We start from the raw sequence: 72089 nt of genomic DNA on the forward strand, positions 1-72089 counted from the left end.
TCCATAGACAATGTTGAAGTTAACAAGTCAAATTTTCACCAGTTTCAGTTAAAGAAATCTTTGTCTAGTAAGGTTGCTGAAAAACGAGGTATCTGTTTTTCAAAATATCATAGGTTTTGCAATTTTAATAGAACATTTGGAAATGGAACACATGGGATCCGAAAAGAATTGTCAAAAATATCTGTGATTGAAATCATAAAGTTTTGGATATTAATAAAGGTTTGGTTTGTTTTATACAAAAAAAAAACGGGTTATCTCCGGACAGTTTATAGGATAAATTGTATATGTAACAGTTGGTATTTTGGGAAAGGTGCACAGTGAGTGTGTGGGTGTATATGTGTGTGGGTGTGTTTGTACATATATGTCTGTGTTTTTTGACTTTATGTATATGAAAACTTTTTCAAAAATAAAGCATTAAAAAAAATTGTAAATGTCTCGAAGGAGAATCCATGAGGCACCGACTTTTCTGTCATAGTCTGTGCCCGTAATAGACTCTATAGGTTAATGTATTTTAAGTATATTATTTGTGTAAGCTCTAGAACGTGATCATGCTAATTTAAAAATAGGATCTCTCTGCATCGACAATAGGAAAATACATGCGATTTTCAGTGATTAGATCTTAAATAGAACTTTTCTTGTGTGAAAAGATAAAATTAACTTCTTCTACATCTATTATGATAAACCGTATGTTGCATTACTTATTTAACCACATTCGTATTGAAATCAGATGTTCTAGTTTTTCAACACATCCGCAGCTTATGTTCTCATATCACTGAGAATTACTTTTAACAAGCATATCAACCTTTAAAAGCTGGTCATGATTAAATCATACCTGTAATATGTAAGTAATACTGTTTTTTTTTATTTTAAATATAAAAAAAGAAGATATTTTTCCAATCGATTTTTTTTTTCTTTTTGATAAGAAGCACAACAAATTTTATTTTATTTAAGCTCACAAAATAACCACAAAACGTATTTTTTTCCGTTACCATATTTTTAAATGAATTAATAAAAATCAATTAAAATAAATATTAAATCTCATTATTGTAACTCATTTTCTCTAAAATAAAGGGACAAAAAATTAGGGAAGATTCCTGATAGCAAAGGAGAGCTATAAATGAAAATTAATTTACACCAAGAACTGGAATCAAAATAAAATTTATCGATGTAGAATTTTTTTTTTCAAAAGCCTTGGTATGAGAGTTCCTTTTTTGAGTTATCTTTCCTGATACATGTACCCAGGACTCAAAAATAAGGTAAATCTCCACATACGCGATCATACATAAGTTTTTCATTATTGACGACGAACTGGACAGACATAAATGAGAAGAAATAGAAATGCACACTATATATCAATATTTATTAATACACAATGAGATGGGTATAACTGGAATGCACAAATCAGAGTATAATAACTTTCACAACAGACTTTGTTGACGATATCACAATGGATAGATTAGACTTAAAGTATAAACATACTAAAACGTTTTCTCATAGATATACCTGTTATTTACAGATTATTACGCTACAAAACTCAGACATCTTGTAGTGCATGTGACCCCCCCCCCCTTTTTTTTTAAATGATGTAATAATAGTAATGTTAGGTTACATGGTGTAACTTTTCATTTTATCCACAACAGTGTTTAATCATTTTGAGTCAATGACTGTAATATTTTACTATATTTGTGTGAGCTTGGAGCGGGTTGATTTTTCTATCAAATAGGGTCAATGTCTGTAATATGTTATCTTGCATTATGGTGATTTGGAGCGGGTTGATGAAGTTTGTTTTTTCACAAAGATTTATTTGGTTTTTATATGAATGTGCTATTCGCAGAGTTGTACCTAAGTCAATTATTTGTAAATGTATATACTTGTGAAACAAGAGTAGATTGATATATTTTGATTTATAACATAAACATGACTGAGATAATTCGAACTAAGAGTTTGGTAGAAGTTTAATAAAGTATGCCATTTGTAAATCATCACTTAAGTATACATTGTAAGACTATAACTGTGTGTAACAGTATATATGTGATTGTTGCTTGTTTAGTGCTATTTAGTTGATATGATACCTGTAAAATAGTTTAAACTTCTGTTGTCACATTGTTTGACAGTTTCGCTCTTCATTACGATGTACTTTCGGTTTAGAAACTTGTAAAAGTAATTGATAAATTTATCCTTTCATTTGTAGTATAATCGATAAATATATCGAGTTTGAATGGCGGTATCTTATGAATTCATGACTGTATTTTGAGATTAACTGAATATTCTTTTAAGTTTAATTTGCTTTGTTTTAAATATATCTTGTGAAATTTATTTTTATTCAATTGATAAATATGTAAGAATTAATTATTCCATACTTGTATATATAGAACATTTGGTGACACTTGTTCAAGTGAAAGATCGTGATTTTACTATTGACCAATCAGATTGTTCGATATAATTGATCATTAATTGATAATCCAATGAAATTTCATCATTAATAAGTCCGTTAATATCCGTCATTTTCCAGCATTTTCTGTTATTTTCTGTCATAGAGTCATATAAAAGTTAGACGCTGAGAATTTTTAGTCACTCTTCTGCTTTCTTTTGATTTGGTAGGTCCGTTTTACGGAACTCTTAGATTTTTTGTAGGATTTTATCTTAACTTTTATTTTTCTCTATCTACTATTTTTATTTATTTTTATTTAGGAATTTATTTTATTTCAAATTTATTTAGTTAGGATAGGATTTAACCGTGTAGGACATTAAATAGTAAAATACTATTGTCCGCTATCGGTTGTTTTAAAGACTCAACAGTCTATGACTGAATAGTCTTCTTCATTAATTTTTTTTTTATCTAGGATTATTTTATTTTTGCAATTTTACTCCATTTTATTTCATTTTTGTTTTTTTTATGCAAACTACGTAACTAAAGTTATGTGTTGGCTATCTTTCTCTTTTATATGATGACTAGAGTTGATTAATTCAACATGTTCAAGGAAAGTCAATTATTTAATTTATTTTTCATACAAAAATTTAATTATTCTAGATACCTTAATTTTTCTTCAATTATTTTTAATAGAAATTTTAATAGAGTGCTTGGGTCGACCGCGTGACGCAGTGGTTAGAGCGTTCGCTCTAGAGTCGCTCATTCATTCATTTATTCTCTCAAAAACCATATGAATGGTACAAGAGGTACATATATACATATTTACAATAATTATGGACGAGCAGAGATTACAGGAGGACAGACAGTGTCAAAAATTTTGATGATAAATATACACAATTTTCTTAAGAATGCTGGGCCAGTATTTGTCATTAAATTACAGAATTTTATAATATTTGGATGTACATAGTATTTCTTTAACAGAAAATCTTTTCGAATATTACAAAATACATTACATTCCAGTAAGTAATGAAATTCGTCTCCAATTTGATTATTATTACATAAATAGCACACTCTTTCATTTCTTTCAACATTATTCCATCTACCCACCTCTATGGGAAGACGATGGTTACTTGTTCTGAATTTTGAAAAGATATTTCTTAATTTTCTTGGTAAAATAGTTAAGTATTTTTCACATTCAAACTTTGTTTTAAAAATTCTATATGTAATACCTTTACTGGAATTATTCATATCACTATACCATTTTTGTAAAAATTGGTCTTTAAGCTTTTGGTTTATTGCAGTCGCAATCCATTTAACACTATGAAAATTTTGATCATTCCAAACATTACATAGTCCTGCAGTGTTAAGAATATTCTGTATGCAAGATATCCATGGATTATTGATTCCATTTTTGGTATATTTATTATAAAGGTGTAAATAAATAATTCTACAAATTTTATTCTCATTTCCATGTAACAGTTTCCCCCAGAAAGATATCATTCTTGTGTAAATGCGTACGTACATCGGGTAACGTCCAGTCTCCCCGTATACCATAAAACTCGGTGTACTAGATTTTAGGTTTAAAATATATTTCAAAAATCTTAAATGTAGACGTTCAATAATATCAATATTTTCAAATCCCCATATTTTGCACCCATATAACAAAACAGGAACAACAACTTTATCAAATAGATCTAGCTGACAATCAAAAGGTAGATTATATAAACGAATTTTTCTTATAATTCCGTACATTGCCTTTTGTGCTTGATTACATAAGTGTTTCTTAGCCTGTGAAAATGACCCTGATCTTGAGAATAAAATACCTAAGTAATTGAAATCTTTTACAGATTCTAGAACATCGTTGTTGTATTTAAATGTATGTTTGGGTGATGGTCCTTTTGAAAAAATGACAATTTTTGTTTTATTGACATTAACATGGAGTTTCCATGTTTTACAATATGCAGAAAATTCATTTAATGCATGTTGTAGATCATTTGCAGTTTCAGACAAAATAACAGTATCATCTGCATAAAATAATATAAACAGTTTGATAAAAACGGTAAGATCATCTTCAATCTCTTTAGACAAATTCTCTAAGCCATTAACATTCCTTTCTGTAAGATAATTTTCTAAGTCATTGATATACAGAGAAAATAAAAAAGGTGATAGATTTTCGCCTTGTCTGACTCCGACATTGCAGGTGAAATATTCAGAAGACACACCATCCACATTTATTCTTGATTTTATACCTGCATACATATTTCTAATGTAAGTAAAACATTTCCCACTAACACCATTTGAAAATAATTTATACCAAAGACCACCTCTCCAAACAGTATCAAAAGCCTGTTTAAAGTCGATGAACGCACAATATAACTTTTTTTTGCTATTTATAAGTGCTTGTGACAGAAAATGCAAAATCAATATATTATCTAATGTAGAGTACCCTTTTCTGAAACCTGTTTGACTTTCGTTAATCAGACTGACGTTTTCTGCATATATTTCTAATCGTTTTTTCAAAATACTAGTGAAAAGTTTCCCAAGGCATCTCAACAATGTGATCGGGCGATAGTTCTCGGGTTGTGTTGGGTCTCCTTTATTTTTATAAATAGGTTTTACAATGCCTATAAGCCATTCTTCCGGTACTATCCCAGAGTTAAACAGTTTCTCGTATAAAGACAGAAACAGTGAAATAGTGATACTAATACATGTATGTTCATTAAGAATATGGTCACTTCCGGGAGATTTGTTGTTTTTTAGGTCTTTTACGGCGGCCAAAATTTCATCTTGCGAAATTGGACAATCAAGTATTTCATTATATCTACTTTGTTCAGTGATGTTGATTTCAGAATCAGTTTCGTCTAAATCGGCTTCATTAATATTTTTGAAAAAAGTATACAGATTATTTAAATCAGCTGTACATTTGTTATTTTTATTTTGGCTATTTAATATTTTCCAGTATTCCTTTGTGTTGTTTGTTCGCAATCTTTTAATTTTCTGAGAGAGATCTTGTCTATAGTCGTTTATTGATAAATCCATTACATTTTTATATTCTTTGCTAGCTATTTTTAGATTTTCTCTAGAATCTTGGGTTTTAATTCTATTATGCATACGTTTAGCTAAGTGAAATTTTTTCCTCGCCGTTCTACAATAACGATTAAACCATGGTTTTTCGGATTTTTTCTTTGTGCTTTTTATTTCATGTTTAATCCCAAATGATTCTTTGGCTGCGCTTAAAAACACATTGCAGATTTTTGACATTACACTGTTCAAATGCTCTCTTTCCAGACCATTTTCTAAATTCATTAGATCCCCGATTTCTTCTTCAATTTTGGTGGTTGTAGATTTATACCGGTCTATACTAGCTCGAAAATCGTCTGCTTTGTTCGCACACCATAACTTCACACTTGATTGATCTTTACTTCCTACCTCTGTATGGTTACATGGAGCATTTTGAGATACCGTTACATTGAGTGACAGAGGATTGTGTGCGTCAGAATATAAGTTACAAAAATCTACAACATCAAATTTGTTTAAAAAATGAAATAACTGTACACTAGATATCACATAATCAATAGTACTTCTGTTCTTGCATGTAAGAGCACCTGTAGATTTATCACTTCCGTATCGACCGTTAAGAATAAAAAGATTGTTGTTGACACAAAAATCTACTAATTTGTAACCAAAATTATTGCTTGTTACATCTTTGACTGTTCTGACCAGTGGAATACCAAAACTTTCTAATAAATTAACATCTGTATTTACACTTTGAGTAACATTATTACAGTTTTGGACATTTGCTAAAAAGTCATCAGTTATAACATAGTCTTGTAGTTTTCCAACCCTGGCATTAAAATCTCCTAATAAACAAACATAATCGCTATTTTTAGTTATTTCATGCAATTCTTGTTCAACTTCCAAAAAACAATCAGGAGACGAATATTTGCTGTTTTCGGGTGGTATATACACAATTCCAAAGTAAACATCTTCATTGGAATTAATTAACAACTTACTCATTTTAAACCAAAGAACGTATTTACAATCTGTTTCTTTAACATTTATGTATTTTACATATGTGTCCTTAACTAAAAGCCCAATCCCACCTGATCGTGTTTTAGACAGATTAGTTCTGTTTTTAAGGAAAGTAGTGTATCCAGGAACGTTTATTTTATCTGAGTCATCCGTCTTAGTTTCCACAAAACACAAAACATCGAATTCTGCTATAAAGTCAGTAAATTCCTTGTACTGGAGTCTTTTGTTTATTCCGCAGACATTTAAAGCGAGAAATTTAATTTCGTCACGCTTCTGTTCTGCGGTTTCCTATTTTGTTGGCGTTGACCCTCTTGTTTGTTGGAGTTGATCCTTACGTCGCCGGTTCGAATCCCACTGCGGGGCGTGGAGACCGGTCCTTCGGATGAGACCGTAGAAACCTAGGTCCCGTGTCGCAGTAGGTGCTGGCACGAAAAAGATCCCTCACTGCTCAATGGCCTTGAGTGCCGAGTATAGGTCAAAAATTGTAGCCCTCCAACGGCAAGTGGTGGCGTCTCCATATGAGTGAAAAATTCTCGAGAGGAACGTTAAACAACATTCAAACAAACAAACAAAATAGAGTGCTTGGGAATTTTTAAACGTTGCTTCACGATAAACTTACGTAAGATTATTAGAGTTATCTTTCTTTGCCCTTAGTGTTTACAAGCTAAATCTGTTAAACACAGTAATGTTTGTTGTTAGGTTTAACAAGTCAAAGTTATAAATAACCACGGCTTGTGTCCTTCATTAGTAAAGTATTTTAGGAGTTTAACAAGCTAACCTGTTAAATACAGTAAAGCTTGGTGCTAAGTTTTCCAAGTCAAAGTTATAAATAACTACGACTTGATGTTGTTGATATTGAATATAACTGGGAATAGATACGTTAGATTTTTGGGGTTGTTTTCAGTCTGTTTTACGATATGATTTTAATTATATATTTCAATTAAACTTATTAATTATTATTAGTTTGGTATGAATTGGTGTGAATGTCGTCGTTTAAATAAATTGTTTGTTAATAATACACTTAATAAATTTATTTGTTTAATGTTTATAATCTTATGTCTTCTATGCGAATGGTACATTTATAGAAGGTGAGTGAATTATTTATACTATGAAAACAATTTCTAGTAGAACTGCTAGTGTTACACATCTGTTTATTGAAAAAATCGATACCTTTTTCTTTCAGAAAACATTGTGATCCTTCCATGACATTGTGTCCATTGTTTTTGATCAGGGTGTCGCTCTCAGTTAACTGCCTACTAACATTCATCTATAAAGCGTTTGTAATGCTCTCTCACAGGCGGTGTCAGGTTATCAGTGCACACAACTATGCAAAAACGTAAAATGATTTTTTCTCGATTCACAATTCACGGGGTGTGGAGGAAGCTTAAGTTTTTGTAAAAGTGTTATTTTTTAAAAATTATTTCTATGCATCAATGCGCAAGAAAAGGTTTGGTGTGGTAAATATTTACATTTCTGTCATTATTTACCTGTATACCCGTTGAGATTTTAATGCAGAAAGGCAACTGATACAGACAGAAAACATTCATTCGGACCTGTACATTGATCTCATGATCTGAAAATCTGTAAGTAATACTGTTTCAACATTTCATTGATCAATTAAACAGTTATATTTAGAATTATTGCCATATAACAACTTGGTAAGCTCATGATCAGTCGCAGTTAAATGCATTACTGAAAATTGATATTGCATTACCGAAAATTTTTGTTATCATTACGGAATTTAATCAGTTAACTTTCGAAACGATGTATAATATTCGCGATCAATTAAGAGGTGAAAGAGGGTTTTGAGCAGGATGCTTTTATATTATTTCATTAATTATAGTATTCAGCACTATTTCAAAGGCAACATGTTTACAGTTGATTTAAATATGGTTTCAAAGGTGTGTTTCTTCAGCATAATAATTTGCGTATCAGTTACTACAGAATACTTAAAGGCTGGTCCAGACTCCATGCATGTCACGACTCCAGTTACATAGTCACTGTATGTCTGGATGCAGTTGTGATCATTTCCTGCCTTACCGGATATTAAAAAGCAGTAACAATGAAGACTTCGTCGAATAGATGATTCATGGAGAGAGAGAGGAAAGGGTTAGTGTATTTTTAAAATTTTGATTCCACGAAATATTAGTAATATTAATATATCTAAGGAAGATATTGATTATCGTCCTGCATTTATTTTTTAAGCTCATAAAACGTTTATTATAAAAAATTGATCAAACATGCCGTTGCGCAGACGAAGACCATTTAAATGTATTTGTGCATAGGATAGGTGATATAAGGATATAATTTTTTTAAAATTCTTTTTTCATTTCTTTTTCTTTACTTCTATCAATATAACTTACATTTCAGGTTCTTCTGACTCAATGAGGACGTTCCTAAACTAAACTATTGTTATGTACTTCCTTTTTTGTTGTCTGACAAATCCCCCAAAAATTTTAAATGAAACGCACTATTAATTTATTTTTCTTTATCAAAATAATTTTAAACGAAGAATATTTTTAAACGTAATATTAGCTACTAAAATGTAATATTATACATTTACAGTAATACAAAAAGTGCTTGATTCCCAGGCATATAGTACTGTTTTTCTTTCTTTTTAAACTTCAAATAAATTACTTGTATTGACTTTAGAACAGAATGCTCGGGAAAACTAAACTAAGAGGCCCAAGGGCCTTAACAGTCACCTGAGTATATTACAGCAATCTAGAGGATCAATAGAGTATAATAGACTCTGAGTATAAAATAAAATGATTAAGGAAGATTTGTTGCCCAAGAGTAAGGGAAATGGGATGATCAGGACCATCGAAATAATTAGTATAGTATTCAGTAACAACCCTTTAATTAAGTTCTAATTTGTTCTCCATTTATCACTATCATCATGCAGACTACAAAGTATTCACAAACTATCAGTGCTTCTGTATTATTTTTAACCCCATATCATACCCTCTCACACTGGCCTCTCTTGGTCTTTGAAGAACAATTGATTTTTTTTTGTTTGTATGTTGTTTAACGTCCCTCTCGAGAATTTTTCACTTATATGGAGACACCACCACTTGCCGGTGGACAGCCGCAAATTTTGTCCTATACTCGGCACTTACGGCCATTGAGCAGTGAGGGATCTTTTTCGTGCCAGCACCTACTGCGACACGGGACCTCGGTTTATACGGTCTCATCCGAAGGACCGGTCTCCACGTCCCACAGTGGGATTCGAACCCGCGACGTAAGGATCAACTCCTTCGCGACTCTAGAGCAGACGCTCTAACCACTGCGCCACGCGGGCGACAAGAACAATTAATAAGGCGTTACTATTATCTCATATTTATTTATCTATTATTTACAATTCTGTTACGTTATACCACTTCGAGGATCATATGAGATGCGTGTTGCGCATGTCCAAATCAGTACTTAAAAGCCAATCAGCGTTTAAGCATCCAATCAAAGTAACATAGTAACATAAGTGTAAAGTCACCACCAATGAAAAAGAATCAGGGAGGGGAAAACAATCCTCCGGCACAAATTATGGGCATCTGATCCCTTCAGTGGTTATATGACTCACGGAATTCCTACCAAACTCGCCTTTAACCAAAGAAAGACTCGTTTAGTTGGGGGGGGGGGGGGTTCTGTTACGTCATACCACTTCTGGGATCATATGAGACTTCAAAGAGATGCTTGAACACTGACTAAAATGAAATATAAAAAAAAATCACTAGTATAACAAGTATACTGTAACGTCCATCATTTATTTTATATTCAGAAAATCTCAAGAAATCATCGCCGACTGTTCACCAAATTTACTCTTTTCCATCATCAATTGATTCAATTCATATGTATTTGTACAACACTGTATCTGATACCGATTATCACCAATGTCAGAACATAGAAAATGCATCAATAATTCAATACAGCTTATTGATATAATTCTGCATCTTTCTAAATAGGTTTTTAAAAAACCTTAGCAAGTCAGCGCATTTGATATACCTGCAACCTTAAAATTATTATTAACTGGTAATAATTTTAAGGTTGCAGGTTCTGGTATACAACTTTCAGATGCTCTCGAAACTAAGGCTGATCTTACACTGTGTGATGCAAATTAGCAGTATCAATTCCTAATTTTAACATCACTATTTTAATCCACCTACTTATAATGTTTCTAGTTAATGCTTTGTGGGGTTTTACATAGCTTATAAAAAACTGTACACAAGCCTCTTAATTTTTTGTGCGTTATAAATATTCTTTCAACACCAAAAACAACACATAACCTTCTATCAGATGGATAAGCAAACAGTTTTAACTATCCACACAAATAAACTAGCCAGCTTTGTTTTAATAGATTTCAAAAACAAAGTATATGATTTAATGCCATTGCCTATATCCATTATAGTTACTCTGATGCAAAGACTGTGCTCTAGTAGCATTTGTTAAAGCAATTAGCATAGCTAACTTCAAAGTAAGGTCTTTAAGTGAAATAAATTTCACAGGAAACCATTTTCGCAAAAAGTTAAGCACTTGAGATACATCCCAAGTTTCACAGTATCTTGGTTTTCCTGGTCTTAAGTTAAGTACTCCTTTTAAAAGTCGAACAACTAGAGGATTCGATCCAATAGGCACTCAATAAAGCCGAATCCCATATGATGATAATGTAGATCTTGCACTGTTAAGTCCTGCATACCAGATCTGTGTTGGCCATAAAGGAACACTTATTAGACAGTCTGCATAATCCTCTCTAATGTTCTGAACACACCTACTGATCAAAGAAAATAGTGGAAATAAATAACTATATTTATTTGATCATAGCATACTAAATGCATCCGTACAAACAGCATCTGGATCAGATTTCCACGATGCATTCATGTCTAACTACTTATTTAAACAAGAAGCGAAAAGATCTATCTTTAGTTCTCCAAATTTTTGTACTACCAGGTAACGTATCAAAATTTTTCTAATCTAACATCCATTCAATATTTTCATTGAACCTTCTTGATTCAATACATGCTTTATTATCCTTCCCAGGTACATGTACTGCCGAAATATCTCTATCACAATAAAACTGCTGTATTTGTTTATTCAAATCATTCAATTCTTCTGATTTTATTCCTCTTATATTGTTTAAATATGCTGTGTATTATCTGAGCAAATTTTTAAATGGATATTTTTTCAAATATTTGCAAAAAGACTTTATTGCTAAATAAATTGCCATTAATTCTAAATACTAGTAATTTGATGCAATTTTTCTTCATTTGTCCATCTACCGCCAATATTTACATCATTTTAGACTGCTCCACAACCTTCGGTAGATGCATCTGTTGTAATAGATATATAAGGATTACCCCTATTGATGATTCTCTTTTGTGACATAATGTTCAAAATCCACCAAAGTAACTCTTTTCTGATTTACTTAATATTCACTTTCATTTGACCGTAAAAATTTCCTTTATCCATGTTCAAAGCCCTAATCCCCCCCCCCCCTTTTTAAAACTTTGTAATCTAACGGTACCAAATCAACTGCACTAAATGATGTCACAAGTGACATAATTAGACTTGCTAAATATCTAACAGATATGATTTCTCGCTCCATAATTTTTTGACAATTCTCTTTTATTATTTTTTTTTCTATAATGGTAAAGTCACTCTTTCATCAGTAGTATCAATAATATTTCCAAGAAACAAAATGACATGACTAGGTTCATTCACTGATTTTTAGCTCACCTGAGCTGTAAACTCAAGTGAGCTTTTCTGATCACATTTTTTCTGTCGTCCGTCTTTCTGTCTGTCTGTCTGTCTGTCCGTCTCTAAACTTTTCACATTTTCGCCTTCTTTTCAAGAACCACTGGGTCAATGTTGACTAAACATGCCACAAAGTTTGCTTGGGTGAAGGGGATTCAAGTTTGTTCAAATGAAGGCCACGATCTCTTTCAAGGGGAGATAATTAAGAAATAATGAAAATTTTGTGTCAACTTTCCAAATAAAAAGAACCATTAGGCTAGAAAAGTAATAACTTATGCGAATCTTTTATTACAAAGTGTAGATTTAAATTTGTTCAAATCATGACCCCAGGGGGGAGGGTGGGGCCACAATAGGGGATCAAAATTTGACATAGTGATAAATAGAATTTTTTTAAAAAAAATCTTCTTCTCAAGAAAAGCAAAAGCATGATGAGCCATTAAAATAGGGAAGCATCCTCAGGTAGTGTAGATTCAAGTTTGATCAAATCATGGCCCCTGGGGGTAGGGTGGGTCCACAATGGGGGATCAAAGTCTCATGTTGGAATATAGAAGAAAAAACTTTTTAAAAAATCTTCTCAAGAACAGCAAAGCCATGATTAGTCATTTTGATAAGAAAGCATCCTTAGGTCGTGTAGATTCAAGTTTGTTTAAAGCATGACCCCTGGGGATGGGGTGGAGTCATATTGGGGGATCAAAGTTTTACATAGGAATATATAGGAAAAGACTTTAAAAGTCTTCTTCTCAAGAACAGCAAAGCCATGATTAGTCATTTTGATAAGAAAGCATCCTTAGGTCGTGTAGATTCAAGTTTGTTTAAAGCATGACCCCTGGGGATGGGGTGGAGTCATATTGGGGGATCAAAGTTTTACATAGGAATATATAGGAAAAGACTTTAAAAGTCTTCTTCTCAAGAACAGCAAAGCCATTATTAGTCATTTTATATGGAAGCACACTCAGGTAGTGTAGATTCAAGTTTGTTCAAATCATGACCCCCGTTGGTATGGTTGGGCCCAATGGGGGGGGGGAGGGATCAAATTTTTACATAGGAACATATTGGAATAAAATCTTCTGATGAAGAACAGAAAAACCTTGTTAAGTCTAATTGACATAGATAGTCTAATTGACATGATCCCCGGGGGTAGGGTAGGGCAACAATGGGGGATCAAAGTTTTACATAGGAATATACAGGCCGGAAAAAATCTTCTCAATAACAGAAAAGCCATGCATGTTTAGTCATACTGATATTGAAGTATACTCACGTAGTGTAGATTCAAGTTTGTTCAAATCATGACCCCCAGGGGTAAGGTCTGGCCACATTGGGATATCAAAATTTTACATAGGAATATATAAGAAAAATCTTCTTCTCAAGAATAGAAAAGTCATGTTTAGTCTAACTGATATGGAAGCATGCTCAGGTAGTGTATATTCAAACTTGTTCAAATGATGACCCTGTGGATAGGAAGGGAACACAATGGGGGATCAAATTTTTACAAAGGAATATACAGGAAACAATCTGCTGCTCAAGAACAACAAAGTCATTTGTTATACTGATATGGAAGCATCCTCAGGTAGTTTAAAATTCAAGCCCCCCACCCCACCCCAACCCCTTTGTAAACTTTTCAACACTGAACTGATTTGTGCTTTTTCCTAACCAATTAACTCAGGTGAGCGATGTGGCCCATGTCCCTCTTGTTTATTAGTAATAATAATAAAACCCAATTTCTCCATAAACGACGCTCTCTCCTTCACATTTGCTATAAATTCTTCCATTGAATTACCAACCAAGAGAATCATCAATATATTCAGTACCATGAAAAGCCATTTGATGCAATGTTGAGAAATCAGGTTTCATAATTTTGGTAAATATTCGTGGTGCACAAGAAATTCCCATTGGTAAACAAGTATATTTCCTTTCCAAATAAACCGTAGAAAAATTCTAACACAATAATATGCGTGTCTCAAATCAACTGATGTCATTAGAGAATTAGGTTTTATCAATTTTAATGCTGCCTCAAAAGTTTACATTTTAAAATGATGGTATGTAATAAGTTCATTCAATTCTTTCAAATTTAGAATCACCCTTTGTTCAAGAGAATATTTTTGGGGGACAGTAAAAATGTTGAAAAAAATACACCATAATCATGTTCAACCTTACTAATATCATATATTCTCAATAAATTTTCTACTTCTTCATTAACATACCTATCGTGAACTGTATCAATTTTTTTGTTGATAAGGTATTTTTGATTGAATAGGCATTTCACCAAACTCAATTGCACAATTTTTTATATTTTGCAACAGATGTAATGTTTTGCCATTCAATAATATAACGAATTCACTCAATCTACCACCAAGGCATTCTTGACACCAGAATCATTCACCTGTTTCTATATTGTGAGACATTCAGATAAACTAATCTCAGATTCATTTATGTGTTCTTTTCCTGACTGTCGAGGCTTGTCGTGGAGTTTTTTGAAGAACCATAATTTTGATATAATGTGATACTTTTTCCTCTAGGAATGAAGCCAATTCCTCTACCTCTATTAACAGTATTTCCTCGAGACGCACCTCTACCTCTCATATAATGACCCCTATAATTTTTCAATAAGGTAGGATAATTCGTTTACCGACTTTACTGATGTCCTGAATTTCTTCGACATTTTTCTGCACATCATCTCCATATGAAAAATCAGTGTATGGTATAAATGAAGAACATAAATGATGATATTCAAAACTCAGATCGCTTCGATAATTTTTATTTCGCTTCACACTTGTTAATTTGTTGTATTGAGCCAAAAGTCCGACTTAATCTAGACCAAAATCAATACATTTCTGAATATCATCTTTGTTCTCTTCAATTCTAAAGTGTCTAATAATTTTACAAAACAACATGCTGTCCTTACTAACAGCATTCTGATGTTGCTGTAAGCAACTGTCATAGAACCTCGTAGTAGGGCTAAGTATATCTCAGATAAGTTGGTCTATTCTAGTTTTTGTTAATGTATTACAGTTTTCAGGTCTATTAAATAAACGTTCTTCAGTAATTCCCAAACTTTTTCATTAGATATCACCTCTCGAAATAGAGAATTCACCATTGTAGCCAACTCATCACCAATCTTATCATCTACTGTTTCATTCACTTTGAAATGCTTTGATGCAGTCGCAAATACACTATCACATTAGCTTGAGTTTCCTCTACATCGGAAAGGTAATCATCGGAATAATCTTCCGTATAATTATACAACTAATCTACAGAGGTACATGTACGAAGCGTTCTTACATCTCTCTGATTCTTTTGTTCTTGTTGATTACTACAAAGAGTGTTCATAATATATGCCTGGCCAATACTGGTCACACCGGTACCAACTTTTGGCGGCGATGAATGTTCAAAACTAGAACTTGTAGTGGGATTTGTTAGGGCTGCGCCAATAACAATTATATCACACTCTGTGGATGATCTGTTACTATTCCAAATAGATTTCTTACCCGCTGCTTTACGTCCATCGACTTTATCAGTCACCTCACCTTGTTTGACCATTGCGTCAGCCATATTTGCACGGGAATTCGAAGTAACCACTTATATCAATAAGCAAAAACTTTGTCGTTTATATCATGTAAAATACACAAGAAGTAAAAAGAAAATATTTTATTCAAATCTTACTATTGCAACCTCGTAGCAATTACTTATCACAAATTTATAGTAGCGACCACGTCCACACACTACCTTGGACAACAACACACTGATTTGGACATGCGCGACACACATCTCATATGATCCCTTCAGTGATTTTATGACTTACAGAATCCCTACCAAACTTTGCCTTAAACCAAGGTAAGACTCGTTTAGTTGGGGGAGTCTACCTGATCATTAATACTATAAAAGTACTTTTTGTAATTTACAATAAAAATTTTAGCGGAATAACTTCTCTCAGATTAAGAGTCCTGGCCAAGACCAGAACACTTCACCAAATGGTCCATATGTACCAAAATCTGGTAAAAATCACCCTGCTTATTAAAACTTTTACACTGTTTGCCTCCGATATGCCCAGGAGCAGAGATGATTTTCAAAGAAATAATGCATTTTCAATACAGATTCAACACAGCTCTACCAACACAACAGAACCCGTGACACAGGTCATGAAATTTACCAAGGAAAATTCTATATCAGGCCGTTTTTCGGCTAACAATGACTTTAAATTTTCAAGTAGTATTTTTCCCTTCAAAAACTACATGAATCAGTAGGCTAATAATCCAATTAAATGATAAATGTTGATTGGTTAATGATGCTGTAGTATTTGTTATGATATAAGGTCACAAAGTAATGTACTATAGGTCCGTATTAGCATTACGGTAATGGGAAAACTCAAGAGGGTGAATGTGTTAAGCAACTCCTCCACATTTCATAACCACCTTTAACCATCACCAAAATTTACATGTAGACTTCTTATAAAAATAGAAAGTGACTAACAGATTATGAACTTGGTTAAAGGTGGTTATGACATGTAAAAAAACTTTTCACTTCATTTGTACGATATTTGCAGAGAAAACCTAATCAACGAAAACAAAGGTTATCAGCTTATGTAGATTATTTCATATTATAAACTTTAGTTCACATTTTTCTGTTGAATATAAAAAAAAATCAATATAAGCAATGGATTTTTACTCGAAAAATTTCAACTTTTTACCAAAAAAATCTAAAATCAAAGGACTGGAAATAATGGATGCTATGAAATTACATGTGAACACATTTTTCATTGAATTCTCTGATAGAATTAAAAAAAACTCAATCTTTCAGAAGGAACCTCATATTTTCCGTATGAGTAACATCGGATCTAAATACTTAGGCCCCATTCGAGACAGGGACCATTAGAAAACGTTGTTCCATTTTACTCATATATGCTCTATGCTAAAATTGGTTGGACTGGTTCAGTGGTTCCAGAGAAGAAGCTGAAAATGTTCAAATGTTATCAGACGACACACATCGCACGACGACGGACGGAACAGATAGAAATAAGTCACCTGAGTTTTAGGTGACCTAAGACGGCTCATATACTGATAGTTCTTTATACAGTACTCCTGTGTAAACTGTAAAACGCTAATTTTTTCGCGAATATCCAAAAGACTTGTCTAATGTTATTTAGAGGTCATTGCTATAAAATGATAACAAAACTAACTTTCAACATCGAGATTAACGTCTGCCACATTTCGTGAACCAACTTGCATGGGATGATGCATCTAACTTGCTTCAGATGCTGGATTTGAATTACAATTTACAACTAGTAACTAGTTTAAAGTTTTTGGATTTGTTCATTCCCAAGTTACTGCAAGCCCCTTCAGATCAAAATTGTATTAATGTTGCATCTTGGATGTACACTACTACATTATTAGCTAAACGTGGGGCTTTCGTTGAGGTGAGCTCTGTTATCTCTGAATACCTATATTTTATTTCGACCCTCAATTAACTCTTACTTGAAGAGTAGTTAATAATATGAGGTTTAGGAAGGGGATGAAAGTATAAAAAATTGACGAGGTCGTAAAAAAATGTGATTAAAAAAAAGTTATTTAAATATCCCTTAAAACATTTAAAAATTTTCATGTTAAAAATTTTCATTTTTTCTATGCTATTTCACTAGGTCAACCGATGAAACTACAAATAAATGATACTGGAAAATAAGATCGCGAGCACTTGGACTATTGTTAATTTAGAATCCATTTTATTTACAACAGCTAATTTTTATTCAATCACAAATAAAAATCCTTCAATGCTTTCAACATTTGATACACAACTGTAATAGTTCAATAGATACTTCGAAACCACATTTCTTTCATGAGCATTTCACGCGTAAAATAGGTAGTACATCTATAATTTCTAATTGATTTTATCGTAGGCGGGAAAATATTACTTTGGAAGAGTTACGCTCATCATTATAACTCTGCACTTAGTTGAAGATTTTTCAAAGAATTCACACATTTTCACAATATTATCAATAGAAGCCCCTCTCCCCCGAAAAACACCAGAACCCCTCACCCTGTGGCCACTAGTTTTTTAAAAAATGTAGGAATTTCCCTTGCTCATCATAACTATGCACTTTTTGTATCTGCTTAACACCAAAAAATAGAATTAATGCATTTTCATAATATTATCAATAGAGCCCCACCTTTACACCAGGGCATCTGACCCAGGGGGCATGAAACTTACAATTCTAGTAGGAGCACTCTCGCTCATCAAAGCTATACACTTAATTTCTTTGTTTTATAATCAGGAGCAGCAAAGAATATTTTCAAAAAATAAGACTTTTTCACTATATAATCAATAGACCCCCCCCTTTTCATCAGAACCCCTAGCCACGAATTTCACAATTGTGGAAGAGGCATCCTTGCTTATGATAACCATGCACTAAGTTTGTTTAAATAATACCCAGGAGCAGAGAAGATTTAAAAAGAATTAATGAATTTTCACTATATAATCGAAAGAGCCCCGTATTAACAAAAGAATCCCTGACCCAGGGGTCAAGAAAAATATCTTTATATTCGCAAGTCCCTTGCCATTGATAAACCATCCATGTTGTTCGATTACCTTTCATCAGATCAAGTGAAGTCGTCGGGGGAGGGGGGGCTTAATGATTAACCTGCTTTCTTCCTCCATTTAAGGAAATCATCTACCGACATTCTGAGTTAAGTGCCGAAAACAAGGATCATTGATCCAAATCCTGAACTGATATCATAGCGATAAATATTTTTGATGATTTTTTTTTCATCCGCGAATGTTGTTTATATGTACCTGTCCGAGCCGATATATCTTTTGCAGTAAGAACAAAACAGTCAACGTTTGAGAACAAAATACTGTATGTGTACTTAAATAAGTGGGCTTCATATTTTAGCGCCTTTGGCGCAGACAACAATGCGTTAATTCATGAATACTGCTAAGAAACCATTTATAAATACCATATACGGCACGGATATATAAAGCGCTAATTCATGATTACGCAAACAACTCCATACGCAGAGACTGCGCTAAATTTTGAATACGCCAATTATGTACAAGTACCGTAAATGACGTCTTCCTATATTAAAACGCAGCGTCATCAGGATAACAAGTTGTGTGTGTGTTTTTTTCTTCAAAATTTGGACGCTAAAACGAGTTATAAACAATAACATGTTATACATGTATATCATTTGAAAGGAGGGAACAATGAATGTCTATCAGAATCAATTTTAAACCTAAATATTTGAATTTTTTTACTTAAAGCAATATGAGCTGCAACTTTCATGTCAGAATTTTTTGTTCCAAAATTGTAATTAACTATTTCAATGACAAAAAAGAACGTTTATAAACCTCTGTTGTTCATTTTTGCGATCGGAGAATTATTTATAAGCTTTGATAGATGCAAAATCACATTATTGTCGTCCCGTACAATATTGATTTCCTATATACATTGTAATAATATGCATATACAGAATCCTTTGTTCTAAAACAATTTGATACCTTATTTCTGTCTTATTGATCAAAAAGGTTTAAGTTGCTTGAATACTGTTCGCTATCTCCATATTTCATTAAATACAAATTCAAAATAATAACACATTTTAACAGCAACATAAAATTCTCAAAAATGCAGGCCATATTGCTTTAAGGAAAGATTTTGCTATAATTTAATTTTGTTATAAAGCGTCATTTGATTGGATAAAAAAAATTAGAATATAGCGTATAACCTGGGTTGCCTACGTCATAATGACTCGTCAAAAACGTATCAATCCGCTTGACGTTACATTTAAAATACGAACAATTTAAACGCATTTCTGAAGGAGAAATTGTTTTATTTTTTACACTTAATGATGGGAAATTAAATTATAAGGATTGACTTTAATAGCTACCCAAGTTATACTGGTATAACCTGGGTTGGAACAGTTTACGCTTTTTTATAAACCGCTTCGCGGTTTCTAAAGAGTAAACTGCCCCGACCCAGGTTATACCAGTATAACTTGGATAGCTATTACAGTCATTACTTAAATATTTTTAGAGAAGAAAATGTTTTCGGTAATTGTAATAGGGTTTATCTCATAAGTATAAACCGGGTTATTAAGTGCAGTAATTGCTTGTGTATAATTGTTTTTCTCATGGGCAAAGGACAGTTACTCTTATTAGTAAGTCAAATGTAATTTCCCTCTCATGTTCCCTTTTGTCATTTTATTGAACACAAGCAACCATGATTTTTATTTGGTTAGTACGCGCAATCAATTCTTCCTTTTTTTCATCAACCATTTATCAAGGAGCACGAACAGCCTCTTAAGACATAAAATTTATTAAATACTTATAGTTATATTACTTTGAAAAGTGGTTGTTTCTGCAATCTTAATTTATTATTTCAGCGTCATGACCAGGAGTTATTCACAAGGGATGTCAGTGTCAGCGCCGATTGTTACCTTGTGACTTTCTATGCTTGTAATGGAGATGGCATTTTTTGCATAGAATGCCGTCTCCAGGGGTACTGTTTTTTCTAGGTTTCTTAGATCCAGATGTTATTTCTATTGCTGTCTCGTCTAACTTTATGCTGCCATATAATTGTAATGGGCGCATGCATTTGTGGATTACATATTTAACTGTACATGTAATAAAAAGTCATGTCATGCACGCCAAAAATCATTTAATGTTTATTTTTATTTTCATATATTGGAGGCAAAGGTTAATTGATTGATTTTTTGTGTTGTTTTACGTCCCGTTCGAGAATTTTTCACTCATATAGAGACGTCACCATATACCGGTGAAGGGCTTCAAATTTAGACCTATACTCGGCACTCAGAACCAGTGAGCAGTGAGAGTTCTTTATTGTGCTATTGTAACACGGAGCCTAGTTTTTAAGGCCCGCAACTTTCACTTCAAAGTACAGAGCGCTTGTCGAAGGAACAGTTGCTACCTATTTTTTTTTTTAGTCAGTCGCGGCCGTGATTCGAACACAATACCTTCCGATCACAGAGCGATCGATCGCCAGGGTTAAAAGGATAATGTAAATATCTTTCAAGTTTCTAAGTTCAAAAAAGGGGCTTTAATGTCACTAAATAACCAACCAATTTTCAAAAATTTTCGGTAATGCAATGTATATCCAGCTGAGTAGTTTTGTTTTTTAATTTTCTTAAGTTTATAATTTCTGACAATATAATTATTTAAACAAAATTGTTAACATTTTAATCTTCTTCATAGTTGATACTACAGAGTGTTTATTATTTATAAATAAGAACACTCGATGACGACTAGACCCTGCACCATTTTTATCTTCACCAGCCTGTTGAATGCATGGAAACTGAGCAAAGGAGGTAAAGAGATTTTTAAACTTTAATATTCTCTTTTAAGTTGATAGAACACTACATCAGTGTGGTGAAGAAAGTATTTTCCTTCATATATTCCATTATAAAACTTTAATCCCGTATGGTGGCTAAACCTATAACTACACATGTATTTAAAACTATTATTTCGTATTGCAGTCACTCCCTATCCCTGAAGGCCATGTGAAGAAAATTAAAAATAATGATGATAATATTAATAATAATTTATAATATCTAGATTGAGATCTTGTTGCGAGCAACGAGTAGGTTTTTCTTCCGATTTTAGATGAGATGAGGTATGATGTTGACTGTGGTATTAAGATATTCATTAAGGTTAATTAGAATTCCTATAAGAGAGACAGCTATAGCTGACATAAAAGACTATCATTCCTTTATAAAATGTCAACTTGACTGGTCATTTATGTCAAGTTTTTCCCCGTGAGGTATCTTGAAAGTGTGTGCACTTCAATTATAATTAAGATTTCTTTTGGATAGTCATATTAAGGACAGATGATACAAACAATTTTTTTTATCAAAAATCATGAAAATATAAACTTAAGCCATCTTTCTATAAGTAAATTGAATAAGTCTAACCGCAGAGATTTTAATTTTTCTTTTAAAATTTCATGATAATTGGCTTTAAAGTGACAAAACTTTGTATAGATTAATAAGAATGGTTGCAGGAAGGTGGAATTTTGAGCATCGTACGTAGAAAGTTTACAATCTCTTAATATTTTAGAAATTTATTATTCTAATCATTTACAACCAAAATAGGTCAAATATATATATACCAATTCAGGCATCCATTTTTTGTTTGTATCATCTATCCTTAAACGCTAAGGAAGGATTTCATACAAGTGAGCAGAGGGATGACGAACATTGATTAAAATTGTTTCCCGAATGTGCCTCCTCCGATTTTATTCCATTTTCCCCATAACATTATTATGAACATCTTTTATTTAATACACATTCCAAAATATTTTACATTTTGAGATATAAAGAAAAAGAGATTTAGCATTTTAGCCCCCCAAAGCCCACAACTTTCTAAGGTATGATCAAAATATATGCGCAGGTAGGTTAAGGCTTCCCGAAGAATATCACAGTGCACTCTGTGCCTTCACATCTCTGAACTACCAAAATATGACGTCATAATGGAAAATGACGTCAAGTCACTGCAAACTTGAAGTGTTATGACGGGGAGAGTGTCATGAACTTTACACTTTATTTCAAACTGCATGTAAAATGCTAGATAGCTATTGCAAAATTCACGGGTTGTTAAAGGTTTTTAAAGTCTTATATGTCCGAAAATTGTATGAATACACCGTTTACCTACCCTTGATTGAAATTCAACATGTTCAAAATGCTTATGAAAAATATACTTTTGAAATGTACTCTGTTTTATACCCGTGGTTGGAAGTAGAATTTATTTTGTGTGTATAAAAGAGTCTGGCGCAGGTGGTTAATAAGGATTAATCTGGGAATTTTTGTGGAAATCTGTAAGAAGAGGTTGTTGTCTAACTGAATCTTGCTTGGGGAAAATGTATGTTGGCTTTGTTTTAATACAGATTACGATATTGTGTGGTAAATACCCTCAAATTTGTAGGTAAGTTGAATTTCACAGGAAATATTTTGTACCCAAGTAATACTATGACTTTTCCCAAGCACATTTCGGATACACAAGGATACGATGAGTTTATTTATATAACAAAATGTTAATAATTATTATGTTAGTCAGCTGCGCCGAAGCGATTTATATGAAACACTTCAAAAAATTATAAATGACCGTCACGTGATCAACAAAGCAATGTGATATCATAACAAATATGTTAATATATAGCCGTGGAAACCCTCTATATAAATTGGAAGTACTAAAGTTCAATACTTATAAATGAAAACCAAAACCGACATCTCAATGACATATTATGTTTTGAGCGCATTTTAAAGTTTCGGGAAGCCTTAACATAGCTGCGTGTATCATTATCGGTTAGAGGAACATTTTTCCTTCAGTAATGTGTAACAGAATATTGAAAGTTAAGGAGCTAAAGATTGCAGGCTTTCGGCCCCTTTAAACCTCTGATTTTAATGGTCAACCACACTTTCACTATGTAATATGAAAACAGTAATGATTTTAAACGCTTTTTGTTCAACATTTTTTCAGAGATTCCTTTCCGTTTCTGAGATATGTAAAAAATAAATATTCAAGTTTTCATTGTTCCCTTTTGCGGAAATTAATTACATTGAATTTTGTTTAGGGAATCATTCTAAACAACTTTTGTTCAATAATGCTTACAGTATATCAAAATATTCTTCCTTTTTGAGAATTGTTAAAGATTATGAGTTATGATTACGTATGATAAAAAAAAGATCAATACAATTCTATATACATGTAAATGTATGTGTATATCACGTTGTTTCAAATAATGATAGATGGTCCTAAAATGTGGCCACTCGCAGAAATATGATTGTGAACAGATTTCCATGATATCTATTTCTTTTATATATATATATATATATATATATATATATATATATATATATATATATATATATATATATATATATATATATATATATATTATATATATATATATATATATATATATATATATATATATATATATATATATATATATATATATATATATATATATATATATATATATATAGTATCAGAGATTATGCATCCTTCCCGTTATGGCCTATAGTCATTTAACATATGATAGATAAGTAACATACATGTATGACATTTTTTCAAATGACACATGGTCCTAAATTGTGACATCTCATGAGAATTTAAATGTTCACAAAATTTCTCATTACGAGATACATATACATATAGTATCAGAGATTAAGAATCCTGCCCCTTATGGTCCTTTTTAAACATCTTTGCTTCTGTAACGTATTGCAAAAAGTAATTTTTAATAAGCCGTTCTACAAAAATAAGACTAAATAATAATTATGTCTCTTTCAAATTTACCTTTGTAAAATCATATTTATTAAAAGATTGATTTCAACTCTATGATTTAACATTTATGGTTTTGTAAATATTTAATGATATATATGCGTTCAAGTTCTGACATGAACACAACATTATATTTAAAGACCTATTTAACCTCAGATCTTTATGTTGCTTCACTCATTTACAAATTTTAAGACAAAAAGCATTCCGAATTCATAGAAAGGAATACTAAGAAAAATGTTATCCCTGTATAAAAAGACAACAAATCTATTTTCGCAATATAATATACAAATTGTTATTTTAACCCATCGCGCTTTCGACTCAATTGAATTTTCTAAATTTTGACCATACCATTAAAATACCAAGATGTTATAATAACGTCTTGGTAAATACACAACATCAGAAGTTGGAGCAATAAATATTGGGAATATTAAAGATGAATGTAATAAAACAATAATGAAAATGTGAAAAAAAAAATAATAAAGGCACTGCTGTTACTAAGACTATTATCGGTTTGAAATAAAATTTATTAGATATCGTTATTTAGCCTATTCTTCATTTTCGTCTGTAACTTCATTTAAAGAAATCCTGAGGGTCATGAAAAACATTTTTTTTTAAATTTTGCTCAAGAGCTTTATTCTCTTCATAACCAAGCATTTAGTTTTCCTTGAAGATGTGCAGGACAAGGATTTTTTTTAAGATTATGAACATTTCACTATATGACCATTTTGACCTCGCTATATGACCATTTTGACCTACCCCTTCCACAGGAAGGACCCTGTCTTTGTTGATCATGAAAAAAACCCTGAGATCTTTATCCTCTGCCTTTGAAGACACATGTATGCAGGAGCAAAGAAGATTTGCTTCGATAAACTACATTTTTACTATTTGACCATTACGAAAAACCCCTGGGCTGGGTAGCATGAAAAACATACTTTTGGTAGAGGGATTCATGCTCTTCCATACTATTTATTCAGTTTTTCTTCGAGATGATTAGGAGTAAGCAGGTTTTTGAAAAACATTCAGCCACTTTTTAGCACGTTTTGCTCTGGCCCTAGAGTCCAAATTGATTAATGATTATGGCTCCATAATCTTAATTTAATGTGTGGGGAGATTTATTTTGTACCATCCAGTTATTTTAGACCAATTACCTTGAAAGAGACAAATCTGTTTCGTGTCTCTCGTTAACTTTATTTTCTTGGCATAGATCTAAAGCCTCATCTTTATCTCTGTTTTATCTGTTTTGACTTTTCTTTCTTGTATTTTAGATTGCGAGATCTTCTGCAATGTCTAGCTCCTCTAATTTTTAAGAAAGAGACAATGAATTCCTCTTGCTCTTTTATCAAAAGACTGTCTATCTATACTTCAGCTATCAGGGATAGTGGTAAGTGATGGTAGGCAAACTTTTGTAATCCCTATTTATACAGCAGAAGCTTCTACATGTAAATCTATGAGTTGTTTTTGAATAATTTGTTCTTTAGACGTCATACAGTGTTTAAATCCTAATGACAATCTTAACTGAGATTCCAAAATGTCTTAGTTTCCATGAGAATCGAAATCTTTATGAAAAAAAGAGGTGTATTACATTGCTATATGTAGCTAGAAAGATTCTAAAATATTATTATGTATAGAAAAAAGTAAAAGACAAGTATTGAGAGACGAACATGCCGGAATTAGATGAATCAGTATCTGCACGGACCAAAAGTTTACAATATTCATTATCATAGTATGGAATGGCAATAATCATTTTACATAAACTCCAACAATTTTGAGAAATTTTTGATTCATCAAAAAAGGATATTAATCAACATGAAAATTAAGACATTGTGGAATCCCAGTTACGATTGTCAACATGATCAAGGCACTAAAATGACTTCAAAAGAACAAATTATTCAAAAAAAAAAAAAAAAAAACCCTCATAGATGTACATATAGAATCATTTGACTGGTTGAAGCGCTTGCTCTAGGGTCGCAGAATAAGGAGTTGATCCTTAGATCGCGGGTTCAAATCCCATTGGGGGACGTGGAGACCGGTCCTTCGGATGAAACCGTAAATAAACCGAGGTCCCGTGTCGTAGTAGAGGCTGGCACAAAAAAGATCCGTCACTGATCAAAAGCAGTAAGTGCCGAGTACTGGTCTGAATTTGCAATATGAGTGAAAAAACTTGAAGGGACGTTAAAGAAACAAACAAACAAAAACCTTATACCATGTTAAAAAGTTTGTTTCTTCAATTAAGTAGAATCTTGATTGCTTCTATTCTTTTGCGTCCTGATTCTGTCAAAATAATAAGCTTTCCACAACCCCTTATATATATCCGTGAGATTTCATGTTTACCACTGAAGCATCATCAGCAGTCGTTGTATTTATTGTGGAACCACAATAATTATTTTTTTAAATTTCCAGTTTTCCCCCGGAGCAGATGCGTACTCGAGTGTGCATTATTTGGAAAGTGAGAAATCTTTACACTGTTAATGAATGATGGTGGTAAATCATAATTTTCTGAGATCAAAAAGATCGAATCATACAGCTTTACCATATCTATAAGCAGTTTTCAGTTCCCAAAAGGTACGTGACATGCAAAATAAAAGAATTTATTTTCTATGACAATTGCGCATTAACGAAAAAGGTCGAGTGATGTTACAAAAGATCGACTTTAAATTGTCTACCTTTTGCGGATATTTACATAAAGGAATATTATTTTAGGATTAATTACTACTATACATTATTTTGTTAATCGAGAAAGAACTAGATGTGTCAAGGTTACAAGAATGCCTCCTTCTGACATGCAAGTTTTAAATATGTGAAAGTTCAATAGTGTTCAAATATCATTGGGTGAAAATGCCCCCCCCCCCCCAAATACCGATACTTTGCTTTCATTTTCTGTCTATACCACAACATACTTTAATTAACTGAGTGAAATGGTCATCACATAAATACAAAGTTATTTTTATAAATATTTTTTATTTAAAAAACTAAAATAGCCTACTGACTTTTCTTCACATGTTTTAATTATTAGATACTCATCCTATGCAATCTTCATGCATAATTAAATAGCAAAAAGGCAGTGCACTGAGTCTTGTCCAGAATCGGAAATTAATCTCTGACAAATGTCAGCTTTGTTGAAAAAATTCTTATAAATACTGTTTTAAAAGTATGCATACTAGAATTTACTAGTATTTTACAGTCATTGAATTATTTAAAACATATGTATAGTCATCCTGCTTAGTTTAGTAAAAACGTGTAAAATTGGCTAAACATTTCAGTAAATGGATGAATTTCCTAGTCTATTCAGTAATTTCATGTATTTCCTAAAACAGCCAGTAAATACAAGTATTTACTGAATGGTTTAGGAAATACATGGAATTCCTGATTTCACATATTTACTGTAATATATACATCAAAGAAGGGAGTCTAACTTTCGAACGGCCTCGAATGCTCAAAGTACGAAATATTATTACACCGTCAGTGCGTAAGTAGCATTCTGTCTTCTGAATTTCTGTAACCGTAAGTAACTTTCAAGAAGGAATATCATCCATTCAGGTAATTGATGAACATTATATAAGTGATACGATCTCTTTTTTATTTTGTTTATCTCAATGTGAAATTGTAGAAAGATGTTTATGTACTGCACAGCTATGTTAAGGCTTCCCGAAGCTTTAAAATGCGCTCAAAACATAATATTTCATTGCGAGATCGGTTTTGGTTTTAACTTATAGGTATTGTATTTATATAAAGGGTTCCCTCGGCTACATATTAAAATGTTTGTTATGATATCACATTGCTTTGTTGATCACGCGACGGTCATTTATAATTTTTTGAAGTGCTTCACATAAATCGCTTCAGCGCAGCTGATTAACACAATAATTATTAACATTTTGTTATATAAATAAACTCATCGTTTCCTTGTGTACCCGAAATGTGCTTGGGAAAAGTCATAGTATAACTTGGGTACAAAATATTTTGTGAGAAATTCAACTTACCTTCAAATTTGAGGGTATTTTCCACACAATATCGTAATCTGTATTAAAACAAAGCCATCACACATTTTTCCCAAGCAAGATTCAGTTAGAGAACAACCTCTTCTTACAGATTTCCACAAAAAAATCTCAGATAAATCCTTATTAATCACCTGCGCCAGACTCTTTTATACACACAAAATAAATTCTACCTCAAACTATAGGTATAAAACAGAGTACATTTCAAAAGTATATTTTTCATAAGCATTTTGAACATGCTGAATTTCAATCAAGGTACATAAGCGATGTATTTAAAATATTCAAACATATTACACTTAAAAAACCTTTAACGACCCTTGAATTTTGCAAATGCTATCTAGCATTTTACATGCAGTTTGAAATAAAGTGTAAAATGCATGACACTCTCCCCGTCATAACACCTCAAGTTGGCATTTACTTGACGTCATTTTCCATTTTCCATCATGACGTCATATTTTGGTAGTTCAGAGAAGTGAAGGCACAGAGTGCACAGTGATTTTCTATGGGAAGCCTTAATCTACCTGCGTGGTTTTTATAAAAATCTAGAAATCGAATATAGAAGAAAGTTTTCAAAAATATGAAGAATAAAAAATCTCCTGGAAGTGATATTCTTAAAATTCTTTAGGGGTGATCTTAAAGTCTATGTCATGCAAGCAGTAAATTGTATATTAACAAAAAATAAAAGAACATCCTATTTCACAAAGATAAGGGATATTAGTTTCTTGCATACTCAAAGATGATAAGGGCTACCAATAAGTCTACTAAATGTATTTTATAAACTCATATCAGGATGTCAAATTTACAGAATAAAATAAAGTCTATTTTGGATTTTTTGATTTCGGACACTCAAACTGGATTCTTAGAGGGTAGATATATTGGTGAGAATACCAGGTTTGTTTGTGATTTAATGGCATATACAGAAACAAAAAATATACCAATACCAGGATTGTTAGTTTTAATAGACTTTGAAAAAAAATTGATTCAATCTCATGGTCCTCTATTTATAAAGCACTGAAATACTTTGTTTTTGTGAATAATATAATTAATTTGATAAAAATTCTCAATACAAATTTTAAGGCATCAGTTTTGCAATGCTGATTTTTGTTTCAGCAATTTGATATCCAGAGGCGTTGTATACAAAGAGGTCCTGTTCTTTTTTTGTTCTTTCTTTGTGCTGAAATTCTTGCTATTCTAATAGAACAAAACAGTCATATAAAAGGCATTGTTGTAAATGATAAAGATCATAATATGCTGGTGACACTTCGCTGGCTCTTGACCGTTTACCAAAATCATTGTTTGCTGCTCTTGAAACAATTGACTTTTACTCTAGATTACTAGTATCTGGATCACTAATTAATAGTTCTAAGACAACAATTGTATGGATAGGCTCCAAAAATATTCTAATGAAGTGTTTCATCAAACAAGTTGAAAGCTCGACAGGGGATACACAACCTTAAACCTTTAATCTACTGAGATTATTTTTTTCTGTTGAACTTGATAAAATAATTGAACTTAATTATCGTAGTATAATACCCAAAATTAAAGCATTAATACAACAATGGAAGCGGAGAATGCTTTCTTCCATTGGCTGTGTTACAGTTGTTAAAACTATACTTATTTCTAAATTAAATCACCCATTTATATTATTGCCAAAACACCAAAACCAGATGTAATCTCTTCTCTTTGACAATATGTTTTCAAATTCATTTGGAAATCAAAATGTGATAAAATTAAGAGAGTTACTGTAACTCAAGACTATCTATAAGGGGGGAGAGAGGCTTAAAATTATTAATTTAATAGCCTGAAATTTTTTTGTTTGAAAAGATTGTCAAAATATTGTTGCAACAAACCATGGATGGATATATTTAAAGCTGTAAATAGCAATGACATTTTAAATAAGTTATTCGATTTTGGAGATGATTTTATTTCCAAAATCTGAATGGCAAAAAACAATACATTCTGACAAAGTGTTTTTACTTTATGGTTTGACATTATGAAAAGTCTCAATAGTTCATTTTCACAAGAGAATTTCTTAAACATACCAGTGTGGTATACCTAAAAAATAAAAGTTGATAAAAAGAGCATTTTCATTCAAGATTGGTACAAAAATGGTGTTAAAACTATTGGTGATTTTTTTTTAATGAAAAGGGTTCTTTTCTTACTCAAAAGATTTTTCAAAAAAGATTTACTATTTCTGCAATATGTATTATTCAATATAATAGTGCGGTTTGTGCAATTTCAAAGTATATAAAGAATATTTCAATGGATGATTTTCTGTGAAAAGAAAGTATGGACCTTTTTTACCTGTATATTTCCAAAATATATTGTTGTATGAAAAATGTACAAAATATATTTATAATTGCTTAAACACGAAGGAAACAGTTTTAAAATCTTTATTTAGGTGGAAAGTAAAATAGTCTTCATAATAATAGAATTGCTCAAATTTGTGTAAAAGATGATTTTAACGTTTGTTTCACAACAACAAGGGACTCTGCAATTCAATGGTTACAATAAAGAATTTTACATAGGATTCTACCTGGTAATTCTCATTAAAAAATAAGATAAAAAATTCGGATAATTGTAAACAAGGAGTAGAAACTATTCAACATGCTTTAAATGGTTGGGAAAAAGTTTTATCTTTGTGGAGTAACCTCAGTTTACATATTTACAAAACTCTTGACAAAAGAGCTGATTTTTAATGTTGAAAATATTATTTTAGGTGAACTACCAATGTCATAGAGTAAAAAAGTTAAAGATTTTATACTATTATTTACAAAACAGTATATTTTCACATGTTTATTGCAAGATAATATTCCAAATCTTTTGTGCTATTGAGTAATATTAAATTAAAATATAAAATTGGAAAATGTATAGGTATTAAAAATTTCCACATAGACAAAATTTAAAAAGAGTGGTCCTTGTGGAAAAATATATTTCACTCAGCTTAAAACTGTTACATCGCTTGCTATCAAGTTTTGATTTGTTAGTTATGTGTCTTTAAAACAATATAGAATAGTAAATATATATTTACAGTAGAATATGTAAAGCTGTGACTATATACATATACTATGGATCCTTTTCCAATCATTTTCTTCTTATTATTATCATCTAAAGAATGAGTTTGTATGTAAGCTAGTACGTGTCTGAGTAAAAGTGGTTACAATGTAAAAAAAAAAAAAGAAAAAAAAAAAAAAAGAAAAGCTCATTAATTTTATTATTTGTAAACATGAAATGTTATGTTATGGGCAATGTAAATTTAAAAATCGCATACTGTTTGACAGCCGGCCAATGCTCAAAATTCGTTTTCTCTGACATGCAACTTTTCATGTACATATTCATTATTTACCAAGCAGAGAAAATGGGCACAAAATTTACATGTCGACAGCTGCGTAGAAATATATCGACTAAAAATGTACGTTTTCTGGCGTTTCTCCCTTTTATTATAATCAGTTTTTTTAAATAATCTTTAAATATATGTAATTTTTTCCCCATTTTTGCTTTTGCTTTTAAGTTTGCGAAATTCGATGTAATTTTGTAACTTATGAGCACAATGCGCAAAACATGTGCTTTTCTACAGAGTAATTTCACCTATTTCATCCCTAGAATTAACCACGGACGGCAATTATATCAGTTAATAATTAGGTTGTTTATCTCTTTTATCAGCTAAACTAGATTTTTGCCACTGTTTTTTTTTTCCTTCAAATTTGTTATATGATTCAATATCTAGTTATGTTCAATTTGTGTGAATACACAGCCATTGACTAAATATTATAATTAATACTTTCTGAACTTAGTGATTGTCAATGAATGAAAATGACAATATGCCTTGATATTTCTGCAAGGAAAAAAATTACCCTCCTATTTCAATTCCTATTAAATATTAAGTAATTTGATATAGTAAATGAAAGTCCGAACGATGTTATTTCTTTTTAGTATGACACATTAGTAAGTAAAGATACAAATATCATAAAGTACATCAATTCAGATGTAAAGAGAGATCACTTTGTACAGAGTAACATAAAGTATGTCAGAGTAATAACTACTGTAAATCAATGTTTCAAAGTTATCACTACAGTAAATTAAAGTTTTCAAAGTGATATTTAAAGCAGATCAAAATGTCAAAGTTATAACTACAGTGAATCAAAGTTTCTATTGTGCCAAAATTATCAATATAGTTAACTATAGTTTACCATCTTTTTTTTGTCAGGGGAATCCAGTAGACTTTAAATCCTTCCCCAAATGAATTTGTTTACGAGAGTATAACTAACATAAAAAAATTGTTTACTCGTCCCATTTTCAACTCGATGAACTTTTTACAGCAGTGGAAACTCTTACGTGTTCATCCTCAAGTTCTATCCAAATTGGTTCAACTACCACAACCTTTCAATTTGGAGATGGCAAGACACCCTATAATACGTAAGTCTTTTTTTTTTTTTTTTTTTTTTTTGGATATATTTTTTTCTATTGCTTGCTTGAGTACTTTTTAAATTTAAATAAATATGGTTTAATCAATGAAAACACATTCATCAATCTGGTAAGAAACGTTTCATAACACTGCTAGAGAAGACATTTTTATGTATTTATCTATCTTGAAAGTAAGGACAACGAGCTATATAGTTATATTATACTAAGGATCAAAATAATATATAGTATAAGCTTAGTTGTCTTTCAGTGTCAGTATTAGTTGATTTTCATTTAATATACTAGTAAACATGATTTTACAAAATAAATCTAATTTTTGATCAAAATGCGCATATGCACTTCTTCTTTTCAACTGTGGGTTCTGTTGGTTGTACTCCCCTACCTAAAGGGGTTTATTTTAGAAAATGTGTCCCTTCATCTGGCTATTTTATAAAAGGAATAAAAGCCATAAATGAAACATATGGAGATAACGAACAGTATTCAAGCTCCAAAGTCCATTAAACATTACAAAATAGGAGCAGAGCAAACACGAACCTCCAATACATCAGAGGTGGGATCAGGTGCCATGGAGGAGTGAACATCCCCTGCCGACCGGTCGATGGGTAATGAACCTCAAGTAATAAAGATAGGTGAAGAACTACATTTTTCAACAGACTATTGTCATGTACGTGGACTTTCAAAGCATCTGATCCGTCTGCAAGACTTGTCATTGGACAACGATTAAAGTGTGGGGATGGCGACGAACTATCATTACGGGACGGTACTTATGATATACATACATGCATATTTATTTGAAAAGAGCAATTATGATTGAAGTTTTTAAATTGCCTGATCTAACGATTTCTTTCAAATATTAATTTCCTCACCAAGGAGGTGGTGGGCCTACAACAATTTCTTGCTGTGTTGACTGTACAAAAACTCCAAAGGTCACAGGACCTACAGCAACGATCGGCTTCACTTCGGACGGGACTCGAAATCCAGATGACATAGGATTCTATCTTGACGTATTTGCTGGAAAAGATGAACGTAAGTAATGAAATGTTCAAACAGCATGTTATCAGGAAGTTCCGTCCTGTCTAAAGTAATGAAGTTCTTTCAAAAGTCAAGTGATTGTTATCCGAATAATTTTCAGACCAAACTAACTAAACAGAAGAACAAACCTACAAAACAAGCTGAGGTTTTCAGAGGAAAGTTTAAAACATTTATACTAATCAAAACTTCTAACCCACCAGTTTAATGAACAGCTACATGTAGCAAGGTAGTCTTGCATTATGTTATGTTACGTATACTAGCAGTAACATCCAAAGATTTTTTAAAAACAATTCACATGTAATCTTCATTTCATTATTAAATTTGTATCATTTTTAAATGGTTAGCTGATTATGATTGAATTAATGATGAAATTAATGGAAGAGCCTTATTACGCAAACGACCACCAATAATTTTTCGACAGCTGTAAATTCAGATTTCTCATATGCGAAATCATCACGATCTCCAAGAGCAGTGGGTACTCGACGCCTCCTAATCACGGAGCGAGCGCTCTATCGACTGAGCTACCGTGAACGGTCAAGTTTGAAAGAAGAATGTAATTTAAAAAATTGGCCATTTTTTTTTAAAATTACAAATAACATCAATTGTACACATAAGGCCAATAACAATAAGGCCAACACCACATACGTTCGGCACATTTTTAAATATATGAAAATAATTTGGTAATACATGTATAGTATAATACTATTTAAGGAAGTTTCTATAGGATATTGAAGATAATTTGAAAGAAATGTTACCTTCCTGTTCTCCAGCAAACCTGTTTGTGAGTCATTGTATTACATTGAAGTCAAGGCCGAAAAATCGAATACAATGTACTTAAAACCGGTCATAGTAGCATAGTGGTAGGGCGCTTGCTTAGTGATCAGAAGGCCCGGTTTCGATTCTCGTTCGCCGCGCCGAGTCAAACCTAAGACGTAAACAGGTAGTGACTGTTCCTTCGCCAAGCGCACTGCACTTTTAGTGAAAATCACGGGTCTTTCGGATGGGACCTCAAAAACCGTTGTCCCCTGTCACGGTAGGCGTTGGCACGATAAAGAACCCTCGCTGTGAACAACTCTCAAATGGGACGTTAAACAAGTGATTGTTTGATTGCATGTTTGTTCACGTCTTGTTCGAGAATTTTTCACTCATATAGAGACGTCACCATATACCGGTGAAGGGCTTCAAATTTAGACCTTTGCTCGACACTCAGGGCTATTGAGCAGTGAGGGTTATTTATCGTGCCAACGTCTACCGTTACACGGGGCCTCGGTTTTTAAGGACTCATCCGAAAGACCCGCAACTTTCACTCCAAAGTACCGAGCGCTCATCGAAGGAACAGTTGCTACCTATTTTTAACGACTTAGGTCAGTCGCGGCTGTGATTCGAACGCACGACTTTCCGATTACGGAGCGAGAGCTCTACAGACTGAGCTACCGTGACGGTTTAAACAACATACAATCAATAATCAAATATTTCATGTAGCTACATTTTGACTTCAATAGATCAAGATTCTTAAAAGGGATTCTAGAATTCACACCCCAGTCTGTCTGTACAATCTTTCCCAGGCTATATCTTTGAAATGGAGAATGATTGGAAGCTGTACATGCAAGATCGATCTGAAATTCTTATCTGGTCTACATCTTCTATATGCATAAACATTGAGAGTTCATACTAAGTACAGAGATTGCTTATGACCTGAAGTTGAAACAATGTAATTTGATCAACTTCAAGATCACTAATTAAAATTGTTTATTCCTGTCATGACCATATCTAGATCTTGTAATGGATTGATTGATTGTATATTGTTTTACGTCCCATTCGAGAATTTTTCACTCATATAGAGACGTCACCATATACCGGTGAAGGGCTTCAAATTTTTACCTTTACTCGACACTCAGGGCCATTGAGCAGTGAGGGATCTTTATCGTGCCAACGCCTGCCGTGACACGGGGCCTCGGTTTTTAAGGTCTCATCCGAAAGACCCGCAACTTTCACTCCAAAGTGCCGAGCGCATGGCGAAGGAACAGTTGCTACCTATTTTTTTATCGACTTAGGTCTGTCGCGGCCGAGATTCGAACTCACGACCTCCCGATCACGGAGCGAGCGCTCTACCGACTGAGCTACCGTGAACGGTTCTTGTAATGGAGAACACTCTTCAAAAATATTGCATAATGTAAATTATGCAAAGTAAAGCTATGTATCGACCATGACCCAAGGTCATTTTAGTAAGTTCAAGGCATTGTTTTCAAAAAAGTAAAAAAAATGCTTTTAAGGGGGCCGACTGGGGTTTTTATTGCGCAATACTTCGCGCAGCATAGTAAAATAAAGCGTATTTACTCTTTTGAAGCAACTATTTTTACATAATTTATAAAGATTAACAAATTTAGGAAATCTCGGGTTAAAAAATCTAGTTACGTTTTTAAATAACTGATTTTTTAAACGATTTTTCAAATGATGGGTAGATAGACGTCGTAATAGTGTGTTTTTGACGTTATGAATAACCGAAGTTCTTTAAGAGGGGTCATTGATTATGCCATAAAATAAAAAGTATAAGATACATGCTCTTGAAATTTAAAACATAGGAAATTAAGAATCTAACTATCATTTTCATTATTTTTTATGTAAATCTGTGGTATCTGTCATGGTTTGTTGTACTCCAATAAAACAGGAAAATATCATGAATTTTGACATTTTTAGATGCCCCCTCTGAAAACCAGACGGTAGAATTTTGTGCTTCTTGCACAAAATGTACAATATAGTATTACCCATCAAATAACATAATTTGAGCAAAAAGTCTATGGTAGCATTTGTATAATTTGCTCAGAAGTGCGAAAAAATGGTCTTTTCCTATACAATCCTATTGTAAATGTACCTGTATTTAGAGATGGTCCCTAAAAATTACCAAACTGTAGATTTTCACTTAACTTGGCATATATACTGAAGTCAATGTGAGGTACATATGGTATAAAATTAAAGAGTTTCTCTATAGTAGTTTTCACACAATAAAACTCCAGTCGGCTCCCTTAAAATAAAATTGTTGTTGAAAGTTGAAGCTTAAAACAAATTTAGTCGTGGACTAAAAATATGTCATGGCCTTGACCCAAAGTCATTATGGCAAGTTCAAGGTTAGTGACAGGAAAATGTAAAATTTGGTAAGGTCCATATTTGTTTATGAATAAAAATTGTATGTTCATATATCACTGTTTTATCACCCTTTACAGCGAAAATATGTGAGTACACCCATATTATGTCGCCACGTTGTGCTACGTCATATTGTTTGAGTGTGTAATAAGTATAACGTACAAAATAGTTTTAAAGAATATTATTAAAGGGGAAAAAGGCTGCACGACACTTCTTTTTAAAGCGTTTTTGTTAAATTCTCCTTTAAATGTGTTAAATATATGAAAGTATTTTATGAAACTACTTTATATATATATATATATATATATATATATATATATATATATATATATATATATATATATATATATATATATATATATATATATATATATATATATATATACATGTATATATATATATATATATATATATATATATATATATATATATATATATATATATATATATATATATATATATAAAGCTCGACATTTTACCTTTCATTAGACATCATAAAATATCTTAATTAAAAATATTCTGAGCATTTATTGTACTTTTTCCTTGACTTTGACTGATGATTATATAATTATTTAACATGTTTACTCCTAACCTTTGATTTTCAGGGACATAATTTGAACTATAAGTATTTCGCATATGTTTTATTATTATTTTTCCATATTGTACATATGTTGTGTATATAAAAAAGTCGATCGCCATTTTGCTAATAAATGACCATTTTCGATTCTAGTATGTCTTTGAGTTTAATAAGTTGAAAATCAAACGGAGCAGAATCATTCTTTGGAAAAGAGTTGACAAAAGTTTAACACATTTAATTTACAGCGGGATGTACAAGTCAGAATAACACCTTCAATATTTCGATTTCGTCTCCGTATATCATCACCTCTCCTAACTTTCCATTACTTTACCCAAAGTAAGTATTTAACTACTTCATTTTCTCTTAGGGACTAGGCAAAATTTATCACCATGATGGTACCGGTACAAAAAAATTTTCTCATTAAAAAAATTACATGTCCCATGGCTTTCGTATTGAAAAAAAATATTTGTCCCATGCCTTTAGCCTTATAAAAATGTTACTGTCCCATGGTTAAATCTTGATGTGAGATTATTGTCACAATAAAAGTTTAAATCTAAAGTTTAAACTTATCTATAACTATCTCTTATCTAATCTTTAGATTTAAACTTTTAATGCCACATTATTGCCAAAAAAAAAACAAACAAACAAACAAACAAACAAACAAACAGCAAACAAACAAACAAACAAAAACAAAACAAAACAAAACCAAAAAAAAACAAAAAACAAAAAAAAAAAACAAAGAGTACAGTGTTAACAATTACTTTTATATATTAACTGAAGGAGTCTTTCAGATTACAGGTATTTCAAACATTGATGAATGTTTTAGTGTAAAATATATTTTTTCCATAGCATGCAACATTTCATCATTGTGTGAACTAGGTAGACTTCCAGTTTCTTCTTTTATTAAAACTCTAGTTATGATGTACTTTGTACGACTAAACTCTCAGAATGTAAACCCCATAATTAAAGAATCATATAATATCAATATGTCTTTGCATGAAGAGGGGTTTACTCGTGGCATACCCTCGCACTGTCTATATTTAAAGAAAATAATTTAAATAGCAATGACTACAGGGGAAAAAAAATGAAAAATTTGACAACATTCGAAATTCGGTTAAAAAGAAGTTGAAGAAAATAGTACTATATAATTATAAAGGCAAAACTATGGAAAAAGTATCCAAATTCACAGAAAACTCCAAACTGTATTTGTACAGTAAAATAAAACACAATCTCAATATGGAAGAATATCTTATGCTCTCAAGAATAGACAATTACTAACTAAGTTTCGAACAAGTGACCACTGGCTACTGATTGAAACTGGTAGACATAAGAAAATACCTCGACCATAAAGATTATGCACTTCATGTAATGCTATTGATGATGAATTTCATTTCTTTTTACAATGTAATTTGATTATACAAGCAAGGAATATACTTATAAAAACCATGTTACATGTAGATAATTGTTCCTAATTCTATCACAAATCACCCATACAGAAACTTGAATATATACTTAGCCCAACAATTGAAGTTATACCGGCTGTTTTCACTTTTATAAAACAATCATTAGAATTAAGAAATAAAAGGTCCACATCGGTGTAACATATAAGGAGTAAATTACTGAAAGCGATAGTACGGCTGAAAAACGTGTGCTTTTTCATTCAAATTTACCCAATATATCATTACGAAATAAGATATAAAGTTGATGTTCGAGAAACATAAATATTCTCTTCTCATACAAAATTAACGTAATTGGAATCTGCCGGAAAATCAAGGGTCGTACGAACTGGAGCAATCTTCGATCTGTTTATTTGTACCATACATGTATTATTTTTTACAACTTTTATGAGTTGTAAAAAAATTCCAAATCTTGTCGGAATATTTTAACAAGTCAGTTTTTTGATGAGATGCGCCTTACTGTCACTTTAAATTGCGCCTATTGTATAAATACATTCATTGTTCTTTGTGTTTTCTTATTATGAATTGTATTGCTTGACCCATATGGGTGTATTATGCAATAAAGAATTTAATTGTAAAAAAAAATTATAAATGAATTGGATCGAACAGCAGACATAAATGCCTATAATTGTTCTATGAAAGTTGTCTGAATGGATGCAACTTGAGAGACATTCGTGTAAAATACATGATTGATTTTGGTTGTTTTAGAGATGTTACTCTAGAATTTGTTAGCAGTATATTTTGAATGATTTATTGAAATAATTTGTTTGTTCATGTTCATAACTCTTATTAACATTGTTTGTTACTTTGTTATTTTTGCATGCAGTATTAATTTGAAGATTTTTATGTTGCACTTTGTATCCTTTGTTTGACTTTAAAATATACAATGACTTTTTGAAGAATTTATTTTTTAAAAGATAAAATATGTTTAAATATAATAAATGTGTCTCTTGAGTGAAGTACTGTAACTCATTTAAAAAAGTGTTTGTCCCATGTTTGTGCCATGGCTACTAAATGCTAAAAAATGTTTTTGTCCCATGGTTTTCTTCGATGAAAAAATTCATTGTCCCATGCCTGTTTGTACCGGTCCCATCATTGTGATAAATTTTGCCTGGTCCCTTAAAACAAAACTATAAGAGAGTTTTCATAACTGTGTTAACTAACTGTCTATTCTATATGTCTGCAAATCACCAATATTGCATATAACAATGAATGAATGTCTCATTGGTGTCTCATACAGCCTCAATGTCTTATTTACTGTGGAGTCATCATTGTTCGTGGAGGATCAATGTTCGTGGATTTCGAGGGTCACCCTTACCCACTAATATACATCCCCACGAACCTTTATTTTGTAAACATATTGTTTCATTGAATCTATTGTATAAATGAGTAACCCATGAAATTACGTCCCCACGAACATGTAAAATTTTGCTTGCTCACAAACATTGACCCCCACGAATTAAAATGATTCCACAGTATTTGAACCCGGGCTAAATGATAAAACAATTATGGACACTTTTGGTGGTGAGAATCATATATAAATCCAACCAATTTATTTGAATCCGGATTATTCGATTTTTACTATATTATGGTCTCAGTCTTTCAAAAGACTACCGATAGCAAAACATTATTTATGTCCACAAAATTTGCTATGTACAACTCAAATCAAAAACTGGCGATTCGCAGCTCGTTTTTTTGCTAAATGGCGTATATAATGAAATAAGAGAAACAACGTTATATGAGTGAAAAGGTCATTGAATCAAATAAATGACAAAAACAGACAAAATATAAAACACATACAAATATTTAATTGGCTGGGATATAAAGTCAAGCAAACAATGTTTAAATCTGCCTAGATTCAATTAGAGAACATGACGACTAGTCATATAATAGAAATCCCAGTCAATACAGTCAAGTAGTAGTTACCGTATATAAGTTTTTATTGGTTTTCTCTAGATACCCTATAGAAAGATTAAAAGGTCACGAGAAGGCGCAGCAGGGTATCTAGAGAAAACCAATAAAAAACTTATACGGTAAGTCACATGTACCATAGCACTCTCAGATTTCCTAATATAGCAGAGAGATGATGTATAGGTTGCAAATAAATTTCCTAATATGGTTTGTCACCTGACATAATTATAATTTCACGCGCTATACACTATGCATATAAATTATATTTTATTGCACATTTTGTGCACTTGCAATCAAAAAGCGAAAATGAACAAACACAGCGCAGTAATTATGGATCTCGATTTTCTTGAACTTCCGCAAAATTTTGAATGGGACAATTTTATCGATGATCAAGCTCTCTCACAGATAGAGGACGAAGTAAATGTGTTTGATGGTATTGGGGATTTATCTCTTACTCAAACGGATTTTAATTTGACCCAGGAGCCGGCTACACCTGAAAATATTATACAGCAGTTGGACCATTCTGACGATCGATTTGGAAAGTTTAACGATGACGATGATATGGAAAAACCTTCTAAAGTCTATCGAGAGTAAATTAAAGATTTTGAATAAAATTTAATTGATTTTGTATGCAATTTAAGGCACCGCCTGTAGGTTATTTTTGTTTGTTTGTATGTATTTTAACGTCCCTCTCGAGAATTTTTCACTCATATGGAGACGCCACTACTTGCCGGTGGAGAGCTGCAAATTTGTCCTATATTCGGCACTTACGGCCATTGAGCATTGAGGGATCTTTTTCGTGCCAGCACCTACTGCGACATGGGACCTCGGTTTATACGGTCTCATCCGAAGGACCGGTCTCCACGTCCCAAAGTGGGATTCGAACCTGCGACGTAAGGTTCGACTCCTTACTTCGCGACTCTAGAGCAGACGCTCTAACCATTGCACCACGTGGGCGACGCCTATAGGTTATGAAGGCTCCGCCCATGGGTTATTGTGTAGATAACCCATAGTTAAAACAATAGAAAACATAGCGGCCTATGGTACATCTTCAAGACAATAACTAACAATAAATCTTACAAAACATAATTGTAAAAAATTAGAGCAAATAAGGTGGTGCACAAAAGAGCATTAAACACGGTAGCAGTGTGTTGTACCACAAGCCCCTTTCTTTACTCCTCACTAAGATATTAACACTAGTGAAGGAGAAACTTCAAGAGTACTGTGCAACAGTATATTCCAGAAGTGGTGTAAATCAAATGTGGATACTTAAAAATTCCAAGGAACTTTTGGAAAATTTGAAATTACAAGATTTTACCAAAATCAACAGCTTAAAAACTTAATACTTTTCAACTTTATACACAACCATTCCCCATGATAAATTAAAGTCCCAGCTTTTTGATATCATTGACAGCTGCTTTTTCAATAAAAATGGAACTCGTAAAGGACTATATTCTGTAGTGGCCAGTATATGCCCCCAAAATAAAACTTTGATGGAGAAATCTTTAATTATGTTCTAAACCAGGTGGATATTTGCAGACTTCAAAGCATTAAATATTTTTATCAACTATGACATCATTAGTTAGATATGACGTCAATAAAATGACGTAAATTCCAAAATGCAATGATATTGAGAGAAAATAGTGTATTTTACGTCGGTATTTTGATTGGAAATTATCGAGCGCAGGTCTGCTCAGACTAGACATTTTGATATAATGTGTAGAATGATAATATCAATGAAATATGTGAATATGGAACCTGAGCAAGCTTGCGCTCTATAAAAACTATAGTCAAATTTGAACAAACTCTGTGCATTTTGGCCTCTATTTTAAAAATAACGGAAATCCAAATAGTTTGTGACGTCACGGAGACAAGAAAAGCCAACTAATTTTTCCAATTTCATAATATATTGTCTTCCTTTGGATTATTTTATACAATATATGCACTTTTGCTCATTTCAAGAGATTTTCAAAATTTGACTATTATGAGGGCAGGAATACGCCCTTACCGTATATAGTTTTTTACTTACCTTTTCATTGGTCATTTGCAAAATTATTTTGTTCAAAAACATTCTGATTATACACACAAGTATTCCAATTATTCCCCGATCATAACGAGGAGCACACGGCGGGTGTGACCGGTCGGCAGGGGATGCTCACTCCTCCGTGGCACCTGATCCCACCTCTGATGTTTTGGAGGTCCGTGTTTGCTCTGCTCCTATTTTGTAATGTTTAATGGACTTTTGAGCTTGAATACTGTTCGTTGTCTCCATATATTTCACAGAATTCAAGTATGAGATGTAAATAAATTGGGTGGACATTATTTTTGTCCCCCGCTTTCACTGAAAGTGGGGGATATTGATTTGGGTCTGTCTGTCTGTCCGTCCGTCCGTCCGTCTGTATTTCTGTCTGTCTGTAACGCTTTCGTTTCCGCACGATATCTCGAGAACCGTTTGAGCTTTCGCAATGAAATTTTGCATAGCAACTCCCTATGGCCTACAGAAGAACTCTATTGATTTTAAGGTCAAAGGTCAAGGTAAAAAATTCATAAATTCTGTCTGTTTTAACACTTTCGTTTCCACGTGATATCTCGAGAATCCTTTGAGCTTTTGCAATGAAATTTTACATAACAACTCCCTGTGGCCTAAGGAAGACCTCTATTGATTTTGAAGTTAAAAGGTCAGAGTTCAAGGTCGTGAATTTATACATCCCGTCTGTGTGTAACACTTTTGTTTCCGGGCGATATCTCAAGAAGCCTTTGAGCTTTTGCAATGAAATTTTATGCCATAACTCCCTAGGGCCTCTCTCGCCCCTCTCAAAGTGTCCCGCTCCGTTTTATATTTATTATTTACATATATTGTATTAAAAGTCGCATGGCACTATTTTTAGCACAGGGGCTTGTGGAGAGTTATTACGTATAATACAGGTTATCGGCGGACATTATATTCTTATGACATCTATTAGAACTGTTTAGTAAAGGCTTAATTAGAGACTATGTATTGATTAAACTTTTGACAATATCAAACGTCAATATAAACGTATGTGAGTTAATGTTTGAATTTCATCTGCTGTATAATCAAGTGCCTCCGTGGTTCAATCTCCGGACGATTCTCTCTTTTTTTTTTTTTTTTTTTTTTTGATTTACTAAATGATACTATTCAACATGTGAAATGAAAAAGTTATGATGTCTGGCGTGTACAAAACCATAAAATCATTATTACAGTGTGATAAATTAAATATTCTGTATATTAAAAATAATCTTCTATACACATATTAAAGAATAAGCAATGAAATCTTTATATCCATATTGGCATTTTTTTCAAATTTGCTTCAATAAACATGTATTCATTTAATAATTCTACAAATACAGGGGGCAGTGTGACCCCCCACCCCTCCCCGAACTGCGCATGCTCTTCTTTTTTCCCTAAGCGGGGGACACAAATTCTCTGACATAGCTTGTTTATCTTTTATTTATCATCAAAATTAAATATCTACGTAATTCTTTTATATTTATCAGTTTATGATGTGTCACTGAATAATTTAACGTCAAGTACATATTTTTTTTTTGTAGCCAGATTGAATGCCGTTATACTTTTATACCAGTGCCTATAAGCCAAGGACTTGTAATTTCCTTCCAATTTATCAATCTTGATTACGATCGTGATTGTTATGACAAGATAATCTTAAAGGAAGGTATTAAATATTTATTTTCTATGCTTAGAAAATATTTTGACCACTGGTGGCATAATAATGTATATACAACATGTATAAAAAGATGGAGTTGTCTTGATTAAGAAGAAAAAAATTAGAAAGAAATGAAAAAAATCCTCTCCTCAAAATAAGTACAATTTGAGAAATATTGAAATACGAGCTTAATACTAATATAAAGGAGATCTGAATTTTTCCACATAAAGGGCGCTTGGACATGAACAAGAATTACAATAAACATGTTTATATTACGGATACACCTTGAGTTAAAATTATGAATAAAAAACTTCAAAATTGCATTCATGTACAAGTAACTCACCTAGGTTGATTAACTTGTGATATACTTTATGGTTTATATCAACTCAATATCTTAGGTGACATGAATGGGAACACCATTGCTGAAATATGTAAGGACTACGGACGAAATAACCCTGTTTTATCTCCAAATGAGACGTATAGAACCACGGGATCATTGTTTCTTCATTTCATATCTGACTCTGATTACGCAGCGCATGGGTTTAGAGCTATTGTCCAACATGGTAAAATTAGTTAACTAAACTGAATATATGAAATATGCAATACTGTAATGCAATTTGTCATAATGGGTTTATTAAATTATCTGTATTATGAAAAAAATTTAAAAGAAATATAAATCAAATACGCCATGATTCTTCATCAGCAATATTCACCCTTGTATCTTAATTAATGGTGATTCTGAACTACTCTTCTGATAAATAAAACATAGTTTAAAAAAAAAGTTTTAGATTCTTAGTTGCTTTTCATTCACATCAGACTCAACGTCAGGAAACACAGAGAGCACCACTTTAGTGACCACAGATTCAACAATAACGAAAAGTACCACACAGTCAAAAACAACTGAATTAATTACGGTATCAACAACAACCAGTGAAGCAACAACATCAAGAAGCATTATTTCACCAAACCCAACAATAACAGAAAACACCACACTGCCAACAACCTCAGAATCAACAACGACAGAGATAATAACACCAACAACATCTACTCCCACGTCTCAAGGTAAAGATATTTTATCACCTTTGTCCTTTTTCTTTTATCCTTTGTTCTTTTGTAGAGTTATTAATTCGAATTCGTTTCTCTTAAGGTAGCGATTGATAAGTTCTCACCAAAAATCTAACCATTAAAATTTTCCGGATTTAATATAATTATGTTTGTGTTGACTCTTTGTTGTAAATCATATCAAAAATTCAAAGCAGGTTATTCGACATGTTTTAGAGAAATTTGATGATATTACATGTAACATAACCCTCATCATCCGCCGAAGAACTTAAAAAGTTTGGAAAGATGAAATAAGAAGATAGAAAAAAGGGAATTTTTTATTGTAATATTAATAATCATGTACAAATTCAAACATCCATCTATATGAAATGATATTTGACATCAATCTTAAATTAATAAAGCATTATAAGCAAAATACAGAATTCTATTCACCAAGATGCATCGTCAGATTTTGTTGAAATATTGCTTATTCATTTCACACAGACTCACGCTTCTGCTTCCATTGTGAAAGAATTAATTATCCATCATATTTCTTTTTATTACATATTATAGTTTGTCAATTAGTACCTTTAATTTCAGGACAAAATCGTTCTACAAATTGGGTATAATTTTAACCCGGCGAAAGATTATAATCTTACAACCTACCCTACCCCCTTCCTTTACAAATGATGCACTTTTAAAGAATAAGGTTACTATAATAATCCAGAATTCATCCAAAAAATATTTGCAGAAAATGTTTGCAGAAAATGTGTAAATTCTTTTTTACAAAGTCTTCTAAATCATATTTTATACCACAAAAGTAAAAGGTTACATATTCTAGACATACATTACCGACCGGACACAACCTAACACCAGAGCGAACCCAAAGCGCACCCCGGGTTCGCTTCCTGGGTTCGCTCGGGGTCCGCTGCGGGTTCGCTTTCAGAAAATTTGGGACCGCTCTGGGTGCGCTTCGGGTTCGCTCTGCGTTCGCTCGGGGTCAGCTCTGGGTCCGCTAGAGCGAACCCGGCGTTCGCTTTCTGGGTTCGTTTTACGCACTCATGCGTGAAGCGGACCCCGCTTTAATCTTGCCGCCAGTAAGCCCCGCCCCTTGTATATTCCAAATATAGTAGTGAAATCGATCATACTGTTTTTATGGCGATCGAAACATGTACATGTAAGTGACAATATGGAGAACGTTGATAATATTTCAAGAATTCCACCGTACATTCGACGTAGAATTATCATTTTTATTTTTCTTAACTTACAAGCTAAGTATATCTCGAAAGAAAAAAAAAAGAAAAGGTGTTAAATTTATTTTCGATGTATCGGATGGAGTGAAATTGATAAGAGTATCTTAATAAAAAAAGCTTTCAAATTCATTTGTTTATATTATTCATGCGTTTTTAAATAAGTTGGAACTTCCAATTGTAATTGCAATTGCTAAATCGTAATTTAAATGTTTGAAAGACAAACAACTGAATTACGATCTTATCTATATAATAGCTGTGACATACTGTGCACGTAAAATGCTAAGTTTTCATATTTAGCAGTTTATATTTAAGCTAGGTTGTCGTCCATTACATGTATACGTAGGTCGTGATAATCACTAAAAATTCTCATACAGTGTTACTTGAGTTTCGTTGTATAGATCATTTATAATTTACTTCCATGCTATAAATCATTGTTTTATAAGGCGAGTTTAACTGAAGACTTATAAAAAAAGAAACCAACAACAACAACAATAAAAAAAACAAAAACAAACAAACAAATACTAATAACTGGTCCACTGATAAGAATATATATATTTTTAAGTTGTTTTCAAATACATGTAAATGATCACTTGAATAGTTTGTGTTCCTTACTGGTTCATGACCCCCCCCCCCCCCCCGCCCCACTACATACATGTACATACTGGAGCGGCATGTTAACAAACAAAATTCTAAATGTTTAAAAATAAATAAATACAAGAAAGAAAACAAACAAAGCAAGAATTCAATAACTGTAAACTCGCATGATTAAGTAGATGAAATTAAGATAATAGCACCCGATGTTTTTTCTTTTTTTTTTAATTATTATTGTTTTATTTCGATGAGCCCCCCACCCCTCTCCGTACTTGAACTGTTTTCTATGGCACGGTTGTAGTGATTTTAATTTCAAATAATATACAGTGTTCTCTCTCTCTCTCTCTCTCTCTCTCTCTCTCTCTCTCTCTCTCTCTCTCTCTCTCTCTCGTAAAGCTATTTTACTGATTTTCAGCATACACTTTGCATTAAGAGTACATGTTCAATGCATGTAATTTGCTGCCACCTACCAAAGAACTACACTGTATGACGTTTCCAAATTCAAAAAAAAAAAAGAATAATAATTGAATTTCTCATTTATAACGTGCCCAGACGAGGTACATGTAACTTAATTAAGGGGCATCGAATGTAGGGGGGAGTATATACTCAGGTATACCGTGACCATGGAGACACTATACATTCAGTTAGCAAGTGTCAATTTAAGAAAAACCACCGCAATTGCTCTTAATACCCGTAATATTTTCGAAACAGGTGGATGATTACCGATACGTGATGACCTTGGCTTCACTTTGAAGCAACAATTATTAAAGTGTTGAAATTAAATAATTATGACAATTACAAAGTTCAAATACAGGTACCTATGTAATGAAAAAATATATGTACGTTTTCGTATTAAGGTATCTTTGCAAGTTCAATTTACTAATGTTGGAATTACGTGTACTTTTCATGCACAAGTACAAAACGTACCCGTCTAGTATATTTTTTATGTTAATATAAAGTATTTCGAAAACTACATGTAGTACATGTAAGAGGTTCATGAACATGTAAACCTGTAAAATTATAGATATCGACGCGAAGGAAAGTGATAAGCATTTTTGCGTTTTTTTTTGTTTTTGTTTTTTTTTTTGTTTTTTTTGTTTTTGTTTTGTTTTTTGTTTTTGTTTTTTTTTTTTTTTTGGCTGACTTGCAAGTAGTTACAAAAATTCAAAAAACATACAATGTAAGGTCTACATGTAGGATAATTAAAATTGACAAAATAATCTTTCCCTATATACATGTATTTAAATCAAGCTATTTATCAAATTTTGGTAAAAGATTAATCAAAAAAAATATCATAGTAGTTAAATGAGATTTTCTTTCTCCAATTTACGTATTGACATAATGCACATTTATTCTGTACAATGTACATTTATTTTTTTTTTCATGATCAATTATTAAGATCGATAATTTCGAAGTTGATCTGGATAAATTAAAACGTGCATGTAAATTGAAATAATTGATAAAAAATAATTGAATTAAAGCACGTACATGTTCTTATACTAACTATTCCTATACTAAATAAATGTTCTTATACTGTATCTTGAGATAATAAAATTCTATAATTTATCGAAGACCATTTTTTTTCTTCTTTTTTTTAAGTAACATATGTTATAACCATTATTATCTTCTTTTTTTCTATTATAAATTAAAGTACTTATTGTCTGATAAGCTTACGCAATGTATATTTATATATTAATGGATTATAAAAATATAAAGAAAATAAATATTTAACTATACATGTAATATGCTACCTGGATAATAAAAATATATAATGTATCAATAGATTTTAAAACTAAAAAATAATGAAAATAGATGTGTAAATATTGCATGTTGTCTGGAGAATTAAAATATATAAATGTAAAATCATGTTTAAAAATCATATTAATAATATTTTTACACTGTACATTCACACGCTTTGCTTGTACAATGTTTAGATTATAAACTATCATGTTGACTGGTCGATGCGCTGATGGTAAACGCATTTTATCACTTATCCTGATTGACAGACCTGTTCGGCATGTTGATTGGTCGAAGCGCTGATGAGTTAATCGATAATCCTGATTGACAGCTCTGTTACGCAATACCGAACGCGCGTTCGCTTTCTGGGACCGCTACTGAATTTGGGGTTCGCTTTCAGCGTTCGCTCTGGGTCCGCTTTGGGTTCGCTGCGGGTTCGCTACGGGTGCGCTCCGGGTTCGCTCGGGGTCAGCACTAGCGGACCCCAAGCGAACCCGAAGCGAACCCAGAGAGCGAACCCGGGGTGCGCTCTGGGTTCGCTTTCTGTTAGGTTGTGTCTGGTCGGTACTGTATGTTGTCCTGGTTGACCTTTTTGCTCTTACATTCAAAAGATATAAACTTTTTCAGAACTAAAAATTGACTTGAAATTTTATGTGTGTGTGTGTGTGTGTGTGTTTGTATGTATGTGTATGTATGCATATATATACATGTATATATATAACCAAAGAACAATTATTTTACCCAATATGAAATCATTCTGGAATACATTTACTATATAATAGAGGAATATCTCATCACATCATAACTATATATGATGGTGAACAACTTTTAAATTCTAAATATGGTTCAACAATTTTAAGGGAACAAAACGGAACAAAATACCCAGGTATTCAATTCAAATTCTTTAACATTGTTTATGATATCGCTGTTGTAGAGAAATTCTTTTTGAAAGAAGGGGCCTATAAAAATACTTATATTATGATTATTACAGTGTGGCGTCGCCTGGATGCAGTACATCAACAATCTGGAAAAAAGAAAATTAAACCATGAAAAGTAAAATTATCAATGGTCTACTAAACAGTCTTGTTACTCTGTCGTACTATGCATGGTATACGATCAAAACCTCTGTATAAATGGGGATTATTATAAGGCGGCGTTACAGAATCTGGAAAAACAGCACGTTCTAAATATACGAAGTATATCTATCACGTGATTGCTATCCGTCTCTACCAGAAACCTTAAATATTTATTCCTCTTATCAGTACGTAACCCGCATAGAATAACTAAGTTGGACGGCACCAATTTCTATGAACATATTTTGGCATATTCAAAATTCAGCGCAAAATTTGATCATAGAATGTTTAGCTTTATCGGAATTTATGGAATCTGTTTCACTGCAATTTGTTAAATAAAAACATAATTTTGCTATCTTAATAATGATTAAACGTTCAAAATTAGAATAACTACACCTATATAGTGCATTCACTTATCTTGATCCCTATCACTTTAATTTTAATTTTTCACATAAGTTTTTTTCCTTAGAATATTATCCTAAAATTTAAATTTCTATGTTATTTTTCTGTACCGTTTGCATCAATTATGTCTGTTAAAGCGTATGTTTGTTACAGCACAAAATAACCCTGTTTTATCTCTAAATATGACGTATAGAATCACGGGATCATTATATCTGACTCCGGATGCCCAGCACGTGGGTTTAGATCTAGTGTCCAACATGGTAAAATAGTTAACTTTGAATCTATGAAATCTGCAGTACTGTTTTTCAATTTTTCATAATGGTATTGATAAATTATCAGTATTATGAAAAAAGGTAATAAATAAATAAATGAATGAATAAATAAATAAATCATATACGCTATGATTCTTCATCAGCATTATTCATGGTTGTATCTTCATTAATGGAGATTCAGAACTGCTCTTCTGATAAATAAAACAAATTAAACAAAAATGTTTTATATACTGAGTTGCATTTTGTTCACATAAGACTCAACGTCAGGAAACACAGAGAGCACCACTCTATTGACCACAGAGTCAGCAACAACGAAAAGTACAACACAGTCAACAACAGCTGGATCAACAACTGCATCAACAACAACCACCAGTGAAGCAACAACATCACGAAGTATTACATCACTAATACCAACAATAACGGAAAACACCACACTGCCAACAACCTTAGAATCAACAACGACAGAGGTCATAACACCAACAACATCTACTAATTCCTCTCAAGGTAAGATATTTTATCATGTTTGCCCTATTTCTTTTAACCTTTGCTAATCGTAGAGTTTTTTTTTTTTACTTCGATTTTTTTGCTTTTAAATATTAATTACTCTTATCAGTACGTCACTTGTATAAAATAACTAAGTTGGATGACATCAATGTATATGAACATATTTTGGCATATTCAAAATTCAGCGCAATTTCTGATTATAGACAGTTAATATAATTTTGATATCTTAGAAATGATTAAACGTTCAAAATTAAAATAACAACACTTGTATAGTTCATTCCCTTACCTTTGTCCCCATCACTTTAATTTTTATTTTTCGACATAATTTTTTTTTCTAAGAATATTATCCTAAAAATGTAGTTTCTATTTTTTTCTGTAATGTTTGCATATATCATGTTTGTTAAAGCTCGTGTTTTATCATATATAATAAAATACATAAATCATATATAATTGGAAGACATGCAATGAAGAAAATGAAAAATATGAACAAAATCCATTCAAGACAGTATATTTTAAAAAATGATCAGTAATCTTACAGAATTTTGTAACCAGCAGAATAGGACAATTGATCTAAACTGGGGTTGAAAATAATTTAGAGCTCATCATTCAGTGTTTGATAGTATATATATTAGATTAAGAATTGTTAAAAATTAGAAAAATAGACAGAGGAAAATCGGACTTGAATATTTTAACATATTAATTGCCTAAACTTTATTTAGAACCAAGACCTTTGACTTCATTATAATTCATTATCCAGATCATTCCATTGTGTGTGAAGAGAGAAAGAGAGTTTGGTTAAGAAAAATTTGTCAAATAATGTAAAAGAACAGTTTTTAAACTCATCTCTGATCTCTAATTTTAACGATTTTTTTTTTCATTTTGAAATTCTTTTCATTTTTTTGCATAGAAAACATATCCTCAAAACACAACACTGAAGAAGACAATGAAATGTATGTCTACATTGGATCATCAGTCGCAGTTATCACAGTAATTTTTTTCGTTTCAGCACTTGTGATGACACGTTTCCTTAGACGAAAAAATGCATCTAGGTGATTGCTTTGGCTTTATTGTGCCCTAAAAAATATGTTTTCAAAAAGTTTTGAAATTGGCATAAATATGAGTTGAGTATATGAGTTCAATAATTCATGAAAGAAAATGGCGTGAAGAATTACCATTCTGCAAATCCGACGTCATTAATTTTGTATTTTTTAAGTTTTAAGCAGAAAAAAGGCTCAAAATGACTCATTTCAGGGGGTATTTTCCTTGAGAAAATGGAGTCCATATATGTGCCCGTTTCAATATCCGGAAATGTTTTGTAAAATTCTTTGAAAAATCACATTTCTAAAAATCTTTGTGGGCGATGCATGCGGTTTATATTATCTGAAAGAAAATGTTATTGAAAATTGATGTCCTGCAACTTTTTAAGAAAATACGGGAAAATGCACAAGTTTATGACGTCAAAATTAGCATTTCGGAAATAAAATGAGAAAAACGATTTGCTGGGCCTTTGATCATAAAATCTCACTTGAGCCCTTTGCTCAAGTGAACAAAAAAGGTTTGATCTAAGGGAGTGTGACCTTGTTTGTATACATGTACATGTGAAATCTCTTATTATGTAAAGATACTCTATGCCTTTATTGGAGAAATACAATGTAAGGTTCTGCTTATTTGAGAAATTTGTTTCTGAGATTTAATATAAAAATAGAAAAAAAATGTGATGATGAAACATATATGTAGACTTTAATTGGCCACAGGTAAAGCAGAGAAAAACATCTACTGCTTATAATTTTGATTACAAATGTAACTGGTTATTTTTAGATCTTGTTTCAAAATCTGAATTAACCTTTTTGATTTTGTAGATATAATTACGAGATATCACCTGTGCAGATGGATACAGTTATTCGGAAATCAGAAATCCTGGACAATTAACTTGCAGTAATACAACAGAGCAACAAGAACCTGTTGAAAATATTACAATTTATGACAACTCTATTAAAGATTATGAGAAACATTTAAATTACATGTATCGGATATCTGTGTTAAGTTACTAAAATATACTACTCATTAGAAGCAATGGACTTTCTGCAGATAATAATATTTGTAAAACATTTCTTTTATAAAACTTCTAGAGTATTTGAAAAGTCACTTAACAATTGATATTTGCATACAATAAAAATGAAACTCGTAAATTTACTTACCTTGTCATTGATCATTTGCAAACTTATTTCGTTAAAACATTCTGATTGTACGCACAAGTACTCTGAAGTTGATATTAAAATTTTGCTTGAGTTTCTGATTGACAATATCTATATTGTTTTTGGAGACTAGGACTTCCAACAATCTGTTTGAATAGCCATAGGTACCAATTGCACCCCGTTGTTAGCAGACCTATTTTTGTTTTTCATATGAAGCAGAATTTATTAAAAATCTTATACACGACAAAAAGAAATCTCTTGCTGTGGCTTTCAACTCAAAATTTAAATATACATAACCGACGTATTATCAATTAACAATAATTATTTACATTCATATGTCGACACGATATATTCAAGTGATCTTGAAATAAGATACCACAAGTCTGACACATTTGTTTCATAGTTAGATATTTTACTAGAAAAGACGTTAATGGCAATCTAACAACAAAGCTATGTGATAAACGTGATGACTTTAATTTTTCAATGGTCAGCTTCCCTTACTTGTGCAGCAATATACCCTTATCACCTGCACATGTTGTGTATATCTCTGAGTTGATTCGATACGCAAGAGCATGCTCTACGTATGAACATTTTCTGAAACGAGGTAAGTTATTGACAAACAAGTTGATGAAACAAGAATATCAACAGTCTTGTTTAAAGTCATCGATTCGTAAGTTCTATGGTCGATACAATGACTTTGTCAGCAAATACATGTACAGTCTATCATTAAGTCATATGCTGACTAATGTTTTTCCATTGTAATTGTTATGCCATTATTTACAAACTGAATTGTCGACGGATTTTTCCCGTTATTTTCTGATCACGACAAGGAACACCGATTGGCAGGGGATGCTCACTCCCCCATGGTACCTGACACCACTTCTGATGTATTTTGGAAGTCCGTATTTGCTCTGCTCCCGATTTGTATTGCTTTAATGGACTTTGAACTTGAATAATGTTCGTTATCTCAATATTTCATCCACTCAATATTTTCTTTGTAATTTCTTATGAAAACCGATTGTCGTTAGTCAGATGAGTAAGACTACATATAACGTGTATAAAACAAGTGTGATTTTATCGTTTCTAAATTATTTATTTATTGCGTTTGGCATTTAATGGCCGCGACTGGTTCCAATTAAGCAAACTATTTAAATATTCATGTGTTCAGTGGGTACCGACCTAGTTAGTTTTTGGCACGGCTAAAAACAAAGCAATCAGTCAATGGCAATTAAACAAACAATCAATTATATTATACTTTCATGTAGATAAATTGAATCTGATTGTCGAGAAACATTTGTTCAAAAAGCAGTTTTACCCTCTGATTGATGAAACCACGCTCTCCAGCGTAGCAATAGTCAACATTGCTTTACAACGGGTGGTACTTAAAATATATATCAACTGCGCAGAATTTATGCACTTACGGCTATATCTATTTGTATGAAATATTCAGTATAACAAATACGGCATGTAGCTGAGGGTAACATTGAAAAAAACACCCTAAGAAAAACATTGTTAAACTTTGCTTTGCCTTGTTTGACGAGGGTTTTAGGGTTTTCTTGGGGTGAAATTTGTTAACGTTAACTCAACTACATGCAATATTTATATACTATTATTCATGCACATTTTATACAAGTTTTATGAAATAAAATCAATTAAGTAGGCGCGCCAGCCTTTCGTGGAGTTCATAAGGCAATCGATTTTTAATAATGAAAGGACAAGTGCACTTAAGCAATGCGTAATGGGCCCTTTTTCAGTGCCCTTTTACTTTTTGGTACTAGTTAAAAACAAGTGGATATTTCTAATTGAAGTCACGTTAAAACATCACCTAAATCAGCATGGGTTTGAAACAGATGAAGATTTTTAAATGCCTATAGATACCCCGAATCCGGAAAAGTCGTACCAAACTTATTTTGAGTTTCGTTTATTTAAATGAAGGGGAGGAGACATTTAAATCGATACTTGAACAATCTTATGGTGGATCATTGACGGGCGCGTTTGCCGAATGATACTTCTTGCGCTATTTTACCTGTGAAAAAAATCGAATGAAGTTGTATAGAGGCCTGTAGCCATAGTGATCACACTAAGAAATGTGCACGCTTGCATTTGAAATAATACAATGAGTATTGACATTAGTTCCTTTAAATTAAAATGAAAAAAGTGTATTTAGGTGGCTTTCAATATCGGTACCATTATCTTGCATGAATGTTAAAAATGGTGGATACTTTTATGTATGATGATATTTTAACAACACTAAACTCTCCTAACCCTCTCGTGTTCCTAAATCCAAATACATACCAACATCTCTAAGCGGCACGACTTTGCATTGATATAATGATACAAAACGTGGCTATGTTTTACAGTGAGCACCTTTTAAGAATGTTTTCCTGGGTAGAACTCACGTGACGACCGGTATTTTAAATAATTTATTCCACAGGTGGGTTCAGCATAGGTCATACAGGTAAATAGCTCTCGCTTGCTTTTGGAACAACATTGAACTTTAATTTCATACATTTTTAATATTTTAAGTACCAGCCTAATCTTGTACAAATTTCCTACTTTAACACAAGTTTTACAATTGTATAATGCGTCTTTTGTCATTCGCACAAGTTTGTACAACGTTAGGCTGACAGTAAACAAAAGCTTTGAAATGAATGACCGTTCTTGATTTACTATAGAAAATCGCGAATGTCGGCTGACCCCTACCACATTGTATGGCTTTGCTCTTTGTATATTTATGATAAAATTTGTTGAATCTTATGGTTTAGAATTCAGTTAATGATATGAGATGAAAAATTGTGCTTAATTTGATTCTTCATTTTTTCCCACATTTTTCCGGGGCCCATTAGTGCACTCGTTCTTTCATCAATCAATTATTCAATATTCAATGTATTCCATTCTATGAATTGCAGTAAGCAATATTTCAATAAATCAGTTTAATTAAGCTTGTCCAAGGTATCTGCAAGAATATTTCCAGACAAAACTGTATTTGCAACAATATCAATATATCATCGTTACTTCGGTTGGGGTGACATAATATTAATCAATATGATAATATCGTCACTGTATGCTTTGTTTTGCATTGTGTTACTCTCTTTTAGGAAAATGCAGTCACTGTATGCTTTGTTTCGCGTAGTGTTACTCTCTTTTAGGATAATACAGTCACTGTATGCTTTGTTTAGCAATGTGTTACTTTTTTAGGATACTACAATCACCGTTCACGGTAGCTCAGTAGGTAGCTAGAGCGCTCGCTCCGTGATCGGGACGTCGTGAGTTCGAATCTCGGCCGCGGCTGAACGAAGGCGATAAAAAAAATGGGCAGCAACTGTTCCTTCGACAAGCGCTCGGCACTTTGAAGTGAAAGTTGCAGGTCCTTCGGATGAGACCTTAAAAACCGAGGCCCCGTGTCACTACAGGCGTTAGCACGATAGAGATCCCTCACTGCTCAATGGCCCTGAGTGCCGAGTAAAGGTCAAAATTTGAAGCCCTTCACCGGTATACGGTGACGTCTCTATATGAGTGAAAAATTCTCGAATGGGACGTAAAAGAACATACAATCAATCGATCAATAGGAAACTACAATCACTGTGTGCTTTATTTCGCGTTTTGTTAGTCTTTTTTTTAAGATACGATCACTGTATGCTTTGTTTTACATAATGTTACTTTCTTTTAGGATAATACAGCTACTGTATGTTTTGTATTGTGTTACTCTCTCTCTCTCATAGGATAATACAGTCACTGTACGCTTTTATTTGCATTGTGTTACTCTCTTTTAGGATAATACAGTCACTGTATGCATTGTCTGGCAATGTGTTACCCTCTTTTAGGATAATACAGTCACTGTACGCTTTATTTGCATTGTGTTACTCTCTCTTAGGATAATACAATCCTTCATAAACACACAAAGTTATTATAAATACTACATGTAGTTGAGTGTAACATTGAACATTTTCACCCAAAGAAAACCATTGTCAACCAAGGCGCAGCCGAGATCGACAATGGATTTCGAGAGGTGAACATTTTCAAAGTTACACTCAACTACATGCAGTATTAATCATATCATACTAAATGTTATTTTAAAATACATATTACCTTGCGCGCATAAATTCTGCGCAGTCAATATTTTTTTGGAATGGCACCCATCGTCATTCAATTTCAACTGTTGCTATGTTGGAAGGCGTGGCTTCATTATTCAAATGGTAAAAGTGGTTTTTTTTTTTTAAATTAAATGTTTCCTGACGAATCAGATTCAACTAATTTACATGAAAGTCTAATATATACGAGTATTGTTGTAATAAAATAAATAAAAATTAGGAGTCAAATAGTCAAACTATATTGCTGAAACCGTGTAATATTTCCTAATTACTATCAAAAATTCCAGACGCTTTGTTATCAAACAAGGATGACAAAACTTTATATAAATGCAAAATTAAGTTATGTTGCTGTTATACTTTTTATTCATTAAAACATTTATACATAGTCACGAATGTCATCAGAAAAGATGTCACTGTATTCCACACAGATCTGGATTGAACTAAATTTATCTTTTTTAGATGTGCCAGAGGAACATATTGTTATCTGATCAAAGTGAACCATGGGCGCTGAAACCAATCAAATATACTGATCAAAACATCTTAAAAGATTTGATTTAGGCCTCAATGATATTTGTTTTAACAGAGAAAGCAGAAAAATATATATACTATAAGATTCATTGAATTTGTTCCCTATTTCAGACATTGGCGATTTATTTTAATTGTCTAATTATAGGAACATTTATATTAGAAATAAAATATCTTTTTTATGACAAAAAATTGTTTTAGACATTCTTTTCAGAAAAAAAATCTAAAGTTATTAGTCAAAAAGGACGATGAAGTGGATTAGGCATATACATGTATAAAAATACAATAATTTAGTTATTTTAAAAAGAACACCTTTTTGTAGAGTTCTAATTATTACCTATAGTTTCAGACTTTCAGCACCTTTTCAGATATTCTTTCACTCTAAATAAAGTTGTTTAAGGTAACAAATGTATAACGACCATATTTTATACATAATAATTTAATGGTCCGATATTTTTAACCATGATAGAATTTTGAAAGTGTATAAAATAAATATACTCCACAAAGGGAATTTACTTAATTTTGATGATTGTCCAATTAGTTTACATTGAAATCTTCGGGCAGCGCATGTAATAGTAAGATATTGTAAAAAGTAATTTGAACTTCATACCAATCTCTTGATGAAAAATATGCATGAACACTCTCTTAATTAAAATATGAAATAAAATGAATTTTCCACAGATATCTTTACAAAATTAAAATTTTCTTCTTTTAGCTAAGGGTAGATAACTCTTCAAATACATTTATAGTGCAAAATGACCGCCTCGTGTGTAATCAGTCAAGTATGAATTTTTCAATATCCCTTCATTGTACATTGAATACCTTAAGCACTACCACCTATTTTAGAAATTTCAAATACTTGTCTTGGTTATTAATAACTTTTCACAAAGTTGTATGTAAATATACCCCCTTACATTCTTTACTAAAAAAAAATTAGCATTGATTTACTTTAACCTCATTCAAACTGAAAGTGATTGTCATCGAAAGCTTTTTACATAAATTAACCCACTAATAATGGACAAATAAACTTCGTTTGATGTTCATCACATTTTACAATAACAAAAATTATTACACACACATTTTCACGATAAAAATAGTTATCTACGTTGTCTTGTCACTGGCGATCATTTAGTAAAGTAACAAACAAGGCAATGGCGTTCAGATGTTTGCTTATGTATGTTTACTTGCTACATGAATTTCGAGGCCAATGTAAGTTAGAATAGTATGTTTCATTATTTGGAAAACTATTTTCTTTTTTAATTTAGTGAAATAATTGAGAAATAAGTCAGTAAGACAGAAAGAAATATATTTAAATGTCATTTATAAATATGACTTTGAATTTGAATTTAGAAATAAATCAATGGATTAAGAGAAAGTATTTTTTATGTATTTTTGGAAAAAAGAAGTGGTGATTTTAAGCAAAATTTAAAGTATTTAAGTAGTATGTAGATATCATTTCAATAGTTAAACCAAATGACAAATAAAAGTTTCGATAACTACAGATCGTCAAAAAATTTAATTTGTTTGATAATTCGATTCGTTTTATTTACTTTTTAGGAAAAACAAATTTCTGCGATTTTTTTTATTGGTACTGATAGTAAAACAACTAGGTATATTACGTGTATTTTTAACTTTAATATGCATCAATATAAATTATCTGAAAGGTACCTGTATAGCTGACGATAGAGGGATCGTTCTGGGAGTGTGGAATAATGCTTCACTGTCTACTATTACAAAAATACCAACATTAGGATCGGATCACTTTACCACGATCCCATTTGAGTTGACACCAATCAACACACAGATCACAAGCATTGCAGCTGATCCTAGGAATAAACTCTTATTCTTATCCGCCGGAAGGGAAATCTATGCAGTTAACAATTACAGTATTTGGCAGAATGAATCTTTAACCTTTTCATTGGTATTCAGTGGAAAGTCGTATGCTTTTGGCCAGATTGCATTTGATCATCTATCAAACAATCTATATTGGTGCGATGGATTTCTCAACTGGATAGCTATGAAATCTCTGGATATGAACAATACAAATACAATGTACAAAATTATAATTGATAAACACTTGGAGCAGCCAGAGGGCTTGGCACTGGACCCTGAAGATGGGTATGTAATTATGATAACTAATATGAAGATGGGTTTGAGATTATAAGTGTCAACGAGGAGACGGATGGGTAATTGTTCATATCACCATGATTATTGGAATGAATTTCTTTATACTTACATGAGGATGGGCATGCGTTTAATAATACAAAGACGTATGAATTTGGATATATGTTTATCCGACAACAAAGGTTATCATTATGTGCCAAAAATGTTTTGAATAAAACGTACTCTTTTTAATTGTTTTTTTTTTTTAATTTATTGATATCAACAAGTACATGTATATGATAAAACTAGTTCTTTTTGATGACAGGAGGGTGATTAGGACTGCTTGTCCATGAGAGTAACATTCATTATGGTAACAAAAAATATTAAGGTATAGGGAAATATTTCTTGGGTTAGTGTAATTTAAGGTTGGCATTATGTCTCTTATACATACCACATCTAACAAAAATACGTATGCCTTTAGCTTTTATCATCTTGTATGCTAGATTGCTATTCTTTTCCGAGAACTCACCGAATGGTCGAATAGAAAAAGCATCCTTAGATGGAGAGAAAAGATCTGTTGTCATATACAGTAGTTTGTTAAGAGTAATGTCCCTTTCCACGGACACTGAAAATAACCTGCTGTATTGGGCTGACTTTGGTCGAGAAACAGTGGAGGTTTGTGATTATGATGGGTCCAACAGAAGAGTTCTGAGACGTATGATTGATATACCTCTCACCGGGATACAGTACTTTGAGGTATTGTTTTATTTCTGGGGTGAATAAAAATTCGAGAAAAAATTGGATTCATGAATTGTTGCATTCTCCCTTGTTCTGATATTATTACAAAAATGTTGTAAAATTTGATAGTATGGAAGCGTATTGGTACAGTCATGAGATTATCTATTGACAGAATGTGATACACAGTGTTAGCTTTAGTAGAAGAAAGCTTGTGGGTATTGACGTTACTTCAGGAGAAGTTTTGTATGATGTTTCATTAAAAATCGGCGATCCATTTACTCTAGCCATTTATGATGGGGAAACCAACAAAACTCTGAATGGTAGCTACGTCAATTATATATATTCAAAAATTCAAATTAATTATAAAGTTGATAATGTTTCGATATTTTATCTTATTACGTGTATATTGAGTAGTTTGACTGTTTCCTGGTACCCTGTAAGTTTGTGATTGTCTTGTCGGTCATCAATGAATATTCTATACAGATAAATCATTTACAAATAACCATAAACAGTGAATTTCCTTTTTTCCTTAATGAGATATTGAGATCTGAATGTTTCTATGGTAAATATAATAAGTCGGTAATGCATTTCACTTACTTCTTCTTTAGATCCATGTTTTCTTCAGTATTGCCAGCACATCTGTGTCAACACTCCATCAGGTCCTAAATGCCTCTGTGCTGAAGGATATGTACTTGGAACTGATAGTTCTTCTTGCATTGGTATGTAACGTATAATTATAAATACATATATGTCAAACACATTTGTGACACCCCCATCCCCACCCTTCACAAAAAATGCAATTTCTTCAATTTATATATTGTGTATTATAAATGTTATTGTTGGTCTGTGTCATTTATACTTTTATTTCAGAGAGATCCTGGTTTTATGACAAGGGAATCATCGTAAATAATGCCACTGTGTTTTATATGTTGGATACCAGAGCATTAAACGGGCAAGCAGAGAGGGTTCCATATTTTCAGATTCCTACAGCAATAATGACAACGTTTGCCATGAACGCAAAATCAAGAATGATTTACTTCGCTGACGCCAAAAGGAATGAAATATACACACTAGACATTTTTACGAAACGTTATTCAACTCTTCTTTCTACTAATCCCGTAACAGGTATGCTAAAATATTAAATTGAGTTTTCACATAAAGGAAATTTAGAATGAAGGTGTTTTTCGATAAGAAGGTCTTCTTAACATGATGTCGAAGCAGGAACAAAGGAACTGATTTAAGGAAAGAAGAAAATATATATAAAACTGCTTTTATGCAATTTATAAAGTCTTTTTCAAGGGTCTTGCTACTTGTTGGAATGATATTTCTTTATTGCTCTTTTGCGCACCTAAGAAACTTTTGGTATTAAAATGATGCACTAACGGGGATTTTTGCATTTCCATATCTCTCGATAGCGCTGGAAATGTCATGTAAAGCCACAACCATTTCTCTTTTTTTTCCTTTTAGATCTAAATTATGATTGGATTTCTAATTTGCTTGGTTGGATTGAACCTAACCAGTCTTCAATTAGAACTTTTTCTCTTAACAACGGAACTGCTTCAACAGTTTACACCAACCTTCAGCAACCCATATCACTTACGATTGACGCAATTAATGGGTTTGTAACAACTATTTATTAATATTAATTAACTCACTAAGTTGAACATATCCATTGTTTCTTTATCTGTATAGGTTTATTGAAGAAACTTTGTATTGGGGTTTATGAAAACATATATATGATTGGATTAAAGCTGTTTATGCTTTAATTTCTATGTGTTCGATTGTATTTCTTTATAAAGTTATTTTTTATTTTCATTTTAAGTTCTATTATAAAATTATCCTGTGACTCAAAACACCATGCACGAAAATCTGTGATGCTACACAGCGTATATGACCTTATACAAACTTTCAGTTCTAAAACTTCACCACCAAAGTATAATACAGTATTCTTGTTTTTTTTTTCTTTATAAAAAGTATTCATCATTATTTCTACAGTGAGATATTCTGGATCTCAACTACTACATACTCTATAATGCGAGGAACCTGGTACAGAAAACCTCCAAAAACCATTATATCTGACTTAGATGACCCGATGTTCCTTAAATATGACACTACAAGTCAAAGGTATTGCCTGAAACTGTACCCTTAAAACTTTCATTATGATTTTTTTTTATTTTTAGACACATCATATATAAGAAATATATATACATTTTAATTATAAGTAAATAATATTTGTAATTAACTAATAAGGTTAAGTGAGTGGAAATGTATACTTGCTGGTAACAATCAAATTCATTTATCGGAAGTTCATATATTTGAATTTTTGCTTCACTAATGGAACATTGTGTTCCTTGCTACATATACCCAGAGGCGGGAAAATTCTATTAGGAGATTAGAAAATCATGAGAAATTAAAAATGCTTCATCTAGAATATTTTTTCATTTCTTAATACATGAACAATACTTGTAATAAGAACATTTCTTTTGCTGTTTTAGGCTATTTTGGCTGGAGAGTGGCCTACTCGTAAAAAGTTCACTGCCCAACGGGACAGACATTAAAAGTCATATCATAGCCTCTCGTGCAACAGATCTGTTTATTTACCAGGTTCTTGACAAGTTTTCTTTAAAAGAAAAAACGTATATATGTCTAGGAAAACCATGTTTTAATTATTTATTTTAGAGATTTTTTATCATCCATACATGTTTAATATCGTATGTTTGAAATAATTAAATTATTGGAAAATATTTTTTGTAAGCCAGCATTATGTACTGATGCGTAATGAGATGATTCAATATTTTAAAGTTCAAAAACTGTTTAAATGCGTACAGAATATTACGAGTAGATGAATACATGCAGTAGAAGTTAATAATATGTTGTAGATTTTGAAGCAAAAATAAAAATAGTAATTAAGAAACCAATCTCATTTAAATGATTTTTAGGATTTCATTGGCTGGCTAAGTGGAGAGGAAATTCATTTTTCAAGCAAAACATCGTCTGCATCAGAAGTTTACTTCAATATATTTCCAAACCCAATGGAGGTTGGGGTATTTGATCCAACTCTACAAGATGATTTGAGAGGTATATGTAATCTGTTGACAACTAATTTGGAATGTAAAATGTATACCGTTATTGGTATTACCCTTACAAAATTTACTATAGTAAACTATAGTTTACTATGAAACTTTACCTTAGTTTAGAACATTTTTTTGAGATTTTAAATGTTTAAAATCTTTTAAATTCAATAACAATGATGTGTAATTTGTAATTAATATGTTAATATTCAAGTAATATTTCTATTTGATATAACAAATATATATGTATGAACTATAGAACATAAAATATTACAATCTGAAATCCACAAATTTCAAATCTGAAAAGTACTTTTATTCACTATAGTTAAGAGTTTGAGACAACTTTGATATAACTATATTTACATTTCCAATGTCTTTGTCCGAGATAAAATTACAAATTGTAAAAATACTTTATTTCTACATAAATCTACTGGTTCATCGATAGGCGCGGTTAAAAAAAAATCACGTGCGGGGCGGGACAAATAGAGAGAGAAGCGGGGCTATTAGCACTGGAATTTGCAGAATCAGGGGCATGTAAATATAAGGAATAACTCAGATTTTTTGGATTCATGACGATGATCAATCGATTGGCTTGCGTGATAATTTTATGCATAAACGCCTTCGGCGTTTATGCAAATTATCACGCAAGCCACTCGATTAATCACATCATGAATCCAAAAAATAAGACAGTTATTCCTTAAATAGTTACATGTGACATATATATTATTTATTACATTTTCAACAAATACTGTAATTTATTTATTGAATAAAAGTAATATTCTGACACAGTGTGAAAGGATATCAAAATGGTATTCTCACAGTGTGAGAATATCAGAAGTGCGACAAAACTCTTGATTTTCCTTCCCAAATTCCCAAGAAAATGTTATAAACAGAAAATTCAATGTTTTGAAGATGAATATGGAATTTATTTCACGAGTGGGACAGGATTTTGATTTACATTTTCAAGAGTGCGAAGCATATTCATCTACAAAACATTGAATATCCTCTTTATACTTAACTATAATGAATTTTTGTTAGGGTAAAGGGAGCATTATAGAATAATTGAGAAGCATGAAATTAGACGCTAAAATTCTATGGACGTGTAGTAGTTTTTTTTCTTTCTTTCTAGATTTAATAAAATCTTATCTTTTCCCGTTTACCTTATAATAACAAAGGGCATACTGCCGGCGAGACTGGTCGACAGGGGATGCTTACTTCTCCATTGCACCTGATTTACCTCTGATGTTTTAATGGTCTATGTTTGCTCTGTTTCAAAATTGTAATTTTTTTTTTTTACTTTTGTACGGAAGCCAGTCGAGGCCAGATCAGAGAAAGAAATATTTGTTAGTGCGTTTAAACGCAATTATTATTGCATTTAAACGCAAAACATTGCGTTTAACCGCAATAATCTTCATTGCGTTTAATCGCAAAAGTTTGCGTTTAAACGCAAGAAATTTTGAGTTTAAAGGCAAGAACTTTTGCGTCTAAACGCAATACTTTTTGCGTTTAAACGCAATAATCTTTCATTTTAGGGATTCGTTCTGCATTTAAAAACTATGATACAGTAGTTTCAAAACCAGACATCAATAAGCTAAAACATAATTACTGGGACCAGACACTTTAAAGAACCGTTTGTTTGTTTGTTTGTTTGTTTGTTTGTTTTTGTTTTTTTTGTTTTTGTTTTTTTTTTTTTTGAATAAATTCGTTATCATGGAAGCGAAGAGTGTTTCAGCGGTCTATAAAGTGCACTTAAGACCATTCCTCCTCAAATCCACCTGATCCTATTTAGCATTTTTCGTATAACTGGATTATTGTTTCCCCCGTGTTTTTGTGTTTATTGTAGGCGATTATTGGTTCAAAGATTAATATCTCTATGCAAAGTCTGTGTCGTTTTGCACCTTGTTCCTGTTTTTGAGAATTGTAGTAAAACAATGGCATCCTAACAACCAGAGTAAACGATTCTTAATGAAGTCTTTGATCAACTGCTTACATATCCCAACTAATTGTATTGATAGCACTTGTCAGTTTGGTAGTACACATTGATCAATCTGTTTTCATTTGATTTTAAATTTGATCTCATATGATTCCATCACCTATGTTCTCGTGTTTATTGTATGTGCAACCATAGTAAGGGTTGTGAATATACATTGAAGTCTAAATACTTCAACATGCTTTACGTAATTTAAACACTCATAAGTCGTTCCCTGAACCCCTTTGTACAAGGGTTAAACTTTGTAACCGCAATGTTGGGGATAATTTTTTCACTTTTGTTTTCTTCTTTGGTCTTTTATTTAGAAGATCCATTCTATTTGTTTGCTGAAAATGTTTCAAAGAAGAAAAAATTACAAAAGAGAAAATGTGATTGGTGATTGTAAGCAACTGACCAAACTTTCATTAAGAATATCGAGGTCTAATAAGTTTAAATTAGGATATGTCTCGTCCTTTGGTTGCCTTTGCTTTTACAGCCCGGCATTATTTCTCTTGTATAAATTTTCCTGCTGATTCTATAAAGCTAGACAATACACACTTTCCTAATACGTAAATCCGAGAAAGAAATAATGCGTGGGGCTATTGTGCGCTGCAGGGTTTTATATTAATAATTGCCTTTAAACATAAAGATTATACATTGCAATTAAATGCAATCTTTGCGTTTAAACGCAATGATTATTGTGTTTAAACACGAAATTTTGCGTGCAATTGCAATGATAATTGATTTTAAACACTAGTGACAATAAGAAATATTTCTTTTTCTGAACTAGCCTCAGTGGGCTTCCGTACTTTTTAAAAAAAAATTATCCTTCGCAAAAATAATATTTTTAAAATTCGCACCCTTATAATGCATGTTATCTTCAGTATGTAATAACTACTTAATCACCCAAGTGTAATTTTTTCTTTCAGTGATAAAACATCTGAATTAATCTTTGTATTGTATTTTTTTTATTTTGTAGGCACTTGTAAAATTCTCAATGGAAGATGTGATGATATTTGTATTCCTACAGAAACCGGAAGTAAATGTGGATGCGATATTGGTTTACAACTTCAAGCAGAACAAAAGTCATGTGACAGTAGTGAGTATTTATATTTGAGAGTGGTAGCCTGATTATAGTTATTTTTTCCAGTTACGATAAGTCCAAGATATTGCCACACAAATACAGCACCGTCTAGTGCCTGTATAAAGTTTCGATTCTTCATGTTTTCGGGTCCATTACTGAGTCTATAATGTGATTTATCGCACAGATAATAATTAATAAGAAGACACGTACCCATTCAAATATTTCAGAATATTGGTAATGTTTTAATCTTCTTAAAGCATTTTTTTTAATTCAGACTGTATATGGGTGGGATAATTTACGCACTTTTCAAGGCAGCTTCAAGACAAAAAACTCATACTGGAAAAAAAAAATTATGATTGAACTGAAGTCCGTCGTCGTAATAATTAACTGTTATCGATGCTTACCTCAGTATCACACAGGACACAAGTTTTAACCATAATAAAAACGCTTCACGTATACATTTTCCGAGTATGAGTAAAACGACTGTGACATCATACGAAAACTTTAGCAAGAAAAATTCAATATAAATACAGAGAATATCTGCTACGTACCGAACATGCAAAATTTATAACTTTAATTCCTGGTTCAAAAATCCATCACGATGTATTCACTGTGATCTGTTGTTATGAAATAAAACTGACCGTGTAAACAACGTGCACTTGATCAATTCATACATGACTCACTGGTATGTTAGAAGGCAGCGAAAAGAAATGGATGGGTGAATCAATCAATTTGTGAATATTGACATGATCTTAAAAAACTCATAAATATTTTTATATTAATTGTTGAAGCTAAACAAATGACACAAAAACTGGTTATTTTAACAACGTTTAGCATATATATCAACAGAGACTATGATGTTGTCAATTGAGTCATGAGACACGTGTCCTTTCTCCCCTTAAAACAAAATTCTAAGAAGACGTTTAATAACATGCAATAAATCTTTTGAAATTCCACAATATTTTATAAATCCCTTTAAATCATGACTACCTTACGTTTTGTATAATCTTGCAAGACAGTTCTTATCTGATCAAAAGTTGTTATACATGCATTTGTGCCTTTCACAGTCATTTTTATCCATAGTTGATTATGACTGTCATTGAATAATCCACGACATTCTCTTTGAGGTTCCTAAAGGTACTTTGTACTTTAAAGAAAGATAATACACATGCTTAATGACTCCCATCTTTATCCGTTAAAAAAAGAATGGTACACTGGCAAAATGAACATAAAGAACAGTGTTCGAACCAAATAAAATCACGAACCACAGGAAATGTCAGAGGTGGTTCAAATGCTTAGGAAGAGAAAGAATCCACTGTCGACACCCACTGAGAGTCCATGTACTGATCACATAGTCAAATTTAGTAAACAGAACAAAGGCCCATCAATCGGTATGAATAAGTCAGAAAAAGTACGACCCAATGAAAGGTTAATTTTGCTATTATAAAATTTCCACACAAAAAAGACATAAATCTCATATGCAGGCGATAACGTTTTTCATACAATTTCGTTGTAAGTTGGTCCTCATCGTCTTTAGTGAGAAAAAAAACCCAAATATGAAACAGAGGTAACAGAATCTGTGGTGTCTGAAGCTTTTTTTCTTTAATTTGTAGATATTCAGAAAACAGACTTCATAATTGTGTCTGATTTCACCCATGGACGAATTCTACAGATCAATTTTAATACAGAAGAAATTGTGAAACTACCAATCAATGTACAACACACCTCAGGAATAACTTTAGATAAAATGACAAAGGATATAATTCATTCCAATTCAATTTCGAGAACAGTACAAGTATTTTCTCTTCAAGGAAAACAGTCAACCTTGACAACTGTAACAGGTATTTGAACATTTGTTATATTTTACTGCCCATTCCAAAATTGATATAAAATGGGGGTATATGAAAATGTGTTGTTTTTTTTTTTACTAATAGTCCTTATTTTAGGGGATCAAATTTGAGAATATTTTTGAACACACACAGAGAGAGAGAGAGAGAGAGTCAATGTATGTGTAATGTAACAAATTGAAAATAATGTAATAATGAACCTTATAAAGATTTTTTTTTTTATATCATAATTACAACCGTTACGAAAACTTATGAACATATCGAGCAATGTTTGTTGTTTACATGTTTTATCAAGGCTTTGCTTATGCTGAGCGTATGGCAGTTGACCAATCGACCGGAAACATTTACTTCACGGCAATTTCTTCTCAGCCAAATAGCAGTTATGTTGGAGTTTTACACAGAACACAATTAGTTCACAAAATATTGATACATGACTTGCAAAATCCAAGAGCAATTGTATTATATTCAGCAAAAGGGTATGTATTTGTTATTAATAGTCATATTATATTATTTTATAAAATTATTATGGAGTCTATTTAGACTTAAATAATTAAACCAGCTTCGGTATGTATCTCTGAAAAATTATCCGTATTAACTATTTATATTAAATGCCTTCTGCATTCAGAATACTGTTTTGGACAGAGACTTTGGAAGTTTCCAAAATAGGAAGGGCATTCATGGATGGTACCTCTAAAGAATACATAGTAACAATCAGTGGTGGATCCCCAAATGGTTTAGCTTTGGACTTTGAAAGTTAGTTTTTAAGTTCTCTATTTTCATGTTCGCTTGATAAATATTTTTTTTATAGAATCATAATTAACAAAACAGAAAAAAAAACTTAAACACGCTGCTCTATATGACAAGTTACATGCAATACTGTTTAGCTGATCGACTCTACTGGACTGATGGTCAGAGGAACACGATAGAATACTCAGATCTCGATGGAAGAAACCAACGCGTTTTGATGACCGACAAGGATGCACAACTTGTTGACATTGTGTTAAATGGACAGTTTCTGTACTATACGGCATGGAATAGACAGTAAGATACATAACAATCTCGTTATATTTTTTATTGATTGATTGTATGTTGTTTTACGTCCCGTTCGAGAATTTTTCACTTATATAGAGACGTCACCATATACCGGTGAAGGGCTTCAAATTTAGACCTTTACTCGGCACTCAGGACCATTGATGCCTACCATGACACGGGGCATCGGTTTTTAAGGTCTTATCCGAATGACCTGCAACTTTCACTTCGAAGTACCCAGAGCTTGGCGAAGGAACAGTTGCTATCTATTTTTTATCGACTTAAGTCAGTCGCAGCCGTGATTCGAACACACGACCTTCTGATCACGGAGCGAGCGCTACCGTGACGGCAGATTTCTTTACATTTTATGTGTCTACATAGCTATATTTAAATGGTGACTTTACCTTCTTTTCAGAATAACTGAAAAATTAGAAACACGATAAATGGATTTGAATTTTAAAAAGTAAATAATGATTCAATATAGATTTGGAATATTTATGTAAACTGTACTATTTATTTTGGTGTCATAGGTAAAAAGTAGTCCAAAAAACAGTTGTATTCTTTCGCCTACGTTTGCTTTTTACGACAATTCATTATGCTGTTCATTTGACTATTTGCGTATAACATTATGTTTTCGTCTCTGATTAAATAAAATTATAGAAATGTAAGTTCACAAGAGAAGAAATAAATAAATTGTATCATCTTTGCATAATTGATGACATTAATTAAAATACGTTGAAATCTGCAAAGGCTGAATCCAATATATATATATATATATATATATATATATATATATATATATATATATATATATATATATATATATATATATTATCCATGAGAAGATAATTATTATCCACAAAAAGAAAAACATCTATGTTAGAGCATAGAAATACAGAGTTGAATGATCAGTTGTCACAGAGTTAATAAATGGGAATAATCCAATGTTTACATACATTATAAAAATAGCAGCTTTTCTAAATGATTTGCAAATATCTTGTTATAATTACATATATAGTTGTACCGTGCCAAATTCTTTTTTAAATTTTAGACGTATAACAAAAATTGATAAAACCAAAGGAACGGAAGTTCCCTTTATGAAGAATCACCCAGAGCTTGGACGGCTTGACAGTATTGATATCTATTCTAACGACATCATTGATGGTAATTAATGCTTGCATGTGAATAACAGATAACAGGTTATCTGAACTAGAAGGAATGGTGTTTTCATGCTACATATGTATGATTTTTATGACAAAAATACCCAACACAAACTCTGAAGAAAGTAAGATACATTTAAAGATTAATTATACGTTTTATTGCAATCTAACCTTTTTGATATAAAAAAAACAGCCAGGAAAGGATGTTTCTTCTTTTCATTGTAAAATTTCCTAGTCTTTTTTGTCACATAACTATAGTAAGTCTAAAGTAAAACTTTTCCCTAGTAAACACGAGCTGCTCTGTAAGGAATGGTCTGTGCAGTACCTTTTGCTTACCAGTTCCTGAAGGAAGAACATGTGATTGTGAAGAAAACGTGAGTTTGGAACCAAATAATGCAATTTGCGCGGGAGGTAAGATTTAATAAATGATTAAATTGATACTCGTATATCCCTAGTTTTCTAATAGAGAAGTTGTTTTTTTAATTAAATTAAGAAAACTGCTTTTCATTATTAAAGGCGTCCAGCGATTTATTGTATAGCTTATCAATCTAAAAATATTTTTCAAATACTTTAATGATCTTTCTCTGACTTTATTATTTAACGTCCAATACTCTTCAGAAATAACAGGATTTTCAATAAATGTTTTACACTTTTATCATCTTTCAGTGCCAAGTTGTAGAACAACTCACATAAATATGGATTTCCTGGAATGTTTTCCTTATCCTGGTCAAACATGTCAGTTTGAGTGCAAGTCGAGTTTTA

At 32.0% G+C, this 72089-nt stretch overlaps 2 protein-coding genes across 3 annotated transcripts in view; both read left to right on the plus strand.

Annotated features, from left to right (window-relative positions):
• The first annotated feature begins 7939 nt into the window (after positions 1-7939).
• On the plus strand, positions 7940-53597 carry LOC133191882 (mucin-2-like). Of its 2 annotated transcripts, XM_061327628.1 has the most exons (12): positions 7940-7986; positions 21344-21456; positions 32739-32835; positions 33495-33601; positions 33712-33867; positions 37837-37927; positions 44530-44651; positions 45041-45205; positions 45459-45704; positions 51267-51515; positions 52423-52564; positions 53375-53597. In XM_061327628.1, exons 2-12 carry the CDS (start codon positions 21387-21389, stop codon positions 53442-53444), a joined length of 1515 nt encoding a protein of 504 aa, XP_061183612.1. In that variant the 5' UTR covers positions 7940-7986; positions 21344-21386; the 3' UTR covers positions 53445-53597. The 2 variants fall into 2 exon arrangements, with proteins under 2 accessions (XP_061183612.1, XP_061183613.1); XM_061327629.1 differs by lacking the exon at positions 51267-51515.
• Positions 53598-60343: 6746 nt separating this feature from the next.
• Positions 60344-72089, plus strand: part of LOC133192438 (low-density lipoprotein receptor-related protein 6-like) — a 13150-nt gene continuing 1404 nt past the window's right edge. The window contains exons 1-17 of the mRNA XM_061328446.1: positions 60344-60444; positions 60933-61185; positions 61340-61487; positions 61776-61886; positions 62038-62292; positions 62635-62789; positions 63167-63291; positions 63663-63771; positions 64107-64245; positions 67187-67306; positions 68905-69132; positions 69434-69614; positions 69764-69891; positions 70023-70179; positions 71219-71331; positions 71613-71738; positions 71994-72089. The exon at positions 71994-72089 is cut by the window's right edge and continues 75 nt beyond it. Of these exons, the coding sequence (XP_061184430.1) occupies positions 60344-60444; positions 60933-61185; positions 61340-61487; positions 61776-61886; positions 62038-62292; positions 62635-62789; positions 63167-63291; positions 63663-63771; positions 64107-64245; positions 67187-67306; positions 68905-69132; positions 69434-69614; positions 69764-69891; positions 70023-70179; positions 71219-71331; positions 71613-71738; positions 71994-72089 (2545 nt within the window). The remainder of the gene's footprint in view (positions 60445-60932; positions 61186-61339; positions 61488-61775; positions 61887-62037; positions 62293-62634; positions 62790-63166; positions 63292-63662; positions 63772-64106; positions 64246-67186; positions 67307-68904; positions 69133-69433; positions 69615-69763; positions 69892-70022; positions 70180-71218; positions 71332-71612; positions 71739-71993) is intronic.

This window comes from Saccostrea echinata, unplaced genomic scaffold (genome assembly GCF_033153115.1).
Source record: "Saccostrea echinata isolate AGI-Se365-2 ecotype Australia unplaced genomic scaffold, CSIRO_AGI_Sech_v1 ptg000025l, whole genome shotgun sequence".
In the NCBI taxonomy this organism is placed as follows: Eukaryota; Metazoa; Mollusca; class Bivalvia; order Ostreida; family Ostreidae; genus Saccostrea; species Saccostrea echinata.

Bases quoted from the DNA above. Each gene is read 5' to 3' on its own strand.
- LOC133191882 (XM_061327628.1), top strand. From the start codon at position 21,387: ATGACGACTAGACCCTGCACCATTTTTATCTTCACCAGCCTGTTGAAT. The intron at 37,928-44,529 runs GTAAGTATTTAA...TTTTTTTTGTAG, and splicing joins TTTCCATTACTTTACCCAAA to CCAGATTGAATGCCGTTATA. The intron at 52,565-53,374 runs GTGATTGCTTTG...TTGATTTTGTAG, and splicing joins AGACGAAAAAATGCATCTAG to ATATAATTACGAGATATCAC.